A 72089-nucleotide genomic window follows, 5' to 3' on the forward strand; every position below is an offset into this window, starting at 1 on the left:
CCAGTCAAGACCATCGTCCAACATCACCCCAACAGTTCTGCTGTTTTTGTGACTCCCAACTCAGTTTCACCAATGCATACAGGCCTGTAAGCAAATGATCTTGTTAATTTGGAATTTCTTTTTTGAATTGTTTGAATTGTCATGCATTTAGTTTTTTCGGGGTTTAATTTCAAGCCATTTTTGGCAAAAAATTGGGCTAAATTGTTTGCTTTTATGAAAAGATCAACTTCCAAGACATTCTGATCTGCATGCTTGGTGATGAGTGTGGTGTCATCTGCAAACATGTAAAGATTGCTTTCTGGAATACTTTTTGTTATGTCATTTACGTAGACCAGAAACAGTAATGGACCGAGAATTGATCCTTGAGGTACCCCGCTCTGGATCAACTCTGGTTTCGATGTAAAATTTCTAATTTCAGATTTTGTTTGGTGTTGGATTTCAACTACTTGGCTTCGGTTTGTCAAGTATGATGAAAACCAGCTTAGAGCAGAATTTTGAACGCCCACTGTCTGAAGTTTGTCCAACAGAATGCCTACATCAACACAGTCGAACGCCTTAGAGAGGTCGGCATAACAGCTTGACACCGTTTCCCCTGCGTCGACTGCATCGATGCAGTCATTGAGAAAATCAATCAGGGCCAATTTTGTTGATTTGTTTTTCCTGAAACCATACTGCCTGCCAATCAGGAGACAATTTTCCTCCAGATAGGCAGTCAGCTGGTCACAAACAACTTTTTTCAATGAATTTGGAAAAGACTGGTAGGAGAGATATCGGACGATAGTTGCACACCTCCAACTCATCCCCCTTTTCGAAAAGCGGCTTGATCTTGGCTATCTTGCAGTCATTTGGGAATGTATTGCTCAGGATCGAGGCATTTATGATGTTGATTAAAGGCTTTTTCAATTGATCCTTGCAATATTTCACTGCCTTCATGCATAGCCCATCTATACCACAAGATGTTTTAGGGGAAAATTTTGCAAACAATTTTTCAAGAATTTTTTCATTTACTAGTGAGAAGTGGGTTAGGCTATGGTTTGTTGATCTTTCCGTGTTACTATCTATTCTTGTATTGTTTCCAAGATCCGTTTTTATATCTGAAGCTACATTTATGAAATAATTATTTAGCGTTTCACATGTTTCTTTGGGATTTTTTATTTTGAAACCATTTATGTTCAGAATGAGATTTTTAGTTTTCATTTCTGATTTGCCTCTAAAATGATTAATAATTTTCCAAGATTCTTTGGGTTTATTTTCGGCTTCATCTATTCTTTGGTTATACCATCTTGCTTTTGAATCTGAAATTAATTTTTTATATCTTTGAAGGGAGTCTTTATATGTTTTTTTTTTGGTAATTTCATTTTTGTTTTGTTTCCATATTTCATAGTGTTCAATCATGTTTACTTTTTGGTCAAAGATTTCATTGTTTGTCCATTTCAATGCAGTTTTCTCTTTCATTTTAATCTTTTTCTCAGGACAGGCTATGTTGAAATAATGTGAAAAGGTATTGACAAAATTTTTGTATTTATTATTGATATCATCCTCACTAAATACGCTATCCCACTTCTCATTTTTTAGTCTCTGTTTTAATTCTTCCAGGTTATTTTGCTTCATTGATATAATTTTTATTGTTTTATTACCTTCAACTATGTCTTGGCCAAATGAAGTTTGTAGATAAATTGCATGGTGATCTGAAATTAATGGTTCGATTATTCTGGATTTTTCTTCTTTAATGTTTGTGATAAAATTATCAATGCAAGTTGATGAATTTTCTGCTACCCTCGTGGGCAAATTTAATGTAGTTCTTAATCCAAAGCTTTTTTTTAGGTTCTGAAAGTTTTCGGTAGCCCTGTCTAAGTTTAGAATGTTTATATTAAAGTCACCTGCTAATACTATTAAGGATCTCTTTTTGTCTGGTTTAAGCTTGGTTAGGTATTGATTCAGTTTATCCAAGAACATTTCCATATTTCCATCAGGGCTACGATATATACCTGCGATTATCAACGTGCAGTCCTCATGTTTAATTTTGATTTCGCAACATTCAAAAATTTTTGTTTCAGATAATTCTTTTCCATGTTTTTTATTTTTTAAGATTTTTGCATGAAAGGATTTTTTTTTTGAAAATCGCCACTCCTCTCAGCCTCATATTGACTCTCTCATAACTGTCTATTAAGGTGTAGTTTTGTAGTTTGGTCATCTGGAGCTTTTCCTTTTCCAAGCCATGCTCTGAAATAATAAAAAAGTCCGGCTTTTCCTCGTCTAAAAATATTTCAATCTGGTCTACCTTATCTGCAAGGCTTCTAACATTAAGTTGAACTATTTTTATTTTTATTGGAGGCTTACTTTGATAAAGGCTAGATTTTCTTGTAGGTCTCCGTTCCTGTTTTTTGTAACACTTCTTTTTGTGTCCTGGGTAACCTAAGTTATCAGCGCGCCTACTTGTATCGGTTGGTTTTTTTGTTTTTTTACCAAGCTCAGGTTTATCCATCGCGTGAAAGAAGGTGGTAATAATTCCACATAGCACGTCTTTGCCAACTGCATTTAGGTGCAGGCCGTGTTTTGTATAACAGTTTCGGTCAAGGATGGAATTTATGCTCAAAAAGTCCCACTGGTTTTCCAAGCATTTTGTTTTAATGAGTTCATTTTGTTTCTTGATCAGTGGATTTTGCTCAGGATCATCATTTCTGTAGGGAGCCTCGACCCATAGAACATATCTCTTTTTGTTTTTCAGGCACCTATCAATTTTTGTCCCCAAGTCCGAAATACTGTTTTCAGTTACGCCGTTTGTACCCCCAACTATGACCAGGAGATCCGAGTCAGCCGCCCACTTATTAGATTCACTTGCACTGTCAATCAGATGGGACATAAGCTTTCCCGGCATAACCTTAGTCATTACTTCAACCTCTGAGCCCAAACTTGCTTTGAGTCTACCCCTACAGCGCCTACCATGACTGTCTCCAACCACCCCAACCCCACGAACAAACTTTCCATCCCCTTTTGACCCAGAGTCTCCCCTCCTCCTGGCTTCTAGAGGGGGGAAATCCTCCATCGACAGATCACCGACGTCTACCAAAACTTCAAATGAATTTGAAGTCTGGAGAGCCACATCTACCCGATCCACCGCCGTCCGGCCACCGCCACCCCTTCTCCCACCCGCCACCACAGTCCACTCCCCCCCACCGCCTCCCCAGTCGACACCACCATCCGACTTAATTCCTCCATCTCCCTATCCCTCTCAGCCAGCCTTGCGCTCAGTGCATTTATTTCCTCCACCAGTTTGCACCTTTCATTTTTTAGATTAGTTATTTCACTAACATAACCTCTAATGGTTGAGTCAACATTCCCATTCTTAAGACTATGATATTTTATACAGATTGGGCACGCCCATTGGTCATTTTTCTTAATGTTATTGAACAGGGATTTTTTTAGTCCACTACAAGATTTTGAAGCATGGAACCATCTGTTACAAATATCACAACAAATGGAGTCAGACTCATAGTCATCTATTCCTAGCGAGCATGAAGGACATGTCTCGATTGTCATCTTGTTAATAGAGTTTCGGTTTCTGATCTAAAAAGTGTACCTAACCTAACACACATACACCAAATAAAATTTGAGTCAATAACTCAACACTAAGCACAATGCAGGTATGAAAAAATAACTTCAACGATACCACTTAGTATCTTAATTACTTGCACAATTTACAAAATTTACTTGCAAAATTTATTAGGTTGTTTTCTTATTTTACAGGTAAAACATATTTAACATACAACATATAATATCTGATAAACATTTAAAATCCACATAAAAATAGTTCCATGTTAAAATTACAATCCTTATTTTATTTTGTATATGCCATTTCAAAAATTCAAGAATGAAAGGCCTACTTCGAGATTGTAACTGTAATAACAGCCTACTGAGATAGGCCTATGTCAGACCTTTTCATGAGATCAACAAAGTTTTTTTACCAGCACGTGTTTTTTTATCAGCACATGTTTCATTCAATTAGCGAAACCATCAAATTTGTAACTTTGTTTCATTTTCTACTGTTTGGTAGGAAGGATTTCACGGTTGGGAAAGATTTTCTGTGTCGGTCGGTTTTGCAGGCTAGGGATGGATGGATGGTTGTTTTGAGCATCAAAGGTTAGGTATTGGTTACCCGTTGATTACCAGGAAAAGAATTAGATGGATGGCACTTAGCTGTTGATTTCGCTTGTAGATCCTCTTGTAGATGAAGAATATTGTTTTGCTTTGAAAAACGCCGGCACTTTGGGTAAGCGATCGCCCTAACCTCAAAACGGCTGGTCACATGTTATCACAAATATTTAGAAAGTGTCGTTAGTTTTCCGAGTTTTTTGGATTAAAATACTTATTCATGTGTGGTGAACTGAATTAAATGTAAGAACTCAATGTTTTTCACGGAAAATTACCGATTTACACGGATAAAAACTTGAGGTGAAACGCCGATGAAACCTCACCTACCCTCTCAACATTATTTAGGTGTGGGCTATTCCCCCAAAAAACAATTCCATAGCTGAGAACAGATTGAAAGAGTGAGAAGTACACTGTCTTAACATAGTCATCAGGTAAAATGTCACTTAGCCTACGAAAAAGAAATGTTAATCTGCTTAGCCTAGTACACAGATGCTCTATTTGTTTTTTCCAGCTCAAACTTTGGTCAATCCAGACTCCAAGGAACTTAACCTCTTTGCTAGTGTTAAAATTATTTATTGGAGGTACTGATCTCAGTCCAAAAATAATAGTTTGGGTTTTCTCCTCATTTAATAAGAGCGAGTTTGCAGAGAACCAATCAGAAACAGTTTTAAGTGAGTGATTAGCCATGTTTTCAAGTTGATTTAGGTCTCTATTGCATGTAAGTAATGTAGTGTCATCTGCATATAGGTATACATTACTTCTTAGACAATATGGTAAGTCATTAGTGGCTATAATGAACAGAAGGGGTCCAAGGACCGAGCCTTGTGGAACACCACAGTTGCTAGTAGCGATAGAGGACCATACACCCCATGTATATACCGCTTGCCTTCGATTATAGAGATAACTGTTGAATAATTCAAGAGTTTTATTTTTTACCCCATAGAAACTAAGTTTATGAAGCAAAGTGCCATGGTCCACGCAGTCAAATGCCTTGCTAAGGTCAATAAAAGAGGCCCAGGCAAAGTTTTTATTTTCAAAGGCATTTCTAATATCCTGTTCCATAGCCCCAATTGCATCCATGCAAGACTGTCCACTTCTGAAACCAAATTGTTGTTTATTAAAGAGTGACCAAGACTCAAAATAGTGGTTTACCTGATTGTGTACAATGTCAAGTACCTTGGACAGGATAGGTACCAAACAGATAGACCGATAGTTGCCTGGGTTGTGTTTATCCCCCTTTTTGAATTTTGGAGAGATTTTGGAAATTTTTAGGCATTCAGGAAAAATACCTCCTTGAAGGCAAACGTTAATACAGTAAGTAAGAGGTGTTACAATATAATGTACTATTTCTTTGATCAACCAATTTGAGAAACCATAGTAATCTTGAGATTTGGAGTTTTTCATCTTTTTGATGACCATAAGGACATCATCACAAGTTACAAGTTTAAAGTTAAGATTAGGCTGATCTATTTGTGTTAAATTAAGAAATTGCTCAAAAGTAGTCTCAGGTTTTACAATGTTATTTCTGATGGAACTGACAGATTCAATAAAAACGTTATTAAGAACACTGGAGTGTAAAGGAATACAGCTATGGTTGGACTTAGATTGTAGGTTAGGTCTAATTAGGTTCCAAGCTGTCATGCATTTATTGTTAGATTTTTCAATTAGGTTAGCATTGTGATTAAGCTTAGCTTCTTTTATTGTTTTCTTGTATTTATGTACTAAATCCTTATAGGCTAGTTTGTTGAGGTTGTTCTGATTTATTTTAAAATTATCATATGCAAGTTTAACTTGACTCTTGAGCCTGACAAGATCTGATGTATACCATGATTGATTTGACTTATTAACATATTTGGGTTTAGTTTTATACTTACAGAGAGGGAAACATTGTTCAAAAGCGGTCTGTATACTTTCAAAAAACAGTGTAAAAGGATTATTAACTGCATTTACATGTGTAATCCAGTTGTACAGAAAAAGTTGATTATGCCAATTGATTTTACTGATTTTTACCTTGAAGAGGTCTAGTTTCTGTTTTGAAAATAATCTGCGTAGAACAGAAATATCATCAGTCTTATCAGGTCCAATAGACTGTTCAGACAAAATCCGAAACACTAATCCATCATGGTCTGATAAATATGGCAAAAAATGTCATTTTTGTTTATGTTTGAAAACACATTATCCAGGCAGGCTTCTCCTCTAGTAGGTTGGTAGTTGTGGTGGTAGAAATTAAACTGCCGAAGAACATTGAGAAAATCTACTACTGATTTTTTGTCCTTAGTGACATCAAACTGGGCGTTCACATCTCCTCCAATGACTATTTTATAATTAATCCATTTCTTGAGATAGAGGAGAATTTTTTCTATGCTTTCAAGAAAGACCCATTCGTTGCTTTCTGGTGTACGGTAAATTGAAATAATTATGAAAGCGTGTGCAATCGGCCGTTTGAAAATGACTTTCTTTAAAAATGATTTTCACATGTTGCCCAGTGGATACGGGACCTGGACCATTGTCCAAGGTATACCTATATATGTACATATAGCCATATGTCAATACAGGGACTGTCCTTGCACTAATCTAATGTAAATAAAAACGGGAACTAAGTTGGAAATAATATATATATATACATACATATAGTGATATGTACATAAATATCACACACACACACACATATATATATACATACCCGGCAGACCTGTTCTGCAGTGGTTAGTTGAATGAAACATCGCTCCCATTTTATTACTTAATAACAAATGTCTATGACTTTATTGTGAGTTGAGTGGTCTAATAAATAATTTTTTTTAAGAACTCATGCTGTGGTATAATAATGCTTGCTATACTTTGTGAGTATATTAATGTCAGAAACTGTCACTAACTCTGAAAGTGTATTTGCCGAGAGCGGCTGTAACAACAGGAATACAGTAGTATTAGCGCACAGCTGATCAGTACACGCCGCACGCTGGTCTGCTCGGCTGCTGTACCAACGTAACAGCACTGGTAGTCCCGCACAGGAATAACGCCCACTGCGCCGAGCCGGCCGGAGACACAACACGCATGCTGCCCTGATTGCCTTACTGCGGCTGCCACCCTGCAGGCGTCTATATTGGCTCGCATACCGTCAAGTCTGCTTCCGTTGCACCGACTGCATAATTTAGAATAGTTCCGAACAATAATAATTAACAAAATTGATGTTATTATTTCCTAATATTATTTATTGAACAATTTCTTATGCATTTATCGACTGGCAATTGTTGTTGTTGTTATTTATTTATTGTAAATTGTTATTTATTTATTGTTCTGTTAGTTATTGCCCGATTTTAATTTAATTACCTATTTGTATATTTTATCTTAACCTGTTATTATTTATTTATTATCTGTTATATATTGTTATAAACTATTGACCATTTGGTATATAATATTATGGAATGTTGACCAATTTTAATATAACAATTGGTTGCTGTTTATTTATTGACTGCTGTTTCATTTATTAACTGTTATTCATGGTCTGTTAATTATTGCCTGCGTTTAATATAATGACCAATTTGTATATATGAATGGGCATGTTATGTATTTGTTATTTGTCATATATTGCAATCTATTCAAGTATTGACCTACTTAATAATTATTGACTACTGACAATCATTGGCTGTTATTTATTTATTGTTAGTTATTAGTTATTTATAACTGTTTTGTTTACATTTAATATCTGTCTGTGAATCAGAAATAAGTTATAACATGCTTATAATAACTCGATCCTCTGACCTGCTAAACATGACTGACGGCCTATATTTTATTGATAATGAAGTGATTCATATTGCTTCTCATCTTCATATCAACCTAAAAGCCATAACCACTCATTTTGGTGAGAATGCCATAAAAAACATTGTCCCACATATTGCTAAAATAATGAACCAGCTTAATGTAAAGTGTAAACAAATTAGTGACCTGGAGAAAGAACACAGTTCTCGTAACAGGGACCTTGAAGCTGCTGAGAATAGAGTGCAGACTCTCAACTGCAGTTTCAGAGAAAAGTCTGTGGAGTGCAATTTGTTGGAGGATGAGTCGACTGAGATCAGCATGGACCTGATCTTGCACAACAGTGTAAAGAATTGACGGAACAAAATCTAGCTCTAAGTGATAGAATTAAGGAAAATGTACAGTTAGATGTAGGAAATATAGATAATTTATTAGTAGACAATAAAGCAAAGGTGAAGCTTTGTGTGAAGAAAGAAAGTGTTTGTTGACTACCATAGAGGTGCTCGAGGCGGAGCTGGTTTGTTTGAGGGCTCAGATTGTGGGGTTGGAGGCGCGGGTCAACTGTTCAGTTGGTACGATGACGCCTTCCCCTGCCACGCTCTCTGAGACCCCTCTGATGGATCTCGGTATTGCCCCTGACAATCTCTGTGGTGGTGATGCCTCAGGTTGTTGTGATGCCCAAAGCACTGTCAACTTAGAGGCTCCTTTAACCAGTGAAAAAATTGTAGACAACGTAGCTTTTAGTTCAGGTAAAATTTTGATTATCAGTGATTCTCTAGTACGCCAGGCCAGCCTAAAGTGTGTGTATAAGGGTGTTAACAAGATGTTAATCAAGATCTGTCATTTATTCATTTTCATGTAGGCACAAACAACCTGAGGAGAGGTTACAGGGGATCCGGGGTACAACGGAGGACACGGAAAAAAACAGGCTCTCCACAGTATGGCTGACTTGCTGTTTACAACTAAAAAACATTTTCCAGATTCCAAAATATTTGTAAACAGCGTTCTCATTCGATCAGATATTGGATACAAAGCTCTTTTTGATTTTAACAGTCAGCTTGAAATAATGTGTCACAACTTTGGTGTCACATTTGTGGAGGCGAACTGTTGGGTTGCGAGGCGAGATCTTGGCCGGGATGGCAGACACCTAAACAGGAGAGGTGTGGCGCGGCTGGCGGCACTCTTTGAGGCAGTGATGGACTTTGGTCTGACTGAGACTGAGCATTCTGCTGCAGTATACCCCTTAAGCTCAATCTCCAACTCACAGACACCTCCGATTCCGGGAAACGGGCAGTAAGAGGGAGCAATTTTAGATTGGCTCATGTCAATATGCGCTCCCTCAACACTGGATTTGATGAACTCCATGCCCTTGTGTGGAGAAAAGTGTGGAGTTATAGACACATCAAGTATTATTGATCATCGAGAATTGAGAATAACAGACCACAGACTAATATATTGTGACTTAAGATTCGAACAAGAGAAGACTCAGGACAAGTTGATAAGGTACAGAGATTACTCCAAATTTAATTTGAATGAAACATTGGCAATGACTGTTGAAGTGGATTAGAGTAGAGTAGAGCATGTGATCTCAGCAGTGTTGATGACATAGAATATTTCATAACTTCCAAAATTAAAAGCATTTTTGACAAACATGCTCCAATTGTTACTAAAAGAGTAACAAAAAATAAGGCCCCCTGGAGAACCCGCGAAGTTATAGAACTCACAAAAGTGAAAACCAGGTCGAAGAGGCAGTTTCTTAGGAATCAGAATTATGCTTACTGGTCAGAATATAAAAGAGTCAGAAACACACTGAGTAGTGCTATAAGATCGGCAAAGAAGAGATATTTCGAAGATAAACTGGTCAATTGTAGAGACTCTAGTATTTTCTGGAAATGCTTACGGTAGAATGGTAAAGTGGAGTCAAAAGATCAAAAACTGCCTCCAAACATGAATACTAATGATATAAACAAGTACTTCACAGAGATGGGCACGTCTTGCAAACCTGATGAAGCATGGGAGCAGTTTTATGATATGAACAAAAGGGTAGGACTAACTAAGGAGTTTAAGTTTAGGATAGTTTCACATGGTGTCAACAATGAATGAAATTACCTCTAAAGCAGTAGGAACAGACGACATCGATATTGATATGATAAGAGCAGTAAGCCCAAATGCTTAGTTAATAATTGCTAAATTTGATACTTTAAGTTAATTAGATTTGTCTAGTGCTTATCATCCGATACAAATTCCAGACCACGAAAAGTGCTGAGGCTTTATAATATGCTACCATACAATGTTAAATCGCTCAATGTAAAACATTTAAAAAATGAAATTAGATCTATTTTATGTGATATTTGTGTATACAATGTCAAAGAATTTGTTAATTTCTTAAAAACAAAAAATATTTAGGTAGATGTTTGTGTATAAGAACATATTTTAAATTAGTATTATATAGTATGCTGTACGCAAATGATGCTCATGACACTATTCTCTGTATTATTTGTACAGTTTATGAATAAAGAATCTTTTGACTATTGATTCCATTACCCACCTTGTAAATATGTCCTTGGCAAGAGATGAGTTTCCATAGACATGGAAGATGAGTATAGTCAAACCATTGCCGAAAACACATATATCAACAAGTGTTTCTCATCTTAGACCCATATCAATCTTACCAGCCATGTCGAAAATAGTGGAAAAAATTGGTTGTGAGACAAATTGCGGATTTTGTTGATGAGCAAAATATTCTCCCGAAACTCCAGTCTGGGTTCAGAAAACATCACGGGACATGTACTGCACTGATTAACTTGTTTAGTGGTTTAGTGACTTGTTTGAGACTCGGGACGGAGACCGGTGTAGTTCACTAGTCATGCTTGACTACTCCCAGGCTTTTGACTCAATTAGCCATTCTTTATTGCTTGCAAAGATGAAGTTTCTTGGTTTCGGGGATAATGCACTAAACTGGTTTAGGTCATATCTTGTTGAGAGGCAACAGATGACAAGGATGGGTTCGATGACTTTTCTCCTCTGGTGAAAGCTAGGGGCGTCCCACAAGGAAGTTGTCTAGGCCCAGTACTCTTCACATTGTACACATCAGATCTGGACAACTGTGTGTGCCACTGCAAAGTCCATCTGTATGCCGATGATTGCCAGTTGCATATGCCATTTGGGTTAAATGGGTTGGAGGAGGCTATTGCTAATGTAAATTCAGATTTAGAGAGCATGCGAGTGTGGGCGGGGGAGACATGGTCTTAACCTGAACGCTAAAAAATGCACGGTTCTCTAAATAGCATCAGCAGCTCAGGTGCAGTGTATCAAAGAGAGCAACATGCAAATCAGGATTGGCAACAAAAACTTGAGTGTAAGTGACACTGTAAAGACGCTTGGCGTTGTGCTGGACAGTGGGCTGGGTTTTTCTGACCATGTTTCTCAGAGAGCACTGGGGAGACTGCGAGGCATGTATACGCTGAGATCCATCCTTCCAGAGTCCGTTAAGCTGCGTCTTGTCCTGTCTGTCGTGTTGCCAATTTTTTATTACTGTTTTCCTGCATACGGCAATAGCATCTCAAAGGAAGACGCAGAACGAATTCAAAGAACGCAAAACATTGCAATTCGATTTGTATACAGGCTCTGTCAAAGAGATCAGGTGTCACCCTTTCGAGATGCTGCAGGACTCATGACCATGGACTCATGACTCATGGACTAGAATAGAATATATTTTATTGCGTTGACAATATATATTACATTGTATTGCAATAGTCAATAATACCAATTTTTTACGGTATTTATCTTAAAAACTAAATCAATTCACTCGACTTTCCATACAGTTGCACGCAGGCACACATTCATACACATACAGAAAAACAAAATTCATAATTCGTGGGATCAACCCCCAGGATTGCAACACCACCGTGAATATCAATCCCAAGTGTGCTCCATGAACTCGCCAACTGAGTAAAAAGCACAAGACACCAGGTAGTGTTTTAATTGGGTTTTAAATTTTTTTGGATTTGTTTCTAAATTTAGTGTTTCAGGGAGATTGTTAATGAATTTGATCCCAGCTTGAGAAGGGAGGCGTTCAAATGCTGCTGTTCTATGCTGTCGGGCTCGAAAACGCCCCCGAGCTCTTGTCTCGTATTTGTGTATATCACTGCCCTGCGTCAATATACACTGAAATCGACAGTAAAATGAAGTCTCTAAAATATACAAGCTGGGTAGAGTTAGCAAGTTGAGCTCCCTGAAGGCACTTCGACATGACTCTCTGTTGTTCAATTTTGCGATGATTCGAACAGCTTTTTTCTGCAGTCTGAATACTCTTTCCAAGTTTGATATGGCACAACTGCCCCACAGAGAAATTCCGTACGACAGGTATGGAAATATTAATCCATAGTAAGCCATCATTAAGACATCAGACATACAAAACTTTGATCAATTTCGAAGGACAAAAATTCCAGTTGCCAATTTAGCACATACACTTTCAATGTGAACTTTCCAGGTTAACCCTTTATCTAGGTGTATTCCTAGAAATTTAGCACGTAAACAGAAGTTGATGTAATTTGTCTTTTCATGATTAGTTTTGAGATTATTTACCAGAAAATTTTGAATGCAGGAATTAAGATCAATGAAGGTTTGAATCTCCAAAGAAGTTAGAGAATCAGCCCGGAAACAGAGAGTCGTGTCATCTGCGTATTGAATGATTTTCCCATATAAGGCTGACGCATGGATATTATTCACATAAATCAAGAAAAGGACAGGACCCAAGATTGATCCCTGTGGGACTCCTTGGTATATTCTAATAGTACTTGATACTGCATTCTGGACCTGAACACATTGACTTCTACTGCTCAAATATGAGTGGAGCCACTGGTGTGCTGTCCCTCGTACACCACAGCCTTCCAGCTTGTGTAGTAATATACCATGATTAACAGTATCAAACGCTTTTGAGAGATCAAGAAAGACACTGACTCGTGTGTAGGATGCAGACTTGCTGCCTTATAAACAATGTACTGTTCTAGCGGGAGCCACGGTACTTGGCAGAAAGGCTGTGCAGTCATGCTGAGATCGTTTGCCGCAACACTCGGCAGAGTGACCAACTTCACTTTAACAAAGTGAGGTTGGAGATTGGTCGAAGGGGGTTTTCCCATTTTGGTCCAAAGTTATACAACGGTCTCCCTTGTGACCTTAAATTGCTTAAAGGTCGCCATTTTAAACTTCAGCTAAAGCAGCACCTCTTTTCACTGGAGTGAACGTTTTATAACTTTAACTTTGTACTTTTAACTATTTTAAATAAGTTTAGTGTCTAAAATATATTGTATCATGTTGACGTGAGATATTATGAAAAACAGATAATCGCTTGAAATAAAAGGCATGGTTATTTATTTATTCATTTATTTTATATGCTACTAAATACTAACCTAACGTAGATAAAAAAAGAATGAAACAAAATATATATACAAATAGCAACATGCCACTGCAGAGAGCGTCCATGCACCTATTTAAAACTAAACGAAACGAAATATATACAATTGGCAACATGCCACTACAGAGAGCGTCCATGCACCAACTTAAAACTAAACGAAACGGAAAAAAAAATTTGCAAACAGCACCATTTCACTGCAGACAGTGTTCACTGATGCAACGACACAGGGGAAGTTGACTTCATCCACAGGGGTTGCACCAACTGGATGGACGGGACGGGATGGTGGACGCAGTTTGGGATAAAAAGGCACACGATCGGGTTTTACGTAGTCATGGCCGGGACAATCACTATTTACACTGCTTACAAACTAATATATACATAAAAAAGAGAGATCATATTTTGTTGAGTTTGGATGAGATAAACGGAATGGAGGCCTAATTGTCAGTAAATCAAATATATTCCGCTTTTTATCCATTCAAAAAATTTTGCCATGCATTGTGTTTACTATGTAAATAAAATCAAGTAAAAAGTTAAATTTAATCTCGTTGATGTCATCTGAACTCAACTAAACTTGCTACGTGTGTACTGTCCCAAACAATATATGTAGATTGACCGAAATGTTCAATTTGGAATTTTGATTTGAAAACAGTGTGGTTGACGTCCAATAGTAAAGTGAAATGGGAAGCGAAAAGAAAAAACCCAAATCCCATATTACTTAATTTGGATTGTTTGTGACAGGACAACACGTGTCATTATTTACTATGTTTTGATGGTAATTTTGAATTTTGACGTATGTCGATAGAGTGTTCTTCAGGCATTTAGGAAATTGTACGTGGAGTTTGTGTGAAAGAATCAAGATTCTGTTAAATAACACATTGACAATATACATGTATATATAAAATAAAAATATATAAAATGTATATTGCTTTGTATAACTATAAACAACAGAAAATAATAAAAAAATAAAACTGTGTATATCATTGTATAATAATAGATTGCAGTATAAAATATAACTTTGTATACACACAGAAATGTATGCCATGCAATACATTTCGGCAAATAATTGTATAACACTGTATACAATACAAAAATGATAATAATAAATGTACGTGTATAACTTGTGTACACGTCAAGTGATAAAAAATAAAAATGCAACATATAACATTGCATTGTATAGACATTCAGTAACAGAAAATACATTGTTACTAATAATTGTATAACACTGTATACAATTTAAAAATATTAATAATAAATATATATATATGTATAACTTGTATACATGTCAAATAATACAAAAAAAATGCAATATATAACATTGCATAAAAAATATAAAAATGATAAAAATATATGTGTATAAGTTGTATACACATTCAATAATGAAAAATAAAAGTGCTTTGTATAACATTGTATACAAATATAATAAAGAATCTTGACTCTTTCTGTGTATAATGTAAAATATATATATACACTGGGGGGAAACATTAAAAAATGTAATGGTGCTACATGATTTAGAAAAATTACAATTTCCTATATGACTGGCAAACTAATTTTGAATAATTTTGCTGATCAATCAGTCACTGTCCGAGTCATCAGCGATAGGACGAAAAAATGTCCTGCTAATGCCGGAAGTGCCTGGTTGATCGTGACGAGAAACATTCTCACTGTCGTTGTGTACAACAGTGATGAACGTGTTCTCGTCTTCAATGATTTGGATGAACTCCTGAGCCAATTGTTCATTGTCATCATCACCCGCCATCTCAACGTTTTCAGGCACATTGTCGTGGGATTCATGGACAGGACAGACTGGACCGGTAGTTGGTGGTGAGTTTTGTGCGTGACGTGGGATTAGATTTTGATGTTCTTCTTCCCCACTATGTTGCATGTCTTCACTATGGTTGTCGTTTCGATCTACAATGGACGCATACACGACGTTGCGTGTAAAAGTACGCCCATCGTTGAAACCAAACGTCCCCTGTTTTGGACCGTCACGCACATAGACTAATACATCGGCCCATTTCCTAACCCTCGAGAACGCCACGTACAATTGACCGTGCGCGAAGCATGGTGTGTCGAGACAAATACCAATTTTATTGAAAGTTTGCCCTTGGCTTTTGTTGATTGTCATTGCGTACCCGAGTTTGACTGGGAATTGCAACCGAGTGAGGGGCCGCGGTAGCATTTCCGTCTCGCAGATGAATCTTACACGCGGTAGGAGTGATTGCTCACCCCTGTGCTTTCCACTCAAAATCTCGACGTCTATTGTGTGGTCGTGGAGTTGTACAACTTTCAGTCTCGTTCCATTGCACATGCCTGCTTGTAAATCAACATTCCTTAAAAGCATTACCACGGCTCCCTTTTTCAATGTCAGTCTGTGCGGTGGTAGACCGGGAGCTTCAATTGAATTCAAAAGTTCAATTGGTGGATCGAAATTGTCATTCGGATCAAGTGTGTATCTGTCACTACTGAAATATTCTCTCTCTTCTAGTGTAATTTTTCTCAATATATGAGCGTTTATCTCGTTAGCGGACACATTTGTAGGACATAGTATTGCTGTCATGGACGTATCTTGGTCTAGCTCTTCACCAAACACAGCGTCAATTAGCTCGTCTTTTGTTTTCACCACACACTCTGACGGTACTTCAATTAAATCGTCGACGCCATTTATCATGGGGCGGGGCTCAAGAATTCGCAGTGTACCGTTTCCCAGAGCACTGAGCCATTGTCCAAATTGCACTTGATCCTGTTCCAGTCGCATGTTGATTCTTAATTCGAATTTTCTCATACAATTCCAGAGGTAGCTGCACTTAATACTGGACTGTACCACTTGGGTGCGGTGACCACGTCGAATGACGGGTAGAACCTGTCGAAAGTCACCGCCCAACAGTACAATATTTCCACCCATTGGTCTGTTTGGCTCCCGCATCAGGTCTCTCAAGAATTTGTCAATTGCGTATAAAGCCAGTTTGGGTGACATTGGTGCCTCGTCCCAAACAATCAGCGAAGAGTTCATTATTCGTCGAGACTTTGAGTGATGCACTGGCCACCCTGCCACCATACTATCTGTCAAATTCAAGGGCAATTTAAACGCCTTGTGTACGGTGGTGCCGTTTTCCAGCAGGGTGGAAGCCATTCCTGTCCAAGCAACTGCAATTGCATCCTTGTTCATGGCAATAATGTTGGTCAACAACGCATTGTATAGGTAAGTTTTTCCACTACCTCCTGGTCCATCAACGTAGAACATTGTCGTTTCTACATGGTCGCCTCTCTCGACCTTCTGAATTGTGTCCATTACTTCGTCATATACAATTCTTTGTTGTACGTTCAGTGTGTTGACATCAATGACGTGTACATCTTGTTCCATCAATTCTCCCGGTTCTTCTGGCTCATCGGCAACATTCTCGTCTGGCAGTGGCAAACCAAATTCAGTCAAGGTCTTGTCGTTTCTATGCAGGTGGTCAGCAATAGATCTCAGGCATGCATTTATCGCCTGTACTCTGTTCATACGCCTCCTCAAATAATCATCAATCATGGCGTCTCTGAACGTTTCCCACAGTTCGGGTATTTCAGTGATTTGCTCCTCTGTGGCAATACAACATATCAGTGCAAACATTTTTCTTAGTCTGCCTGCAGTACACCATTCCGACATTTCTCTCAGTGACCTTCTGTACTCATTTGCGTCTTCTGTCAGCCCCATTTCTTTGCAAGCCTCAAAGTATGTTGCAAACACTGTTCCGTGGACATCTCTTATACTTTGAAAAGACAATGCACCTCTCACGTGGTGCAACAACATTCTGAGATGATACAATTCCACGTCAGTAGGAGTCACTTCCATCAATTGACCAATCATCTTTGAGATTTGCCTTCTTTTTTCCCACACTGCCTCTCTGTTGTTCCACGTGTAGTGTTCAGGAATCTCAACACATGTGAATTGCCGGGCTTCCACGTCTGTGTTGTTCAATATGAACCACGCCATCAATTTGGTTGGCTTATCAACTGCAGCTGCAACGTCCTCATCAGGGAGGTCGTCATCAAACAGAATGGCTTGTTCATTCTCCAAATGAACCGGCAAAGTCATTACCGAATGTGATCTGTCTGCGAGAGGAAATGTCATAAGTCGGTACGCGGCTTCCGTTGAACTGACGTAACGACAGTCCAAATAATTTTGAATTTCGTCCCAGTCAAGTGTTTGTTCGCCAGTGTCACTGGCTTGAATTGTGATACAGTCTGCGCCCTTGTGTACATACTTGTAGAGGTACTTCATGCTCGAGAGTGTGGCGCAGACTTCGAAATTGATGTGGCACATGTATTTTTTGGCAAAGTACCGGTTGTATGGCACAATTCTTCGGTTGTCGATTACCGTTTCCTCGACGACTGCTGTTCGGCCGTCACGTCGCCTGCGATAAACAGGTCTCCTGACGTGATCAATTATGGTCTCATCATTGAACGACATCGGATAGCCTTTGGAGCACTTACCGTCTCGCATACAGGGGGCGACGGGATTGTTGGCTCCACAGGGTCTGTGAACATAGTGTTCAGCTATGATGTCGTACAGTGATGGGTCCATGTCACGGTCGGGGAACTCGGCACAGACAATGTCATCTACATTGTCGATCGTGATTTTGTCTTCTGGTCTCATTGTGATCAAAACGTGGGCATGTGGAAGCCCCCTTTTTTGAAATTCGATTACGTAGGTGTACGTTTGTGTAACACCCAGCACCTGTCTTTTGTTCAAGTCGTCGAGGAATTGTGTGAATTTTGATTTGAACACGCGACAGACCAAGTCAGGTCGGTGTTCAAAGCGTTGGTGATGTTCCAGATTCTCTTGAATTTCGGGCCAATTAGGATTTGTTGTGAAAGTAATGAAGAGATCTGGTTTCCCGTAACGTGCCACAATCGCCATGGCCTCGCGGTACCTGGCCTGCATATAACGCGGCGATCCTACAGTCATGGCTGGGAGCACTACCAATTTTCCAACGCGAGCTCCCAACGCACGCGCTCTTTCTTCCAGGTACCTGCGAAGACCACGATAATTTTCCACTCTCAGTGATCGCTGGTTCTGCCGAATGAACCAAAGTTGATTTGCCTCGACTTTGCACCATGCGTCAACAATGTACTGTTGAAACAACTTTCCTCCGTTGTGCAGGATGGAGAAGCCATTCCTGACGGCCAGTCGCCACGAGTAAAATTGTCTCAAAGTCACTGTTCTGTTTGTCTGTCTGTGTGGTACACCCGTTCTGTATCCGTATTCCCCGTTGGGAAATAGGAGAGGGTACACCATTGGATCGGCAAGGCTGTTCAGATTCTTGATCTGATTTCTGCGGTCACTCCCCTGCGGGTAGACAACCAAATCTACATCTCTGGGCGGCTCTTCACCTGTGTAAACTGCAGCGATATCACTTCTGCAGGCAGGCAAATTGAACCGTCTCAGATCGTTACCAATGCGTTCCTTGAAGATGACGTGCACATCATGAACTCTGACCTCGTCCGGTACGTCTGTCAAAACCTCAGAGATGAACTGATAGGCTCTGCAGAGTTGATTGACACGTCTCAACATGGTCTCAATTGTTCGGATCGTGGCTTCCCTTACGCGATCTCCAATAAGGGCGTTTCTTTCTTGGCAAGCCTCCTCAGTGTCTATGAAATAGAGCTGATTCAGCTTGTGTAAAGGGGCCATCCGAACCGGAACCGGTTCCGTGTAATGATACACTTGGCCCGAGATGCAGAAACACCAATGACCCTGGCCGACGTTCCGGTCAACGGGCGATTGAGCTTTGAATGACGCCATTGCAAAATTGGAATTCACGGTTCTGATGTTTCTGCGAAACTCTACGTCCGCCGCGTCTTCTCCGGTCAGAAAAACACGTAGTTCTTCCGGGCACGGGCCAAGTGCAGGAATTTCAACCTTACCCAAATTGCAACATTGCATGTACAGTCCTTGCCGATTACAGGATTCTTCAGCAAAATATTTGGCGTCACACATACGACAACGTACCTGAAAACGTCCCAATGAACTGGTCGGAACATTTTCCACCGATTCGGCTCCATACATCAGGGCAGTCCTATACGTAACCCGGTGGGGTACGTCAGCATGTCGCCTCCTCGGAGGAAGGACGCGACGTGGCGGGTTTACTCGTGGATTCACAATGTCATTGATGTTTACATTATTTCCACGGGGCAGAACAATATTAATTTCGGCCTCATTATTTGGCCGCTCGTTAACGGCAATTCGTACGTCACGAACGGCCAAATAGTTGCCAATTTCTTCTCTCGACAATCTACGTAGCAGGACCCTACAATCGGGCAACTGTACGCGTCGATTTTGAGGCATCATTTTAATTTAAATTAATTACAATTATAATTGGAAAAAGTAATTGGAATTTAAAACCATGGAAAATGACAATCAATCACTAAATCCACGAGTAAATGACAACACTCTACCAACAGAATTTAGTTTTTTGGGCGTCTAATGCGCCTCACTTGTTCGTGAAAAGTGAACAAAATTTTTTTTTCAGATTTGTCACCAATACAATTTAAAATGACGGCAGCAAGTTCATGCTTGCCGTGCATGTTCATGTGCAAGCCATGACATGTAAAAAAGTCTCTTTTAAAATGGGAAATGTCAATGAAATTGGCACACTTGATGTTTTTTAAAGTTGCATTCAGGCTTGCACGTGCACGATGCACGGCAGGCGAAACACAATCTCTCCTCCTAGGCAAGTTGATGATACTAACATTGTTCAGTTTTGATAATTTGATCAACTTGCCTAGTCCATCAAAAAAGTCATTATTGATACAACCTTTGTCATCGATGTCATTAGTCCCAGCCATCACTATCACTTCATCGTAATGTTGTTGGTACAGAAGTGCATTCTCAGCAATATAGTTCATAGTGCCGTTGGGGGACACAATTGCCGTCACTGCATAGTCGCTGGACCTCTCCAGGAGATGGTGCAGCTCCCTCCCATGGCTGTCCGTCACCAAGAGGACTCGCTTTGAGACAACCTTGTAGGAAGGTTTCCACTTCCCCATCTAAAAAAGAGAATTCTTTTGAGTATACGTACATTCATCATTTCATAATAAAAAATATTAGTTGTCTGAAATCATTTCGTAAATATAGGTAACACACTTGAATTCATTTATTACAAAGAAATACTTTTATTTCAACTTACGTTGGGAAGTGGAACACGTAACCAAAGGGAGGGAACACTCACTGGAAAGGCCAGTGGTGACAATGACGTTGCTGTAAATGAAATTGTCAAAATTTAACAAAAAGTGCAGCATTATCACATGAAACAATGTATTTGATACAATTAGTACAATGTTTGAAATTCAATACCGTGTACGAAAGTATATAAATACTGAAATGGTTATAATATTCTACATTTAACATGAAAATTAAATATGTTTAATTTCAGTGATAATGTAACACACACTATAAAATGCTGATCCATAACAACGTTAGTCCGAAAACAAAAAGAAATTTTGGTTTTTCAGTTGGTTCAAAAAAAAATTTTTTTTTCCATTATTGTCAAAACAATATTATTGCTAGTAAAGTATTTTTAAATTCATTAACACATCCACTGCGGGTGACGAGCATGCTCGTCATGCGAACCTGGCGCGCCTGGCGGTGGACGAGCGAACTCGTCATACAGCAGCTGCTTTCATATTGCCCCAGTGTGAGCTGAGCAGTTGCCTGGGAAGGCTGTAACACTCATAGCGAGGTGTGCCAGTTTCGGTGAGTCAGTTGGTGTGATTCGTCCCCGGTTCGCCATTTTCGTTTGTTGTGTATGCTTTGCGATATTGTGTGAGTGGATTATAGTGTCTGTTGACTGTGTAAGTGTATGTACTCATAATGGAGGAAGACGATAATGTTATTGACGATAATTTTTCATCTGATGAAGACAATGAGTCGAGTTCGAACAGTTCTAGCGACGGTGAAGGCGGCATCCCCCACCCCCAGTGGGCTGACACGGCCAGCGACATGGCTGGTTTACGTGACCTGCCGTTTACTGGTCAACCTGGCTTGCTCGTTCCCATTCCAGGTGACAATAAACCAATTGACTGGTTCAATCTCCTTCTTGACACCGTGTTTTTAGAGAATATTATTAGACAAACCAACTTGTATGCCCTGGAACTATTTTGTGGCCCCACCACTACTCCCGCGTCTCGCATAACCAAATGGAAGGACTTAGTGTTGGCCGAACTAAGAACATTGTTAGGCCTTCTACTGTTGACTGGCAACGTCAGATTGAATCGATTGAACGATTATTGGAAAACTCATCGGTTGTTGAACTTTCCTATGTTCAAGGAGTACATGTCTCGAGATCGATTTCTTGGCATTTTGAGATGTCTGCATTATTCAAGAGTTGATACCCCTGATCACCCTGAACCTGCTAACAACCGGTCTTTTAAAATTCAAAATATTGTTGAATATTTCAACAATAAGATGCGACAGATCTATTATCCCGACCGTGAACTGACAATCGACGAAGAGATGGTACTGTGGCGTGGCAGACTGGTCTTCCGCCAGTACTTAAAGGGCAAGCGCCACAAATATGGGATCAAAATTTATTCCCTGAATGAACCCGAGGGACTCATGCTGCGCTTCCATGTTTACACGGGGAGTCATGACTCTTGTAGTGGCAAAGGTCATACCGTCAAAGTCGTCATGAAGCTGATGAGGGACTTCCTGGGGAAAGGCCATTCCCTGTTCATGGATAATTTTTATAATAGTTTTGTCTTATCATCCAAACTTTTACGTCATTCAACCTACACTACCGGCACCCTACGCATCGACAGACTCCATACACCTCCAGCGGTGAAGGCAAAGGCATTGGGCAAAGGTGAAACGATAGCAAACTATGCCCAAAGTGTCATGATTGGAAAATGGAGGGATAAGCGGACGGTGACCTACATCTCCACACAATATGACAACGAGATGGTCCAAACCACCAACCGGAGAAACCAAAAACGAACGCTGCCAAAACCAATCATGTACTACAACTCTTACATGAAGGGGACTGACCGCTTGGACCAAATGGTATCGTATTACCCCTGTGAGCGCAAGACCCTGCGATGGCACAAGAAAATTTTTGTGCACTTTCTCCAGGTTGTTGTTGTAAATTCTTTTTATCTGTACAACATGTACAACTCAGATAGGCTGTCCCTGTATGACTTCCGAGTTCGTGTACTTGAAGACCTGCTCCCTCCAAAGGAAGCCCCACTGCTCATCACACCGACTCGCAACAGCATGCATCGTCTCTCCAAATCAATGAAGCGCAAAGGAAACGGCAAGTCAGTTACCCGGAGGTGCCGCGTTTGCTACCAAGAAGGCAAGCGTAAGGAAACAGTATACTATTGTGCAGTGTGCCCTGACGAACCAGCTCTGTGTGAACTCGGTTGCTTTGATAAGTATCACGAGGGCAAATAAGTAGTTTTTAGACTTTGGCGGTGGGTGGGGATGTATATAGTTTTTTTCTAATTTTTACTCTGAGAGGGGGGAGTGTTAACTGTTTTTGATGTTGTATATTTTTCAAACTAGTATGTAATATATACGTGTAATTGATGTACTATCTACGTGTCATTCATGTACTATATACGTGTAATTCGCGAGTGTTTGTGCCGAAACCTAGTGCGCAGCGAGCACATACAACACGGTGACCGGCACCCGGTGCGGATGACGAGCAAACTCGGCACGGACATGACGTCAACCGTTCCGGCCAACGAAGCTTCCGGGATACCTTGGACAACCCTTTCGGCTATCCTGACTCCATTTTGGGTAAGTAAAAAAAAAAAAAAAATCCCGCATTTTCTGCCACCAGTAATTTTGTCATCCGCAGTGAATGTGTTAAATAGAACAAATAAATTCAATTAGTATGTTAAATTATATAAATAGACCGTTACATTTACTTTTAACCATATTATAAAGGAATTCCCCATGTACATTATTATTATTCATTTAACGTTGTATAAATACATTATTAATTGAAACTTGTAGTATCAAAACGCTGTTTACAATGTAGACGAAATTTCGTTCCAAATTTAAATAAGTTATAATTTCTAATGAAAAATTACTTACTTGACGGTACAAAATTGTTGGTGTCCCCAACGGCACCAAACTGAAATAGAAAACAATATATGAAATGCTTTTACATCATTTGTAACGTAAGACATTTCAAGTCAACAATCCTGATAGCAACTGTTTCTCCAGAAAAATGAAATCTTTGCAACAAACAAATTACTTTCTTTTCCTTTTTTTTACATCAAACAATACTAAATTCATTTTAATAATTTATTACATGTATATTGTTTGAATACTTTTCAACTGTGCAGTACAAAAATGTAAAAGACGTTTGAAATTTGCTAGAATGAAGACATAATAATCATAATATAATGCTGTACATGTCAAATATTAAAATAAAATTATTTACAATAACCATTATATATATACATATATAAATTGCCACCTACTGACATTCAAAATTCAGAAAAGAAGAAAAGTTTTAAGTGTCCACCCTGTAAAGACAAACGATGTAATACTTGCAAAATTATACAATCGTCAAATTTTTTTACCAGCAGTAAAACAAAGAAAACTTACCTACTCTATTAGAGGAGAAATTAATTGCAAAAGTAAAAATGTAATTTATCAATTAACATGTAAAAATTGTGCAATGGATTATGTTGGATTGACAACAAATCCATTGCACATAAGAATGAATAATTTATCGTTGTTCGTCTAAAAAACAGGATGAAAAATTGGTTTCACAACACGCATTAGGCCACCAACAAAATTTTGAACAATGTTATTCATTGAAAGGTATTTGCAAAGTACCAGAAGATGGAAACAAAATTTACTTAGAAAATTTAGAACAGGCACATCAGTTAATATTAAAATCAAAAGTACCCTTTGGTCTGAATAAAAGATGAAATGATCAATTGTTTTTGTTATTATTTTTTCTAAATTCTTTTTCTAAATTCTTTCTCTGTTCATGATATTTCTCTTTGGTGTTAATCACATGTTCAAAAATTTCTGTTTATTTATTTATTTATGCAAATGTTTATTTATTTACTTGTGTAAATTTTGTTTGCTGTGTTATTTTTGTTTTATACCTTTTATTATACCTTTTTGAAAACGGCAAAGCCGAAATATTAAAGGAAATTTATACTAAGAAGTCCAATAAATTGTTATAAATTCAGAAAAGAAGAAAAGTTTTAAGTGTCCACCCTGTAAAGACAAACGATGTAATACTTGCAAAATTATACAATCGTCAAATTTTTTTACCAGCAGTAAAACAAAGAAAACTTACCTACTCTATTAGAGGAGAAATTAATTGCAAAAGTAAAAATGTAATTTATCAATTAAAATGTAAAAATTGTGCAATGGATTATGTTGGATTGACAACAAATCCATTGCACATAAGAATGAATAATCATCGTTGTTCGTCTAAAAAACAGGATGAAAAATTGGTTTCACAACACGCATTAGGCCACCAACAAAATTTTGAACAATGTTATTCATTGAAAGGTATTTGCAAAGTACCAGAAGATGGAAACAAAATTTACTTAGAAAATTTAGAACAGGCACATCAGTTAATATTAAAATCAAAAGTACCCTTTGGTCTGAATAAAAGATGAAATGATCAATTGTTTTTGTTATTATTTTTTCTAAATTCTTTTTCTAAATTCTTTCTCTGTTCATGATATTTCTCTTTGGTGTTAATCACATGTTCAAAAATTTTCTGTTTATTTATTTATTTATGCAAATGTTTATTTATTTACTTGTGTAAATTTTGTTTGCTGTGTTATTTTTGTTTTATACCTTTTATTATACCTTTTTGAAAACGGCAAAGCCGAAATATTAAAGGAAATTTATACTAAGAAGTCCAATAATTGTTATAAATGAGCAATTCTGCATTGTACACCCGAAGTGAATATATATATATATATATATATATATATATATATATATATATATATTTACAGGCTACTTTAAGGGGGGTCGGAACGAATTTTCGTCAAAATTATCGATTTTTTAGATTTTTAGCTATCTAAATTCCTCTACTTTTTAGCTTTAATTTGATACCAAAATTACTGTTATTATTATTATATTTATTTTTTTATGAGACATTTTATTACAGTATGCACCGTAGTTTTTTCGTGGCTCCACCACGCCGACTGGCTTCAATATAGTAACTCACTCTAAAACTGTTATTTTTTTTTGTTATTATAGCTTTGGCAACACTTCATCACGTGATACACTTTGTTGTGTCAGTCAGATGTTCTGTTTATTGTTTGTCTGACATGGTGGTTATTTTTGTTTGTAAGTGTGACATTGTTTATGCTTCAATGGTGAAATTTAGTTACCAAAGTTATTGAAAGTGGTTGTAGTTTATATTTTTATTCGAAATGCCTCGCGTACCTAGTAAGACATTTAAAAAACGTAAAAGTTTATTCAGTGGGGGTACCAGCTTGGAAGACAAACAATGGAAGTGGTGGTGATACTTCTGCTAGGCCTAGTGTTAGCTCCAATGTCACTGAACTTACGCCTACTCCTGGACCAAGTGATGATTGTAATCTAAATAAACAGGAGCACATCAGGGGAAAAAGTTAGTTAGTAGTTTAGATGAGTATGAGCAATACATAAGTATGAGTAACAATTTGTAGTAATGATATTGTAAACTTGCTGAGTTTTGAGAAGTTGCTTTTTAGACATAGCGGTTTGCTCTCAATGCAATGGTTCACTTTCACTTCAAACAAGTAAAACAGAGTAGGCCTATCTGTGGACAATTGAAATAAAGTGTAATGAGTGTGGATTTTCTGTATCATCTAGTAACAGTGAAAAATTAGGAAACCGTAGATCAGAAGTAAATGTTCGAGCAGTTTATGCTTTTCGCTGTATTGGGAAGGGGGGGAGCAGGCAGCGAAGACATTTTGTTCAGTTATGAACTTACCAAAGCCTCCTTCTTTCAAGGTATACAACAAAAACCCTTGCAGCAACAGCAAAAGAAATTTGTGAAGAAGAAATGAAACAAGCAGCCACAGAAAGCTGTGGTTGAAAATGATGGCGATATGAATATAACTGGTATTTTTGACGGAACCTGGCAGCGTCGCGGCCATGTCTCACACAACGGTGTTATTACTGCTATTGCCGCGCTAAATACCGGGAAAGTAGTAGATGTTAGGGTATTTAGCAGATTTTGTAGGTGCAAAAACAGACTAAATCAACAACATGAAGGTAATTGTGCCTGCTAACTATGCCGGACAAGTGGTGGAATGGAGGTGGCCGGTGTTGTTGACATGTTCAGGAAATCAGAGGCTACTAGGGGTATCAAATACAGATATTACTTAGGTGACGGCGCGACAGTGATGCATTCCCAACCATTCAAAAGGAAGCCCCTTATGGCCCAGAGTATGTAACAGAAAAGTTAGAGTGTATAGCTCATGTTAGAAAAACGTATGGGCACCAGGCTCCGAACTCTAAAGACTAAAATAGGGAAAAAAGATCTTTCCGATGGTAAAAAGATAGGAGGCCGTGGTCGCTTGACTAATTCTCTTATAGATGAAATACAGACATATTATGGTCTGGCAATTATGAGGAATACAGATAGTTTGCAGAAAATGAAAGCAGCAGTCTGGCGACTTACTTTCATCTTGTTTCATCTAACGCTGAACCTGCTCATGCACTATGCCCCAATGGACCTGATACATGGTGCAAATTCAAGAAAGCTATAGCTGAGGAAAAAACCATACAATCATAAGGACCACACCCATCTGCCTCCAATTGTTATGGATGAAAATAAAGCCTATTTTCAGGGATCTCTCTCAAGAGCATCTGCTGCGTAAGTGTCTGCACGGGGGCACGCAGAATCCTAGCGAAATCCCTGAACAGTGTCATCTGGTCTCGGGTTCCTAAAGCAGTTTTTGTAATGAAGAATACCTTGGAACTAGGAGTGTGTGAAGCAATAGCTACTTACAACCGTGGTAATATTATAAAGTGTAAAATTTTACACAAACTTGGAATCAATCCTGGTCAAACTGCATCCGTGTCATGAAGGAGCTTGACAAGGTGCGGATAAAAAAAATCGGATAAAGCTATGCAAGAAATTGAAAAACGGTGCCGTAAACAGCTCAGCATTGCCAATAAGAGGTTAGAAGATGTTTATGAAGATATGGAAGACCCTGACAACCCTTCCTATGGAGCAGGCATGCACTAAGGTAGGTTTTTTTTCCGTTTTTCATAATAAAGTTGGTTTTTTGGCGTTTTCCGAAAAGTAGATTTTTTTACATTTAGGTACACATATATCAAAAACTACTAAAGATATCCAGTTAATTCTTTTTTTGTTGTGTTCCCCACACTTATATCTTTGTTTTAAGACATGGGTTTTATGATATTCCTATTTTTAAATTTGTCATTAAAAAAATATACAAATAACATCCGCAAATATTTAATGACTAATTAAAAAAAAGATTTTTTTGGGAAAACATTTTGAGAAATAAAAACCAACATCGCTCTAATTAAAGATTAAGGTGTGGGGAACACAACAAAAAAAGAATTAACTGGATATCTTTATTAGTTATTGAGATATGTGTACCTAAAGATATGGTATTTTACATAGGGAAGATAGGACATGCCGACCCCCCTTAATATTAACAACAGCCATGAAGCGTAATGTCAAGGCTGCTGAAATGTCTTGCTGCACAGACACACAATAGATGATCTCTTGGAGGGAAAGAAACACCTTCTACTTTGTGTTTTAGGTTAGCAGGCAGAGCGATGTTATTTTATAATATATTTGGTGTTGTTAAAGTTATAAAAATTAAGTACATAAGGTACGAAATGTGAATTAAAGTTGAACTGAATTATAATTACTAATGTTAATGTGACTGTGCTTGTTTTTACATAAGGGAAAACTTTTTATACAGTTGGTGGTACCATATAAAAGGGCTGCACATGTAATTCAAGAATGTACAATGGAAACTTATTAACATGGTTATGTATATAATGGTAAAGGTAACGTTAAACATTACATTCACAACACACCTTTTGTACAGTTGAATAAATGTTAATATAAACAGTGCCCTGAGTAGGCTATAGTAGTCTTTGAATGAAAAATGTAATGCTGCAAACATTGAAATAGGTAGTTCATTATTTTATTAATGTACATACAAAAACAAAGTGAAATTAGCCAAACGTGAGTATATTATGTAATTGTATTTCTATACTGTATATATGTGAATCTCTTTATACATTCCCGGCACTATTTTGTACGCTGCCGCTCTGTTCCCTGTTCATCATGGTGGACGCCTGAGAAGCTAGTTGGCTCTTGCGTACACACCCTATTTCAATAATAATTTTAGCCCAAACGCCTCAAAAGAGCAATTGCTATTAATGTATGCCCATTTCATCAATAACATTGATCAGTTGTCCTTGACAGTAATTTTCTACTCATGTACGCCTTATTTCACCACCATTAACATTCGTCTTACGGTCTCAGAAGGTAGTTGCTATTGCATGTATGCATTAAGTAATCAATAAGATGTTGTATGTTGTTACAGTTGCAGCACAATATACGAGACCCCCGGAAAAAAGAACATAACTACTGCAAAGCAAAAAGGAGGAATAATCATCTGTGCATTTAGAAAGAAAATAAGAAAATAAATGGAAATAATGTTTAAAACAATAAATTGAAAAATAATCAATGTAAAACAACGGTGAAGAGATATCCGTTTATGTGTGTTTGTATGTGCTATTTAATGAGCTATTATATATAGTCATGTGCAAAATTCTATCAATATATTTGAAAACGGTGATAGTGGTCTTGTATGCAACTACTATTAATTCACCAAATATATAATTTAAAATTGTATATCAAATGGATAACCAAAAATAAGGTAACAATTTTTATATATCATTGTGATTAAGACATTAAATTAAGGCACTGTACTTTTCAAATATTATTATGAACATGACTTCACAAACTAACACTGTACATTACACTATTTCTTCTCTCTGGCGTGGTAATTTATAGCTTTCAATTTCAGTTGTACATAATCGGTATATTTATGTTAAAATAAAGAAATAAATAAAAGAAACAAAAAACCAAATGTAATAAAGTAAATAAATAAGTATTAAAGTAATAAATTATGCACTTCAAGTTAAAATAAAATGTTATTTACCAAACACTCAAAGTATTTATTACATTATATTAACTAATCATGAATAAGAACTATAAATATTGTTTACTATAAAACCATTAGCTTTAAAAATTCAATACATCTCTACATCTCATTGCGACAATTAAAAAAACTTTGAGAAAAATTAAAAATACATTTATTCCATAAACACAACAGAATAATTAAAGATAAAATCGGATATTTCGGAAAATTATCCAATAACTTGTGTCAAATTAATTTACTTTCATGCATTATATGAATTTAAAAAAATACAAAACATCTACTTTTTTATTCCTGTTTCATTACCAACAGAATTCAGAATGTGCACGCTACTTTGTGAATACCCTTGTTCTGACAAATACAGAAGCTAACTGGTAGTTACATAAAACATGTATCTCAAAAAAATGCATGTATTTCAAAAACACAACAGAATAATTTATAGCTAAAATAGTATATTTAGAAAAATCATCCAATAACTTGCAACATGTAATATAAATTTATTTTTATGCATTACATGAATTAAAAAATGCAAAAATCTTTCTTTTACCTTCTTTTTCATTACCAAATAAAATAATTTCCATTTTCCAATTTTGTACGTATGGATAGGCTATTGTCACTATAGTTGCGCATTTATTTTCCGAAAGACCCTCCTATCTTAGTTGAAATTTAATTTTCCTAATAAAATAAATCCCAAGAATAATTTCTGTTTAGATTAAATAGTTAATTTTTGTTTGTGTTTTATTTCCAGAACAACAGTTTTGTCCTACAATATGCAATATTTTCCTTACCTCAGTACAATGTAGGAAAATCTCAATATTTTTATAAATTACTGTGAAAACAATTAATATCTCTACACTTATGGGATCCAATTAAATTCCCTAAATTATCAACAGCAGTTAGTTATTCACACTTACCAACATAACATTTCTATTAGTACTTGATTTTTTATTCTGGAGGTTTTCCAAAGAATATAGTATTCAGCAACCTTGTATTTCAATAAATGTACATTTTCCCCAAAAACACTGAAGAACAATACTGTGTAGTCTTTAAAAAAATCATTGTCATTAAAAAAGTTTAAACTTTATATGTACGTTACAAATCATAACCTAAAATCAATAAAATGTCATAAATGATAGTAATACCATAATCATTTTTATAAAAGTAAATCGGCAAAACATCTTGATTTTAGTGCCCCTATTGATCATATATTGTATTGACCATATATATCAATATTCCCTTGGGAAGTATATTCTAAACTATCAACACTATACGCACGCATTTATTTTTCAAAAAAATCCAATCTTAGTTAAAAAGCATTTTTTAGAAAAAATCACAAGAATAATTTCTGATTAGAATTATGATTTATACCCAGAAAACTTTGTCCTACAAAATTTTTGTCCTACAATATGCAACAATTTACTCGCCTCAATAGTGCAACGTAGAATAATGAAAAATTTCAATATTGAAAGAAATTACAATAAAACCAATTAATTTCTGTCCATTTATGGTGTACAATTAATTACCTAAAGCTTTTAGAATAATTATTTTACACTTAACCGCATAACATTTCTACTTTTTTGTAATTTACAACATTGAGGTTATCCGAAGAATTTGTTATTATGCAACCGTGTATGTTAGTAAATATACATTTTAGACATAAACACTAGAGAACAATTAGTTTTGAAAATAGTGTATACTGTGTAAAAAAAAAAACAATGTAATCCTAAACCTTTTTAAAACTCAACTGAAATTTATAAAAAGATTCAACCAGGAATAATAATTTTTTCACCCACTATCTCAGATTTGTATGAAACTTGGTAGCTTTATTCTATATGTAAAGATAAGTAAAACTACTAAATTTGGAATTTTTATCTCACTTAGTTTTCCAGTTATGGCACTTTAAAGTTTTTCTTTTTTTTAATTACCGCACTCTGGATAGCACCAAACAAAACATGACATAAAAAAGAAAAGAATTTCTCATTTCCTCATTTGACACTCAATCTTTATGAAATTTTTCAAGGTAGATTCCTTGCGTACTAAGGAATTTGAAAAAAAATTACCTCAACAGTCTAAGTTTAACTTAAAATATTATAAAATATTAATTTTTTTTAGTTTAAAAATGCAAACATGGTTTAACGTTAAATTCAATATCTCAAAAAGGAATGAGTAGTCAAGAAACCTTTTTTTTCTTTATTACCCGTATAATATGGGCTTTAATTTAGTAACATAATTATTCTGTATATTTTGTTCCTTCTATTTCTTAAGTGTATTGCAAGTTTCAATATACTAATTACAAGCGATGTAAGGTTCTTTCAATAACAATGAATAGCTATAGGTTTTAAAGGAAAAATATAAACGGCACTTTAATATTTGGAAAGGTATATTTAACAGTAACCAATGTGAATTAAAAATAATTGAGTTCAGATATGAGTTATTTGTTTAGTATTGAAATATAAACTTAATATTTACGTAAAAATTAAGTATACCGAAAACTCATCTCGTGTGGGTCAGTAAAAAGAAGGGGATGGTTCTGCTGGGTGAAGAATCTTTACTGTTATATCTCCATTTTCTTTGGCAACATTTGTTATTATTCCATAGTACCAGAGATTGTCATATGTACAAGCAATGAAGCAAGAAGGATATAGATCTTCTTCTTTAAAATTTAAAGTTAATCCTCTTCTCAAGTTGAATGTTAGACTTAGGTTTTCTCACAACTGACTCGCCTTGCTGCTATAGTTCCAAAACAGTAGAGGGGTCTGTAGTTGTGAAAACTTCTAGTACCTGGAAGGGTATATAGATCTTCAAAGTGTTTTTCGAATTTGCAACGAGTCTGATCTACTTAGTCTTTTGAGACGAAGTGAAAATTGATTTTGGCAATTTTGAATTCACAACTTGAAATAGGTAGTTGCAGTCAGTATTTGATTGTCAAGAAGCCTTTGATGACTTTCTTTTCGCGCCAACCGTTTAAAAGTTCCTCCAATACCGTCGCATTCTGTTTTGCCATGGCTTGAAGCGAAGGAAGACCATTGCACTTTAATTTTGAAGTCTTTTTTATGAAGTGAAAGGTTCATGAAGTTTATTTGTTCTTGTACTGCCCTGCACAACCATCACTGTCACAATTAACATCTGCAGGACAATTTTCCTTGACAAACATCATGATTCGACATCGGAAATTATACAGTGGGATGAGACTATTTTTTCCTGGTCAATACACAAATTGTTGATTGCTGGATGAACAGTACAGGACGGTCCAGTGGTAACCCTGGACATCTTGAATCATAAATGAGAAATTTTCACTAAAATCCATTGATATGATTGTTATATTTGACTCACAAGCATCTTTAAGGCTTTTAAAGTAGCTTGACTGGCTTTTGGCAATTTAAGAAAGAGGGATTAACTTTTCTACTTTGGACATCAGTTCATCAACAAATTCATCAATAGTTGATGTTTGTGTTACCATATGTGTCCGATCTGTAGCAACCCATTGCTTGTAATCTATTCTATCATCTTTTTCATAGTTTTCAAACTTGGTTTGTAAGAATGTGGTCGGATTTTGTTTAGATGGACATTTTTCAAATCGCCTAAACATAGTTTTGATTTGAATTTTTACACAAAACCTGTTTTTGTAGATCTTTGTAACTCTCTTCTAGTTGTGCTGCATGTATTAAAAGTATTACATTTTGATGGATAGTACATACACAGATAGAGCACTGTACATCTACTCTGTAGTTGTCCAGACAGTTGAAATGGAGTTACCAAGAGCTAAGCATACTCACTCCCACAACACCCGGAGAGCAACTGACTACCTCCTTCCTGGACACCATACCACACGGTACAGCAGGAAACCATCCTGAATGGAAAGAAAAATCTTCAACACCCTACCTCTCAACCTGAAAAATCTTGGAGGGAATGAGTAGAAAAATCAAGAAAAGCCTTCAAGACTGGCTCGTGGAGAGACCCTTTTACACCATGACAGAATTTTTTGACTCTGTAAACAGTACATTATAAAGCAAGAGACCTGAAGATTTTAATTCATTGTAAATTTTGATGCCATTACACTTCTTTATACTGTTGTAAATAAAGAACTTTTGACTATTGACTATAGAGTGATTTCCACTGGCACCAGCCAGAACACACCATTTGGGGTGAAGCGTACAAAACTTACAGAACTCTATTTTTATTTCAGGATATTCCCATTTAAAGTTTGCAAACATTTCATTCAGATTACTTAAAATTAATCTTTTCTTATCATATTGTTTTTTCCCCAAACTTACTACAACTTTCATACCATGTAAAACTCTCGAATGCTCATCAATCTGATAGAAATTGACAACTAACTCAACAACCTCGGGACTTAGTTTCTTTCCTTTCCTTGCTTCAGGTTCTGCCAAAAACCCTTTTTCTTTATACTATTTTTTGCTTGTCTCGCAGAAGAATCAGGCACTTCAAAAGTATCTTTGATGTTTGTTCTTGACCAATTCAGTGATGCAGGAATTGTCAATAGTTGTATTTTCTTCTTTGTCGAAAGTTTGGTCAGTTCACTTTTTATGTTCTCAACAAGTAAGTCCATTTCTGCTGCTTTTTGCTCATTATTTTGTTGGAAATTAAGTACTTTTGATTGCACTACAACATCTAAAACTGTCTCATTTTCATTTGTATGTAGTTTTTCTAGTTAATTTTGAGCATAACCAATTTTGGAGTTTTCATTCAATGCATCTAATTTGAAAGGTGAACACCCTACAACCGTCAAAGAAGCATTTAAAGAATCAATAGCCTTTTCTTTTTGTAATTGAGTTTCAGTTTCAGTTGACATCATAAAATCATCATCATCATCTTGTGATTCTTCTTCACAGTTAATTGGTTGAGAATATAGTTTTATAGCAATTAGTACATAACTGTTCCTTAGATTTCTTTTTTAGACCTTTTGTGACACAGGTCTCACTCTGCTATATATGTATTACTCTTAAACTATTTTGAATGAGTTTCTTGTGATTTTTATATGGGTCACAACACGCCTTTTGTAGGAATTCATACTCTGTAAATAGTAAACTTTTATGATGAAAACATGTTTATTATTTCTTTACTATCTAATTCACTTCTTATCTTAATCAAGTCAAACTCTTCTTTAGACAGATCACACACATTTTCCAACCCCTTTTTGTGACATAAGTGGTTTTGTGGCATTCTGTCATTTTTAATAACCCTATACTACCCTTACTGTCCATATTAAATCAAACATTATTTAAAAGCAAGTTAAGTTGTTCTTCTTCATAATTGGATTACGAAAAAAACAAAAATGTAAGCAATTGAGTAGAAACATTTTACCAAACAAACTAACTGAAAATGTAATTTAAAAACTAATTATCTTTGTCTATTTAAATTCGAGTTACGTTAAATTCACATAAATAAACATAAATAAATTCACCCATACACTAAAGGAAGCTAAACACCACTTATAACAATGTTTAATCAAGGAGCACTAGCAATAGACTGACTCAAATCAACAGTCAGAGTACAGAGTAAAGCCGCGTTTACACCGGAGTTGGCAACCGATGATTGCAGACTTTTATTGGCAATTTTTAGTCAAACACCTTAAAACAACTACAACTCGCATTGCCAACTGTAGTTGCAAATCGATTTTACGTGATGGCAACCAAAATTTGGTTTTCCGATTGAAGTCGGTAAAGATCAAAGACGGTTGCCAACCTCGTTCGGCAATACGAGTTGCAGTGCCAAATTGAGCGGCGACTTGAGTCTGCAACTAACCCCGCTACCCCTCCCACCTATCCCACCTATGGTCGATAGGTATTTAACATTTACTCACCTATATGTTATCCTTCAGGAAACATATCAAAGCCTCACAAACATCTGGCACAAAGAGAGATATCGCACTTTTTGAAACTTTAAACAAATAACTGATGCTTGTAAAATTCGCCAGTTGCCAAAAATCGCAAAGTTATAGATAACCTTTCACACACTGGAATTTTTTTCCTGTAGTTAAGTATTCTTTTTGCTAATTATGTGTCCAATACCAACAATTAAACATTCAAAATCGTTGCTCGACATTCTTATAAAGTTTTTTATACTGCCATTGCATCTCAATTCTCCTGTCAAAAGATCTGTATTGTCTCTATTTAAGTCATTCAATAGATCGCTGCCACTATACCATGCTCTTGCCTGCAATGAAGGTTGAACCCAAAATCTTCTCCGTCTTCTCAATTTACCTAGAACAACACACGCTGCCGCAGCAAGCACAACCTATTCCGCACTCGACATTCTATATACTGTCTAATTTTTTTGTTATATGTTGCAGTAAATATTAAGCAAACATGGTATAAAAAGTTCATGGTTGCAAATTGAAAACTTCCATCGGCAACTAGCGTCGCAATCGGAGTTGGCAGTTTTTAGTTGCCAATTCCGGTGTAAACGCGGCTTTACTGCAGCCTGTCAAGACATGGAAATGTCCAGTAGCAACTTGCTGCCTGTTGAGACAAACTATCTGCTTGTCTATTTTTAAACTTGAATATAACATGAATGATAAATTTCAACTTACATACTATATTCAATCAAAATTTCTAAGTGAACATATTAACATATATATTACAAAATGTAGAATTGCTTCTTATTAAATATTATATATTGTGTTTTTCTGATTAAAATAAAAAAAATATGAACAATTATTACACAATAGTTTCTTATTAAAAACCTACTTCCCAAATAAATATTGAAATTTAGTAATAGCAAACCTTTCATTTAAAAACTATTGGTATTAATTGGGATTGAGAAAACCTCACATCACTTGTAAAAAATATATTGAAACTTGCAATACAGAAGGAACAAAATACACAGAATAATTGTTTTACCAAATTAAGCCCATACCATGCAGATAATTTAGGAAAAAAAATATTTCTTAATTCTTATTTCCTTAATTTAGCGTTAAATATTTTTGCTTTTTTAAAACTAAACAAAAAAATCTAAAACTTAATTTTTTATAATATTTTCTACCATTAAAATTTCATAAATATTGAATGTCAAATGAGTAAATGATAAATTATTTTATTTTCTATGTCATGTTTTGTTTGGCGCTATCCAGAGTGCAGAAAATGAAAAACGTAAAAACTTTTAAGTGCCATAACTGGAAAACTAAGTGGGATAAAAATTCCAAATTTGGTAGTTTTAATTATCTTTAGATATAGAACAAAGTAGAAGTTTCATTCAAATACAAGTATGTGACTATCGAATAGTAGAATTTCAATGAAGATGAATACTTTATAAACCAATAATCTAAACTATAGCAGATGTCTGGACAGAATGTTGGTCAGCACGCAATGGGTTTAATAAAATATTGTCACACGTCCATTTATCCTATAACTTGTTTGTTAACTATACAAGACCTTTTCAAAACATATTGTGACTTTTTCATTTCCACACGTTGTATAAATTCGTTTTTTTTTGTGGTGTTATGTTGATAAACATGTCTCTGAAATGCCAACAAGTTCAGCCATTTTGAATGTTCAGTTAATTGTTGACAGCTGATTTGCTAGCAAGTGTCCGTGGCTCATCTTCGATTTGTGCCTATTAAAAAAAATGGAATAATCTGTATCAAATTTTGTGTATCTGTATCAAATTAAGTGCACGGATGCATTCAGAATATTGAATGTGCCTTATGGAGAAGCTACCTTGGACCGTAGCAACATTTATTGGTGGTAAAAAATCTTCTCAGAAGGCCAAAAAGATGTGTCTGGTGAACAGGGTGCCGGACACCCAAGCACGTCTAGAACAGAAAAACATTGATGAAGTGAAGAAAATAGTATTGGCTAATCGTCGAATCACCATTAGAGAAGTTGCAGAGTACCTGAATATATTAATTGGCTTGTGCCATTCAATTTTTACCAATGATTTGGGCATGAAATGAGCTCCGTGAAATTCGTACCAAAATTGATCAAGAAACAGCAGCGCATTACCATTGCTAATGAGCTGTTGGACTCTGACCACAATGATCAAGAGGGTCATAACCAGTGATAAATCGTAGGTTTATGGTTATGACATTGAAAACAAAGCTCAATCATTCCAGTCAAAGCTGCCGCAAGAGCCAAGACCTAAAAAGAGTACCATGTTTGGTGCAATGTGAAAGTTTAGCTCATAGCTTTTTTTTATTTCAGGGGTGTGGTGCATCATGAGTTCTTGCCACAGGATAGAACTGTCAATAAGGAATAATATCTGCAAGTTATGCGCAATTTGCATGAAGCAATCTACCAGAAACGCCCAGATTTATGGAAGAACAAAAATTGGCTTTTGCACCACGATAACGCCGCTGCTCACACATCGTTACTTGACTCACACATTGTTGATGCCGCAGCCACCGTATTCGCCACATCTGGCCCCATGTGAGTTTTCTTGTTCCCGAAACTGAAGAGCCACAGGCAAGGACACCGCTAAGTTACAATTTGATGATATAAAGACGGCATCGAAGGAGAAACTGAACAAGATCACATAAAATGACTTTTTTAAGTGCTTCAAGAAAATTGGGAGGAACGTTACCACAACACATTAAGATTGAGGAGTAAATAATTTTCGAAAAAAAAACTTACGATATTTTTTTAACAGCCCTTGTATATTTATCCTTAAAAACCCAGTAGACAATAAAAGGAAAACTGACCTCTCCTGTAAATAAGTGGATTCTGACAGCTATGAGTTTGTTGGTGTTATTACGACCATGCATCATCAGGGAGTTGGTTAGGTGCTCCACGATTGGGCATTGTGCCTTGTACAATCGTTTGGATGCATACCTCCCAGCAGAATGGGGAAGATATTTAGCATTCTTCTCTTCAACTGCAATGTAATCCTGTAAAACAAAGCACGATATTTACTAATTTTTCACTACACAATTTTCTTAATATTGAAACAAACATGTACATTTTTTTTTTAGTTCAGAAAACACTTGGAATATAAAAAATATTATTTATGTGCACAATTGGAATTTTGTTAGCCAATATTAAAAAGGTAAAATAAATAATCTACATACTAGTACAAGCCTTTTATAATACAAAACTTTAATTTCCTCCCAATAACCAATACTAGGTTACACAATAGACACAATATAATATAGGTTATGAACATTAAGTTTTGAAACAGAAAATGGTTATTAGCAACCACTTTTATTATTATTTTTAAGCATTTAAATATTATTCAAACAAGGTTTATAAATTAAATTGTTTTACCGACAAAAGCAACTACCGCCCTACTTCATTCTTAAGCGTGTTTTCCAAAATTTTAGTACGTATAGTGAAGAACCAGCTAGTCTCATATTTACAAAACAATATATTGAGTGTGTGCCAATATGGATTTAGATCAGACAAGAATATTAATAATGTATTGTTTGACGTAAATAAGGAATTGAACAACACTATCTAAAAAAAGTAGGTGTTTACTAATATTTTTAGATTTAAAAAAAGCGTTCGACTCAGTTGATCGCACAATCTTGCTACAAAAAATGGAAATGATAGGAATCCGTGGTACTGTTCTAGCGTGGTTCACTAGCTACTTGAATGACAGGAAGCAGGTTGTGTCTATATGCGGAGAAAATAGTGATCCACAAAATGTAGACTACGGGGTAATACAAGGCAGTACATTAGGCCCAATTTTGTTTCTAATATATATCAACAGTACTGCATAAATTCAGTTACAAAGCAAACTTTTTCTTTTCGCAGATGACAGTTTAATACTTATTTCAGGAAATGTTGGCTAGAAGCACAGGCCAAGGCATTGAGCGATTTGATTAATATAAAACTGTGGTTGGATCAAAATATTCTGTCATTAAGCATCTTAAAAACAAAATTTATGCCACTCTCTTTAAGCATTAACTCAGAATGCCCTTTCAATGAATACATTTATGCATTCAGAAGATTAAGTGATATTTTAAGTGACAACAAAATTAAAACTGTGCATTTTGCTTACTTACAGTCTTTATTATCATTTGAAAACATTGCATCGGTCCTAGAACCTCTTCTTGTTATTCAGAAAAGTATTTTAAAAGCAGGGTTTAAGAAAAGTAAGAGATATCCGACTTACAATCTTTTTCATGAAACATCAATTCTTTCCTTGCGCCAGTTGTATGTAAAAAGTATATTAACACGTTCGCTGCTAAAAATTCCTATATAGAGTTCCCTATATGCTGAAATTTTAAAAATTTATTTTTACTTACTTTTGGATGAAATATGATAGAAGTATATGAAAATTACTCATAAATCACAAAAGTTATCACTATCTATCATTTTGGGAATGCGGTAACTGTGGTAACTCTAGTTACCGCTCGCACTAGGGAACGCCCTTTTATGGCAGTGGAAATATTCCAAATGAATACATTGTAGCTAAGTAAATTGTATTTTATTCGTTTTAGACACATATAAACAATATTTATACGTAAATGTGAAAACCAAAATGAATGTAAAAGTTTATGAAAATGTGAAAAAGTTTATATAAATCTCCGCTAACTCACACAAATTCAGTTATTATTTACAAAAATGTGGTGAGTAATTATAGCAAAATATATTTAAATTTTTATTTGAAATGATACAAAAAATACTGTAGTACATAAGTTTATAAAAATGTATTCTAATCCAGTTGTGAGCGCTCCATTGGCGTGGGTTGGTCTCGTAATCAGAATCCTCAACTTCCGAGTCCGTCTGGTACTTCACATCGTCCATGTTGCCATCCTCGTTGTTTGAACTCAATACTGGGCTCTGTTGTATGCTTTGAACTTAGTTACTGTACACCACTTAGACCCGGGGGAAGATGTATTGTGTTGCACCACTTACTACTATAAAAACTTTAAAAATCATTAAAAATAATGAAAAATTCTAATGTGAAAACAAGGTGCATAAAAATGCGGGAAAAGTACCTCCCGAGGAGTGAGAAATACATTGTTGTGATAGCTCGAGTGCTGGCCGCACACTGACCTCATTTCAGAACAAAGGCTCTGTGATAACCACAGTTACCGCTCACTCCTAGCGCAGCGTGGCAGCGGTAACCAGAGTGTTACCGCCCGCAGCGATCGTGTTAACAAACATACATAACTTTTCTTCAATTTTCTCTTTAACGTCACATTCTTATAATACTAGGCACTCTATTAGAGTGCGGATCTCTGTAATACCATTAATTAAGTCATATTCAAATACTAACTCATTTTATATATCTCAGACCTTATTTAGAAATATATGTAACAAATTTAGTAATTTTTCTTTATTCAAAACCTTGTCTATTGAAACATTCACACATAAAGTTAAAAATTTTCTACTGCATATTGGACTTGAGGAGGCCTTGTTACTCAAACTAAATTTCAAATCTTTATTTGTCTTTAGGCTATATTACAAGCAATAGACATTGTCATACTAATACTAAATATACTATGCAGTATACAAATTGTCATAACTACAATAATGATAAAAATCTTCAATAGAATAAGGTGCAGTCCTCACCAAAAAACTTGTAATTATTTTTTTGAATACATTAATACTTAATTTTTTACATATTCAGGTAAACTATTATACAATTTAATTTGCATATATTTATGACTGTTTATCACTTTTTGGAGTCTGGTACTTGGTAAATTAAGATTATCACAGTTCCTAGTATAGTGGCTATGATACACATTGCGCTCAACAAAATCAGATAAATGTTTTTAAACATACAATAAATTACACAATATATACAAGCTAGGTATAGTTAAAATCTTAAAACTAATAAAATATGGCTTACAACTTTCTATCTGACTTATACCAGCCATAACTCGAATTGCCCTTTTTTGGCATAAAAATACATCGTTAGCTCCAGGACTATTTCCCCATAGCAATATGCCATAGTTCAAGTGACAATTAAAAAATGCAAAATAGGCCATACGCAGACAATCAGATTCAACATTATACTTAAGCTTAAACAATAAGCATAACACTCTAGATAGTTTAGTAATTAGCTGCTCAGTATGATAATGCCAACTAAGTTTAGAGTCTAGATGAATACCGAGCAACTTGACATGCTGATTAACTAACTCTCCCAGCCCAGAATGAGTGCTGTCCATGATCATCACACGCGACATGGTAATGACTTCTCCCTACCGATACACAGGACAGCACTTTTCTCCAAGAAACCTTGCTACGCTGGGGCAAAGCTGTTCAACTTACTTCCTCAAGACTTCAAAAAATTGTGACTCCAAAACCTTAAAAAGAAGACTGCTAAATTGGCTCAAAGACAGATCCATCTACACCCTTGACGAGTTCCAGACTTCAATAAACAGTTTTCATTAAAACATGACATGTAATGTAAATTATTTCATATTGTAATACTTTGACACCTATTCTTTTCTTGATGAAATTGAATAAAGTTTTCTGATTTCTCCATCTACTTTCCTTAATGTAAAGATGATTTGTTCTGACTTATCATCATTAAGTATTAACTCATTTGCTGAGAACCAGTCACCAGCCCTTTCCACTAATAGAACAGATTCATGTTTCACATAATCCAGAGAGTAACCCTTAACCAGTGCTAATGTATCATCTGCAAAGAGGACAGACTCATGGGGGAGGTTGGATGGAAGATCATTAATCATAATGACAAATAGGAGTGGCCCCAAAACAGACCCTTGGGGAACACCTCTAACCACTTCCCGCATACGAGACACCTGATCCCCCATTACAACCACCTGTTTTCTGTTCACAAGGTAAGAACGTATAAGGTTTAATTCTTTGCCCATTACACCATACTTAGAGAGCTTTTTAAGCAGTATTTTGTGCGATATAATATCAAAAGCTTTTCTTAAATATAACAGAGTCAAAGCAAAGAAAGAATTTTTTTCAAACGCCTTAAGAACTCCAGTAACAACCTTTTCAACTGCATCAATAGTAGACTTACCAGCTAAAAAACCAAATTGTGCATTCGTAAAGTAATCATGTTTTACAAAAAAAGAATATAGTCGTCTTTTGATAAAGTGCTCAATAATTTTAGAAAAAATTGGTACCAGAGCAATTGGTCTAAAATTAGCAAGTTCATCTACATTCTTCTTCTTTTGAACTGGGATAACTTTATTAACTTTTAAACTTTCAGGAAATATTCCTTGATCTAAAATTATATTTATTAAATACATAACAGGAGATACAATTGCTGGCATTCCCCCCCCCCCCCACCCCCCCCCCCCCCCACCCCCCCCCCCCCCCACCCCCCCCCCCCCCCACCCCCCCCCCCCCCCACCCCCCCCCCCCCCCACCCCCATAATTTGTTTTACAACACTTCTTTAAAATCTTTACCATCACTCAGTTCATTCAAAACAAAAACACATAAATGACCACAAATTGGAGGATCCCTATAATCTTGAATCTGAGAATCATTGTAGTAGACGCTTGATTTTTTAATATTGGATCAATTCTCTCGGTGGTTTTGTCCTCAATTCTTCCATACGAATCAAAATAAAACGCAATCTTATCATTTTATAATAGCAAATCCAATGCGTTCCACTTCCCATAATCAAGTCTAAATTCACAATTCCACATTCAAATTTCTTAACTTTTTCAGGTAATGTATCTCTCATGAAGATTCCTCTAAAATGTTTAATATTTTTGCAGATTTCTTCCAATTCCCCGAATGTTAATGGTTTGATTTCAATTTTTTTCAATGTTTGATTTCACGTAATTCAAAGTTTTTTTCATCTAATCCAGATCCTGTAACATCTTCCAACTCTTTATCTAACCAATTTAAAATGTTTCGAACAATAGGAATCACGTCTTTTTTAACGATTGGAGCAGCTTTACGAACATAAGGAACAACATTTTTAACAACTGGAATATTTTCTCCAAAATCTAATAAATCTTTCAAAAGTCCACCATTTTTTAAGATCTTTCAACTGATTATAAGAAAAATTCTATTCTGACGCCTTTATCGTTTTTCTTGTGTTTTTCGAGTTTATCGTATTGTCTATTTGTTAAAAATGTTTTATCTTCGCCATTTTTTAGTTGATCTATTTTAAATTGAATACTAACAGGTATTTTCTTCTTAAAAGCGGATTTTATTTTTTCTTTCTGACTTTTGCTGAAATTTACGTTCACCTCCATTTATATAGTTAAAATTTCAAGTTCTCTTCGATTCCCATTCCTAGTTTTCTCTTCAAAAACATTGCTCCAGCTGTTGGAAGCGCAACAAATCTTTCACCTAAACTAGCATCTTTTGATAAAAATCTATCCATTGCTTTATCTTGCAAAATGTTATCTGCAATATGCCTAGAATTTGTGTCTCTATGTTTTGCATAAAAAATATCGTGCTCCATTGCAGCTTGATCTAATTTATTCACACCAGGATCTCCTCTTTTTAGTCTTTTTTCGAGTTTTGTGCCTGGCCCCAGATACTGATAAGTTGGTACATGTAATTCAAAAGGTTAAATTGTTGATACAATCATTCAAAAGTCCGCTAGCTTCAATCATAGATGAACTTATTGCGGGCAAAAATTCGTTTTTAAATATTTAATTCCATCAGGTTTTTCAATCATTTCATCAAGTTTGTTCGAAATAAAAATCTTTAATCGCTTTCTTTTCATTCAAAAAATTGTTGTTTTCCAGCCTTTTATTGAGCATAAATATAATTAATAATTCCATCAAGTTTTGTCAAATCGTCGATATATCTGTACTCAATCTTATTATCACTGTATTTTCTTACACCTGATCCTTCGATTCGTTTTTTTTTCCCAAATTGGTTTAATTAATTTCATATATTTTTTACTTCTACTTGACTTAGGCTTCTTAGTAGATGGATCATCATTTTTTGTAAATTGAGTCAGATTCCCATAACATTTCTGTATACTTTTTTCAAATCTTCTTCAGAATAAAAATCATCTTTTGGAACGTCATTGTCTGTTAATAATCTCTATAAACCTTGAGTTCCTTCATATGTTTTTTCATTAATAATGATATCATTATGCTCAAAATTAACGGGTAAATTTCCAATCATAAAACTTTTCTTTTTTTTATCCCAATACAAACCAAATTTATCATCTTTTACTCTAGGAAGGAATTTTTTTACCAATTTCACCAATTATTATATACGTTGTTCCAGGACTTTATTGGTTCAACTATGGTAGAGTCTTCAATGATTCGAGGTCTAAATGCTGTTGAAGATGGTAATTTTGGCAATTCAAACTCTTCAGATTCTGGAATTGAAATATCGGCAAATTGTCGTACAACTGGAACCAAATTCATCAAATTTTGATTATCGTTTAAAAAATTTTCAATTTTACCTTCAACATTTTTAATTGCAGAAGTTACAGGTTGATTAATTTTTTGAATAAATTCTTGTTCCTTTTCATCAATTCGAATCTGTTCTTTAAATTCTTTGATTAATTTCTTTTCGATTTGATCAAGTTTTTTTCGCTTCTTCAGAAGTTACGTTCGCCATTTAATTAGAAAAATTTTGAAACGTGGAACGTAAAAAATGGAACGTGAACGTGGAACGTAAAAACGTGAACGTGAACGTGGAGCGTAAAAAAACGTGAACGTGAACGTGGAACGTAAAAACGTGAACGTGGAACGTAAAAAACGTGAACGTGGAACGTAAACGTGGAACGTAAACGTGGAACGTGAAAACGTACGAGATTATTACACGTTTATATTAGAAAATGTATTCAAATATTTACCATTTTTAGGCTTCAAAGTTAGATTAATAGTTAAAAATCCATAGTCTTCTTTCCAAATTTTATCACATAATTCATTAAAGTGGTTAAAACTCATATCAGATCCCACATAATTGTTGTAAATCTTTCTCGAATAGTGATCGTCTTGCTTAAAAACACACAACATATTCAAATTATTTCTAATAACTTGTTTATCAACCTTTGAAAAGCATTGGGAAAGATAGATACAAGATATGTTTTTGTGACGAGACATTACGAAATATTCCTTAATAACGTCCTGATTTTCCAAAATACAAACATCAAAAACGATTAACGAATTGGGTTTACATTTGCTTAACGGAACTATGTCCTCAGAAGCATTATAAAAATGTGATATTTCTTTGCTTAAGTTCTTCTCAATATTTTTGAATCTTTGTTGTAATTTTTTGTATGCGTCTTGTTCTAAAGATTTACTAACAACATACAAATTGGAATAAGGAATCAACCTATTGTAGATAAAATTCAATAATAAAGTTGTTTTTCCAGATCCACTTGAACCAACAATTAACAATCTAATAGGTTGATATTTCTTGTTTTCTTCAAACGTTTGAAGTTTTATCTGATCTTTTTGCTTTTAAAATTTTCTCCATTTAAATAGCGAAAATGAAGCTGTTCAAGTTGACTTCAGAAAGCTCTAAAATTAGTTTTAAACTTGGAACATCCTATTCATTTAGAGGAAGAATCAAATTTTTTTATCGGTTTAAGCGGTGTTTATTCTGACAATTTTGTAATAAATATTAGTGAAAGTTCTCCTTATTGTATAGGATTTAGTGAGAAGAACATAACAAAAATATTATGGTTTAAACAAAGGATATTATACCTTCGATCAAATAAAAAAATCCTTAAAAAATTATCTGAAAACATTCAAACAATCAGATAAATCTTTAAAATTTGACGAAAACAAGTTTGAAATGCAAAAAAATTATCTCTCTAATAAAATTCAAATAAAATCACCAGTAAGAATAATGTTTTCAGCAATTATTGTAGATTTGTTAGGGTTTGTTCAAGAAACTATTGAGCCAAATCAGGTATATTTAGGAAATAAAACGCCAAAATTTAGACCGTTCGATGTAATTGAAGTGCACTGCAATCTCGTTGAACCTAGTTTTGAAAATCATATACCGAACATTTACACAAAGAAACTGAAATTTTGTACACATTTTTCCCAAATGTTGCTTATTGATAAAAAATCAGTGAAAAAACCGAATGAAATCGATTATATTCCAATTAGAACAAATATTAAAAAGAATTAAAAAAATCGTTCTAACTATACAAGACTGAGGGAAATTTATTAAATAATGAGAGTAAAACAACAATATATTTAAGATTGTCGAAAGAATGATGAAGCAACGGACATCAATCAAGGGGAGCTATTGAATAGCTTACCTTCAAACTTAAAAAAAAAACACTATTTTCATTAATGAATCTGGACTTTACACTCAAAATAAAAATTACTAGTTAAATGGAGTCAGTTGTAGACCTACTCAATAATCAACTTATATTCAATAATAAAGACATTGTAACGATTGTAGACGAAAACAATGTAATCTGGTTTAAGGCTAAAGATGTTGCAGAAATTTTAGAATATGAAAACACGAGGCAAGCTATCATAAATAATGACGATAAAACAACTTTTGAATGTATAAATTACAGGAGTCTATCCCATAGACCCCGAGAAAATATTCAAAAACATACTATTTTCGTTAATGAATCTGGTTTATATTCTTTAATTTTGAGATCTAATAAGCCAGAATCGAAAATTGTTTAAAAAGTGGGTTACAAAAGAGGTTTTACCCTCCATTAGAAAAATTTGGTGAGTACAAACTTAAAAACGAAAATAAGCAATTAAAAGATGAACTAAAACACTTGCAAACTAAAGATGAAATAAAAACGGAAATAATCGCAAAACAAAGTGTAAAAATTGACTTAATGAAACCAGACCTTGTTTGTAAAAATTTTGATAAGAAAAAACACCATGTTTTTGTATTAATTAAGAAGAATCACATGTGGGAATATCCTTATTACGTTATCAGAGCTCAAAAGAGAGAAATACCTAAAAGATTGAAAGAACTTGAAATTGATTACCCAGAAATGGAAATTTTATTAAGACTTGGAGATCCAAATAGTATAAATCTCTACAACCAAATGAAAGAATCTTTGAATATTTTATACAACGGAAATCATTTTACTACAAATATGGCAGAATCTCGACTGATTTATAGAATATCTAAATTACACGATGAAAATGTTTCTAAATTTTACTAAACATTCGAATTATGATATTTTGTTTGTAAATGTCTTTTAAGACTATAGAATTGTTGAATTTCTCTTCCACATACGCAATGAACTGGTCTAGCAAAGATTTCTCTAGCACATTCTTTACAATATGCTTGTTTTTTTTGTCTTTACTATAATGGTGATTATAAAATTCTGAAATATTCTTATCTTTTTTACACCGTGTGCATTCTTTCTCTTCTAAAGTTAATTTTTTCCATTTTATTAAATAATTCTTTTCTATATCTCTTATTACAAACCTTACAATAATAGTATAATCCATCTTTTCTAGTCTTATCTTGACAAAACTTTTATAAATCTTTAAATTCTTGACAGATGCAACATTTCTTTTTGGCCTCCATTTATATAGAAAAAATTATAGCTTTGACTTTCTCAATTTATAAGGATTCTTTATAAATTTTACTCTTATTTTGTCTTACATTTTGAACATTTTGCTGCAATTCTATACAATCCGTTTTGTGTTTGAACAATCTTAGAATCTATATTTTTCGTTTTTTTTTTCTTACATTTGTGGCAGTGAATTAAATCATCTTCCATTTATATATCAAAGTTTCCAACTTTGTTTAACTCTTCTAAAATATTAGATTTCGCTTCATAGCTATACGGTACTGTATCGATCTTATTTTCTAGGATAATTCTCTTATCATCTTTAGCGCTCAGTGCTAACTTGTTTATGGTAACTATGTACAACTCATGTTTATAACTTCTAATGCAAGTCATCTCTCTAAATTCTTCTTTACCTTCGAACAAACATCTCTTCAAGTTTTCGATATTTATTGTTTTATTTACAACGCTTCTCTTAATTCCTTTGCATCTTACTGGATTTTTGTCTAAATATTTGTACGAGTACATTTTCGATCTCAAACCACAAAATTCTTCTAAAACTTCGCTATTTAACTCATCTTTGAATTTCCCTATTACCTTCTTATTTTTAGTAGTGAAACATTCGTGATCTTTTGGATAATCGCTCGTATCAAAGTCATCTATATTTTCTTTAATAATTTTAAAAGGATCTCGTTTCAATTCTAGGAAATAACTGTCTGTATCCATGTAACACAGATTCAAATCTGGGTCAAACTTCTTTAATTGATCGTAATAAAACTCATACATTAACAATTTGGATAGGTCAAGAACTGAAAATCCTATGTAGATCGGTTTGTTAAATTTCACCTTTTGTTTATACATGTGACTCGCTATGCAGTTGTCAATAAAGATATTGAAACATTTGATGTTCGTTTTCTTGGCCTGTTTCGTTGAAAATTCTTCATTTCCTAGTTTGATACCACATCTATTTCGCACATTTTCCATAGATTTTCCAAAAACAGAGTTGTTTCATGAGCTTATAAAAGTCCTTTTCTAAGTCACTTGTAGCTTTGGTTCTCATGTTTGTGTTAAAATCTATGTACTTTTTCATAAAAGGCTTCTGATCGAATGCAATAACCCTATTCACATGTTTCAACACCATCCCTTGTTCGAGGTAAAATTTCAAATTTCTTGAATGAACAACGTATTCAGTTTTGTTTAATAGAGTGGTGCACAACTTATTTTTATAATGTTCAGGAGCAAGAGGCAAATCCTTGTGATGTTTCATATAAATTTGTTGGATATTCTAGATCAACTTCGAGAATATAGCCATAATCTTCGTCGCCAGTGAGTTCTAAAATTGTTTCTTGCCATTCTGCTGTTGTGTAAGTTTTCGAATCCATCCACTTAATATCGCCATATGGTAAATTTTGCATAAGACCATAACCATAAAGATTATTGGCATCGACATACAACAGATAATTTTCAGGTTTTTTCTTATCGAAATCTTTCAAATATTTGTTATTTGCTTTCACATATCGCTTAATACATTGAGAAATGCCTCCACGAATGCCTTTTTCAATCATCAAATACATATCGTAATCGTGTATCAGTTGAAGCTCGATTTTCGTTAATTTTAACATAGCATCCCAAGCAAGACTTGGAGCAGTTAGATAATGTGCTGGATCAAGTTTGTAACAATTTAGACAAATGTTTCTGAAGTTTTCGAATATATCAGCGAGCAATAGTACATCTTGGATATTGTACAAATCAGAGTAATTTCCAAGATTTTTCTCTTTTAATTTGTTCCAAACGCTCAAGTAGTGTTGATAATCTTTCAAAGATATGCTTCATCTGTCAAAAGTGAATAGAAATCTTCAATTTTCAGCTCTTCTGTGTAATCAAGTTTTTCAATACTATCGATAAATTCTTAGGGAAATATTCCTTTTCCAGAAAGACTTTTAAAGATTTCTTCTTCGTCATTTGGCTGTCTTTTTAGAATTTCATTCAGACCATCTTGTATAAAATGATTGGTATGTTTAAAGTCTTCGTTCTTTAGATTTTTCGCTAATTTTTCAATAGATGACGCCATGAATCTAAATGTGTCAACGAAAGAAAACTTGATAAATTTTCTAGGTTTATCACTGTCAAACTCATAGCCATATCCAGAATAATTTATATATCGTTCGTCGGTGTTTGCAATCAAATCGACGTTTCCATATTGTTTAGCCAATTCTTTTATGTACAAATGAGTATCGTAGTTACTCATATTGTAGCAGAAAACTGGAATATTTTTGTGGAAATTTCAAATTCAGATTACAACATGAATGAGCTGCGCCTCGAAATTTACCTGTTAAATGACAATGATCTCTTACTTTTAATCTTTTTTCACCATCAAAACCTTCTGTTTCACAGATATGAGAAACGTTTGAATTTTGATACAAAATTTCTTCTTCTTCAGTTAGTTTCATAGGTTTCATATTCTTCGAATTATATTTTTTCGCTATGTATTTCGATAATTTATTGAGCTCTTCAAACAATTGTTTTGTAACATTTGGCAAATCTTCTTCATTTTTGGCTCGATAACATATCGGTTTATACATGCGATTGGTCACATTCGACACTAAATATAGAGTAAAACCATAATGAATGTGCTTCTGAATCTTGGTTGTAGTCGATCTTTGTGGATTGTTCTTGCATGTCGGAATCTTTTCTAATATGCTCTCAAAGTCCTTATAAATAACGTACGGATGATTAAACTTCTTTTGATAATTAGTAAATTTAGTTGTTTGACCTGGAAACGGCATAATTGGTGGTTGTAACTCACTAATCTACTTAAATCGGTTATCAAAATAAAATGAGACTTGTCTTCTTGTTTTACATACAGTAGATCAATATTTAATTCTGCATCATATTTTTCAGAAATTTGTAACGGAACAACCTTAATATTTTCATCAAAACTGTAGACATTGATAGGCAATTTTTTATATTTGTACTTGGAATTGTAACTTCGTTTCTCAAATAATTGTATATCAACTATTAAGCTAAAACTTTACAATAATTAGAGATAATTCGGTAGATTCTTCAGAATTTTTCAAAAAACTCTAGTACCAGTTTGTATGTACCTTAAAAATTTGATAATTTGAATGATATTTCTCAAAAAATCACTATAAAACTGGAATTTAGAAAATCTCTAATTAAAATTTGTTCCTATTTAAATGGAGCTACTAAAGGAATTAAATGAAGTTGGCGAACTAAGATTTAAAGAATATAAGAAATTAATTGATTTAGAAGAAAATAAGAAATACAAAATTGTGACATTGGAGAAAATGAAAGATAAATTCGGGCTTACAATCGGCATAATTGGCTTACAAACTTCATGTTGCTTGCAAATTTCTAAATGATCCGTTAAATCTCCAGATTTGTGGAAATGGCTTAAACATCTTCGACACAAGAACATCTTGTGAGCATTTTTTGATAATTGAGAACTCGCTAATCTACTTAAATCTGTTATCAAAACATAACGGGATTTATCATCTTGTTTAAAATACAATAAGTCAATGTTTAACTCAGCATCATATTTTTCAGAAATTTGTAACGGAACAACCTTAATATTTTCATCAAAACTGTAGACATTGATAGACATTTTAGGATACTTATACTTGGAATTGTAACTTCGTTTCTCAAATAACTGTATATTTTTCAAAGACATGGGATACTCAAAGCCCGAAAATATCTCGTCATTTAAAAATTTTTCATCTTGTTTTGATCTTTCACAGTCTCTTTTGGGTTTTTGAATAGCGCATCGGATAGAATAAATAAAGCAATAGTCATCTTTATTTTTGATATTTATACACGCTTTTTAATCTTTGATTTTCTTTGGTAAATCGATATATGATCCGGCATTCATCATTTCGTGTTTGTTAAGGCTCAAAACTAGTTGTATGCAGCTTTTAAATGTCCATCCAGAACCTCTATTTGGATGATTTGTCTGTTCTCGATGTGTTAATTTATTAAATTGCTTAGTAATAAAGTCGTTTACTTCAAAGATTTCATCTGCTTTTATAGTAAAGTACATTGGGCAAGTTTGTGGTTCACCGTTCACTAAAGTTCTTTCGTGTTCACATTCCAAAGAGAGATACCCTTTCATATTTTTAACATTTTCTTGAAATTTCTCGATTAAACTTTTAATTTCTGGCCGCATAATTGAAAGATATTTGTAAATTGACATGGAATTGTCGTTCAAGTTTGTTAAAATGTATTGCTTGAAAAGACCGTGTATTGAGGATAAAACTTCTACATCAATGATATTTTTAGGTTTTTCGTTAAGAGTTTCACCTATTTGCTCGATGATTTCTGACTTAGTTTTATCGATTGTTTCAATGGAAAGTTTTTCAGCGATTGAATGAATTTTTTCGTTATTAAATAGATTTAAGTCTTACTTTTCAACTTTGAAATTTCTCTTTAATTCCCTTAATTTCTCAATATTAAACATCTTTTCGTGATCGATAATTTGGTTTTCTTTAGCCCATTGTCTTAAATAATTTAGCTCCTTTTCATAAATTTCTTTATTTTTTCATGTATTTTGGAGTCATAATGTCGATCATAGTTATGTTTTAGGATTTCTTTCTTACAAAATGGACATGTTATTTTTTCACCCTTCATTTATATGGGAAAAATTTTATTTATAGATATTTTAAATTTCAATTTTATAGTGATTTTTTTGAGAAATATCATTCAAATTATCAACTTTTAAGCTAAAACTTTACAATAATTAGAGATAATTCGGTAGATTCTTCAGAATTTTTCAAAAAACTCTAGTACCAGTTTGTATGTACCTTAAAAATTTGATAATTTGAATGATATTTCTCAAAAAATCACTATAAAACTGGAATTTAGAAAATCTCTAATTAAAATTTGTTCCTATTTAAATGGAGCTACTAAAGGAATTAAATGAAGTTGGCGAACTAAGATTTAAAGAATATAAGAAATTAATTGATTTAGAAGAAAATAAGAAATACAAAATTGTGACATTGGAGAAAATGAAAGATAAATTCGGGCTTACAATCGGCATAATTGGCTTACAAACTTCATGTTGCTTGCAAATTTCTAAATGATCCGTTAAATCTCCAGATTTGTGGAAATGGCTTAAACATCTTCGACACAAGAACATCTTGTGAGCATTTTTTGATAATTGAGAACTCGCTAATCTACTTAAATCTGTTATCAAAACATAACGGGATTTATCATCTTGTTTAAAATACAATAAGTCAATGTTTAACTCAGCATCATATTTTTCAGAAATTTGTAACGGAACAACCTTAATATTTTCATCAAAACTGTAGACATTGATAGACATTTTAGGATACTTATACTTGGAATTGTAACTTCGTTTCTCAAATAACTGTATATTTTTCAAAGACATGGGATACTCAAAGCCCGAAAATATCTCGTCATTTAAAAATTTTTCATCTTGTTTTGATCTTTCACAGTCTCTTTTGGGTTTTTGAATAGCGCATCGGATAGAATAAATAAAGCAATAGTCATCTTTATTTTTGATATTTATACACGCTTTTTAATCTTTGATTTTCTTTGGTAAATCGATATATGATCCGGCATTCATCATTTCGTGTTTGTTAAGGCTCAAAACTAGTTGTATGCAGCTTTTAAATGTCCATCCAGAACCTCTATTTGGATGATTTGTCTGTTCTCGATGTGTTAATTTATTAAATTGCTTAGTAATAAAGTCGTTTACTTCAAAGATTTCATCTGCTTTTATAGTAAAGTACATTGGGCAAGTTTGTGGTTCACCGTTCACTAAAGTTCTTTCGTATTCACATTCCAAAGAGAGATACCCTTTCATATTTTTAACATTTTCTTGAAATTTCTCGATTAAACTTTTAATTTCTGGCCGCATAATTGAAAGATATTTGTAAATTGACATGGAATTGTCGTTCAAGTTTGTTAAAATGTATTGCTTGAAAAGACCGTGTATTGAGGATAAAACTTCTACATCAATGATATTTTTAGGTTTTTCGTTAAGAGTTTCACCTATTTGCTCGATGATTTCTGACTTAGTTTTATCGTTTGTTTCAATGGAAAGTTTTTCAGCGATTGAATGAATTTTTTCGTTATTAAATAGATTTAAGTCTTACTTTTCAACTTTGAAATTTCTCTTTAATTCCCTTAATTTCTCAATATTAAACATCTTTTCGTGATCGATAATTTGGTTTTCTTTAGCCCATTGTCTTAAATAATTTAGCTCCTTTTCATAAATTTCTTTATTTTTGGCATGTATTTTGGAGTCATAATGTCGATCATAGTTATGTTTTAGGATTTCTTTCTTACAAAATGGACATGTTATTTTTTCACCCTTCATTTATATGGGAAAAATTTTATTTATAGATATTTTAAATTTCAATTTTATAGTGATTTTTTGAGAAATATCATTCAAATTATCAACTTTTAAGCTAAAACTTTACAATAATTAGAGATAATTCGGTAGATTCTTCAGAATTTTTCAAAAAACTCTAGTACCAGTTTGTATGTACCTTAAAAATTTGATAATTTGAATGATATTTCTCAAAAAATCACTATAAAACTGGAATTTAGAAAATCTCTAATTAAAATTTGTTCCTATTTAAATGGAGCTACTAAAGGAATTAAATGAAGTTGGCGAACTAAGATTTAAAGAATATAAGAAATTAATTGATTTAGAAGAAAATAAGAAATACAAAATTGTGACATTGGAGAAAATGAAAGATAAATTCGGGCTTACAATCGGCATAATTGGCTTACAAACTTCATGTTGCTTGCAAATTTCTAAATGATCCGTTTAAATCTCCAGATTTGTGGAAATGGCTTAAACATCTTCGACACAAGAACATCTTGTGAGCATTTTTTGATAATTGAGAACTCGCTAATCTACTTAAATCTGTTATCAAAACATAACGGGATTTATCATCTTGTTTAAAATACAATAAGTCAATGTTTAACTCAGCATCATATTTTTCAGAAATTTGTAACGGAACAACCTTAATATTTTCATCAAAACTGTAGACATTGATAGACATTTTAGGATACTTATACTTGGAATTGTAAACTTCGTTTCTCAAATAACTGTATATTTTTCAAAGACATGGGATACTCAAAGCCCGAAAATATCTCGTCATTTAAAAATTTTTCATCTTGTTTTTGATCTTTCACAGTCTCTTTTGGGTTTTTGAATAGCGCATCGGATAGAATAAATAAAGCAATAGTCATCTTTATTTTTGATATTTATACACGCTTTTTAATCTTTGATTTTCTTTGGTAAATCGATATATGATCCGGCATTCATCATTTCGTGTTTGTTAAGGCTCAAAACTAGTTGTATGCAGCTTTTAAATGTCCATCCAGAACCTCTATTTGGATGATTTGTCTGTTCTCGATGTGTTAATTTATTAAATTGCTTAGTAATAAAGTCGTTTACTTCAAAGATTTCATCTGCTTTTATAGTAAAGTACATTGGGCAAGTTTGTGGTTCACCGTTCACTAAAGTTCTTTCGTATTCACATTCCAAAGAGAGATACCCTTTCATATTTTTAACATTTTCTTGAAATTTCTCGATTAAACTTTTAATTTCTGGCCGCATAATTGAAAGATATTTGTAAATTGACATGGAATTGTCGTTCAAGTTTGTTAAAATGTATTGCTTGAAAAGACCGTGTATTGAGGATAAAACTTCTACATCAATGATATTTTTAGGTTTTTCGTTAAGAGTTTCACCTATTTGCTCGATGATTTCTGACTTAGTTTTATCGTTTGTTTCAATGGAAAGTTTTTCAGCGATTGAATGAATTTTTTCGTTATTAAATAGATTTAAGTCTTACTTTTCAACTTTGAAATTTCTCTTTAATTCCCTTAATTTCTCAATATTAAACATCTTTTCGTGATCGATAATTTGGTTTTCTTTAGCCCATTGTCTTAAATAATTTAGCTCCTTTTCATAAATTTCTTTATTTTTGGCATGTATTTTGGAGTCATAATGTCGATCATAGTTATGTTTTAGGATTTCTTTCTTACAAAATGGACATGTTATTTTTTCACCCTTCATTTATATGGGAAAAATTTTATTTATAGATATTTTAAATTTCAATTTTATAGTGATTTTTTGAGAAATATCATTCAAATTATCAACTTTTAAGCTAAAACTTTACAATAATTAGAGATAATTCGGTAGATTCTTCAGAATTTTTCAAAAAACTCTAGTACCAGTTTGTATGTACCTTAAAAATTTGATAATTTGAATGATATTTCTCAAAAAATCACTATAAAACTGGAATTTAGAAAATCTCTAATTAAAATTTGTTCCTATTTAAATGGAGCTACTAAAGGAATTAAATGAAGTTGGCGAACTAAGATTTAAAGAATATAAGAAATTAATTGATTTAGAAGAAAATAAGAAATACAAAATTGTGACATTGGAGAAAATGAAAGATAAATTCGGGCTTACAATCGGCATAATTGGCTTACAAACTTCATGTTGCTTGCAAATTTCTAAATGATCCGTTAAATCTCCAGATTTGTGGAAATGGCTTAAACATCTTCGACACAAGAACATCTTGTGAGCATTTTTTGATAATTGAGAACTCGCTAATCTACTTAAATCTGTTATCAAAACATAACGGGATTTATCATCTTGTTTAAAATACAATAAGTCAATGTTTAACTCAGCATCATATTTTTCAGAAATTTGTAACGGAACAACCTTAATATTTTCATCAAAACTGTAGACATTGATAGACATTTTAGGATACTTATACTTGGAATTGTAACTTCGTTTCTCAAATAACTGTATATTTTTCAAAGACATGGGATACTCAAAGCCCGAAAATATCTCGTCATTTAAAAATTTTTCATCTTGTTTTGATCTTTCACAGTCTCTTTTGGGTTTTTGAATAGCGCATCGGATAGAATAAATAAAGCAATAGTCATCTTTATTTTTGATATTTATACACGCTTTTTAATCTTTGATTTTCTTTGGTAAATCGATATATGATCCGGCATTCATCATTTCGTGTTTGTTAAGGCTCAAAACTAGTTGTATGCAGCTTTTAAATGTCCATCCAGAACCTCTATTTGGATGATTTGTCTGTTCTCGATGTGTTAATTTATTAAATTGCTTAGTAATAAAGTCGTTTACTTCAAAGATTTCATCTGCTTTTATAGTAAAGTACATTGGGCAAGTTTGTGGTTCACCGTTCACTAAAGTTCTTTCGTGTTCACATTCCAAAGAGAGATACCCTTTCATATTTTTAACATTTTCTTGAAATTTCTCGATTAAACTTTTAATTTCTGGCCGCATAATTGAAAGATATTTGTAAATTGACATGGAATTGTCGTTCAAGTTTGTTAAAATGTATTGCTTGAAAAGACCGTGTATTGAGGATAAAACTTCTACATCAATGATATTTTTAGGTTTTTCGTTAAGAGTTTCACCTATTTGCTCGATGATTTCTGACTTAGTTTTATCGTTTGTTTCAATGGAAAGTTTTTCAGCGATTGAATGAATTTTTTCGTTATTAAATAGATTTAAGTCTTACTTTTCAACTTTGAAATTTCTCTTTAATTCCCTTAATTTCTCAATATTAAACATCTTTTCGTGATCGATAATTTGGTTTTCTTTAGCCCATTGTCTTAAATAATTTAGCTCCTTTTCATAAATTTCTTTATTTTTTTCATGTATTTTGGAGTCATAATGTCGATCATAGTTATGTTTTAGGATTTCTTTCTTACAAAATGGACATGTTATTTTTTCACCCTTCATTTATATGGGAAAAATTTTATTTATAGATATTTTAAATTTCAATTTTATAGTGATTTTTTGAGAAATATCATTCAAATTATCAACTTTTAAGCTAAAACTTCACAATAATTAGAGATAATTCGGTAGATTCTTCAGAATTTTTCAAAAAACTCTAGTACCAGTTTGTATGTACCTTAAAAATTTGATAATTTGAATGATATTTCTCAAAAAATCACTATAAAACTGGAATTTAGAAAATCTCTAATTAAAATTTGTTCCTATTTAAATGGAGCTACTAAAGGAATTAAATGAAGTTGGCGAACTAAGATTTAAAGAATATAAGAAATTAATTGATTTAGAAGAAAATAAGAAAATACAAAATTGTGACATTGGAGAAAATGAAAGATAAATTCGGGCTTACAATCGGCATAATTGGCTTACAAACTTCATGTTGCTTGCAAATTTCTAAATGATCCGTTAAATCTCCAGATTTGTGGAAATGGCTTAAACATCTTCGACACAAGAACATCTTGTGAGCATTTTTTGATAATTGAGAACTCGCTAATCTACTTAAATCTGTTATCAAAACATAACGGGATTTATCATCTTGTTTAAAATACAATAAGTCAATGTTTAACTCAGCATCATATTTTTCAGAAATTTGTAACGGAACAACCTTAATATTTTCATCAAAACTGTAGACATTGATAGACATTTTAGGATACTTATACTTGGAATTGTAACTTCGTTTCTCAAATAACTGTATATTTTTCAAAGACATGGGATACTCAAAGCCCGAAAATATCTCGTCATTTAAAAATTTTTCATCTTGTTTTGATCTTTCACAGTCTCTTTTGGGTTTTTGAATAGCGCATCGGATAGAATAAATAAAGCAATAGTCATCTTTATTTTTGATATTTATACACGCTTTTTAATCTTTGATTTTCTTTGGTAAATCGATATATGATCCGGCATTCATCATTTCGTGTTTGTTAAGGCTCAAAACTAGTTGTATGCAGCTTTTAAATGTCCATCCAGAACCTCTATTTGGATGATTTGTCTGTTCTCGATGTGTTAATTTATTAAATTGCTTAGTAATAAAGTCGTTTACTTCAAAGATTTCATCTGCTTTTATAGTAAAGTACATTGGGCAAGTTTGTGGTTCACCGTTCACTAAAGTTCTTTCGTATTCACATTCCAAAGAGAGATACCCTTTCATATTTTTAACATTTTCTTGAAATTTCTCGATTAAACTTTTAATTTCTGGCCGCATAATTGAAAGATATTTGTAAATTGACATGGAATTGTCGTTCAAGTTTGTTAAAATGTATTGCTTGAAAAGACCGTGTATTGAGGATAAAACTTCTACATCAATGATATTTTTAGGTTTTTCGTTAAGAGTTTCACCTATTTGCTCGATGATTTCTGACTTAGTTTTATCGTTTGTTTCAATGGAAAGTTTTTCAGCGATTGAATGAATTTTTTCGTTATTAAATAGATTTAAGTCTTACTTTTCAACTTTGAAATTTCTCTTTAATTCCCTTAATTTCTCAATATTAAACATCTTTTCGTGATCGATAATTTGGTTTTCTTTAGCCCATTGTCTTAAATAATTTAGCTCCTTTTCATAAATTTCTTTATTTTTGGCATGTATTTTGGAGTCATAATGTCGATCATAGTTATGTTTTAGGATTTCTTTCTTACAAAATGGACATGTTATTTTTTCACCCTTCATTTATATGGGAAAAATTTTATTTATAGATATTTTAAATTTCAATTTTATAGTGATTTTTTGAGAAATATCATTCAAATTATCAACTTTTAAGCTAAAACTTTACAATAATTAGAGATAATTCGGTAGATTCTTCAGAATTTATTCAAAAAACTCTAGTACCAGTTTGTATGTACCTTAAAAATTTGATAATTTGAATGATATTTCTCAAAAAATCACTATAAAACTGGAATTTAGAAAATCTCTAATTAAAATTTGTTCCTATTTAAATGGAGCTACTAAAGGAATTAAATGAAGTTGGCGAACTAAGATTTAAAGAATATAAGAAATTAATTGATTTAGAAGAAAATAAGAAATACAAAATTGTGACATTGGAGAAAATGAAAGATAAATTCGGGCTTACAATCGGCATAATTGGCTTACAAACTTCATGTTGCTTGCAAATTTCTAAATGATCCGTTAAATCTCCAGATTTGTGGAAATGGCTTAAACATCTTCGACACAAGAACATCTTGTGAGCATTTTTTGATAATTGAGAACTCGCTAATCTACTTAAATCTGTTATCAAAACATAACGGGATTTATCATCTTGTTTAAAATACAATAAGTCAATGTTTAACTCAGCATCATATTTTTCAGAAATTTGTAACGGAACAACCTTAATATTTTCATCAAAACTGTAGACATTGATAGACATTTTAGGATACTTATACTTGGAATTGTAACTTCGTTTCTCAAATAACTGTATATTTTTCAAAGACATGGGATACTCAAAGCCCGAAAATATCTCGTCATTTAAAAATTTTTCATCTTGTTTTGATCTTTCACAGTCTCTTTTGGGTTTTTGAATAGCGCATCGGATAGAATAAATAAAGCAATAGTCATCTTTATTTTTGATATTTATACACGCTTTTTAATCTTTGATTTTCTTTGGTAAATCGATATATGATCCGGCATTCATCATTTCGTGTTTGTTAAGGCTCAAAACTAGTTGTATGCAGCTTTTAAATGTCCATCCAGAACCTCTATTTGGATGATTTGTCTGTTCTCGATGTGTTAATTTATTAAATTGCTTAGTAATAAAGTCGTTTACTTCAAAGATTTCATCTGCTTTTATAGTAAAGTACATTGGGCAAGTTTGTGGTTCACCGTTCACTAAAGTTCTTTCGTGTTCACATTCCAAAGAGAGATACCCTTTCATATTTTTAACATTTTCTTGAAATTTCTCGATTAAACTTTTAATTTCTGGCCGCATAATTGAAAGATATTTGTAAATTGACATGGAATTGTCGTTCAAGTTTGTTAAAATGTATTGCTTGAAAAGACCGTGTATTGAGGATAAAACTTCTACATCAATGATATTTTTAGGTTTTTCGTTAAGAGTTTCACCTATTTGCTCGATGATTTCTGACTTAGTTTTATCGTTTGTTTCAATGGAAAGTTTTTCAGCGATTGAATGAATTTTTTCGTTATTAAATAGATTTAAGTCTTACTTTTCAACTTTGAAATTTCTCTTTAATTCCCTTAATTTCTCAATATTAAACATCTTTTCGTGATCGATAATTTGGTTTTCTTTAGCCCATTGTCTTAAATAATTTAGCTCCTTTTCATAAATTTCTTTATTTTTGGCATGTATTTTGGAGTCATAATGTCGATCATAGTTATGTTTTAGGATTTCTTTCTTACAAAATGGACATGTTATTTTTTCACCCTTCATTTATATGGGAAAAATTTTATTTATAGATATTTTAAATTTCAATTTTATAGTGATTTTTTGAGAAATATCATTCAAATTATCAACTTTTAAGCTAAAACTTCACAATAATTAGAGATAATTCGGTAGATTCTTCAGAATTTTTCAAAAAACTCTAGTACCAGTTTGTATGTACCTTAAAAATTTGATAATTTGAATGATATTTCTCAAAAAATCACTATAAAACTGGAATTTAGAAAATCTCTAATTAAAATTTGTTCCTATTTAAATGGAGCTACTAAAGGAATTAAATGAAGTTGGCGAACTAAGATTTAAAGAATATAAGAAATTAATTGATTTTAGAAGAAAATAAGAAATACAAAATTGTGACATTGGAGAAAATGAAAGATAAATTCGGGCTTACAATCATAGCAGAATTGGAAGATTTCAAAGTATACATTTGCCAAATAGATTTTTGACTGTTTTGGATGAAAAAAAAATTAAAGAATTGAATAAAAATGATAAATTACACTTGATTGTTACTGGGAAAAAGACAATAAAAGATAAAGAATGTGTTACGATTAACTTTGTAGAATAAAAGATTTATAGTTTATTCGTAGCAGATTTGACAACATTTGATGTTTTCATTGATTCAAAGCAGATTTGACTACATTAGATTTTACAGCTTAAGAAATTGGAAGCAAACAGATATAGATTCGGTTGGCTTCAAAAGTGGTCTAGTATCGGATTCGTGGTTTACTGTTTGATTTCTTAGATTTGTTTATGGTACATTGAACAAGATTTTACATTGCTTATCGGTTGGCTCCAAAAGTGCGCCAGAAACGGCATATTCATATCTTCTTATATATAGAGGTTCTGGGTGGACATTTAAAAGTTGTAAACAATTAGTTTTGAGCCTCAATAAACACGAATTTATGAACGCAGGATCATATATCGATTTACCAAAGAAAATCAAAGATTAAAAAGCGTGTATAAATATCAAAAAATAAGATGACTATTGCTTTATTTATTCTATCCGATGCGTTATTCAAAAACCCAAAAGAGACTGTGAAAGATCAAAACAAGATGAAAAATTTGTAAATGACGAGATATTTTCGGGATTTGAGTATCCAATGTCTTTAAAAGATATACAATTATTTGAGAAACGAAGTTACAATTCCAAGTACAAATATAAAAAATTGCCTATCAATGTCTACAGTTTTGATGAAAATATTAAGGTTGTTCCGTTACAAATTTCTGAAAAATATGATGCAGAATTAAATATTGATCTACTGTATGTAAAACAAGAAGACAAGTCTCATTTTATTTTGATAACCGATTTAAGTAGATTAGTGAGTTTGTAAGCCAATTATGCCGTTTCCAGGTCAAACAACTAAATTTACTAATTATCAAAAGAAGTTTAATCATCCGTACGTTATTTATAAGGACTTTGAGAGCATATTAGAAAAGATTCCGACATGCAAGAACAATCCACAAAGATCGACTACAACCAAGATTCAGAAGCACATTCATTATGGTTTTTACTCTATATTTAGTGTCGAATGTGACCAATCGCATGTATAAACCGATATGTTATCGAGCCAAAAATGAAGAAGATTTGCCAAATGTTACAAAACAATTGTTTGAAGAGCTCAATAAATTATCGAAATACATAGCGAAAAAAATATAATTCGAAGAATATGAAACCTATGAAACTAACTGAAGAAGAAGAAATTTTGTATCAAAATTCAAACGTTTCTCATATCTGTGAAACAGAAGGTTTTGATGGTGAAAAAAGATTAAAAGTAAGAGATCATTGTCATTTAACAGGTAAATTTCGAGGCGCAGCTCATTCATGTTGTAATCTGAATTTGAAATTTCCACAAAATATTCCAGTTTTCTGCTACAATATGAGTAACTACGATACTCATTTGTACATAAAAGAATTGGCTAAACAATATGGAAACGTCGATTTGATTGCAAACACCGACGAACGATATATAAATTATTCTGGATATGGCTATGAGTTTGACAGTGATAAACCTAGAAAATTTATCAAGTTTTCTTTCGTTGACACATTTAGATTCATGGCGTCATCTATTGAAAAATTAGCGAAAAATCTAAAGAACGAAGACTTTAAACATACCAATCATTTTATACAAGATGGTCTGAATGAAATTCTAAAAAGACAGCCAAATGACGAAGAAGAAATCTTTAAAAGTCTTTCTGGAAAAGGAATATTTCCCTAAGAATTTATCGATAGTATTGAAAAACTTGATTACACAGAAGAGCTGAAAATTGAAGATTTCTATTCACTTTTGACAGATGAAGCATATCTTTGAAAGATTATCAACACTACTTGAGCGTTTGGAACAAATTAAAAGAGAAAAATCTTGGAAATTACTCTGATTTGTACAATATCCAAGATGTACTATTGCTCGCTGATATATTCGAAAACTTCAGAAACATTTGTCTAAATTGTTACAAACTTGATCCAGCACATTATCTAACTGCTCCAAGTCTTGCTTGGGATGCTATGTTAAAATTAACGAAAATCGAGCTTCAACTGATACACGATTACGATATGTATTTAATGATTGAAAAAGGCATTCGTGGAGGCATTTCTCAATGTATTAAACGATATGTGAAAGCAAATAACAAATATTTGAAAGATTTCGATAAGAAAAAACCTGAAAATTATTTGTTGTATGTCGATGCCAATAACCTTTATGGTTATGGTCTTATGCAAAATTTACCATATGGTGATATTAAGTGGATGAATTCTAAAACTTACACAAACAGAAGAGTGGCAAGAAACAATTTTAGAACTCACTGGCGACGAAGATTATGGCTATATTCTCGAAGTTGATCTAGGATATCCAACAAATTTACATGAACATCACAAGGATTTGCCTCTTGCTCCCGAACATTATAAAAATAACTTGTGCACAACTCTATTAAACAAAACTGAATACGTTGTTCATTCAAGAAATTTGAAATTTTACCTCGAACAAGGGATGGTGTTGAAACATGTGAATAGGGTTATTGCATTCGATCAGAAGCCTTTTATGAAAAAGTACATAGATTTTAACACAAACATGAGAACCAAAGCTACAAGTGACTTAGAAAAGGACTTTTATAAGCTCATGAACAACTTTGTTTTTGGAAAATCTATGGAAAATGTGCGAAATAGATGTGGTATCAAACTAGGAAATGAAGAATTTTCAACGAAACAGGCCAAGAAAACGAACATCAAATGTTTCAATATCTTTATTGACAACTGCATAGCGAGTCACATGTATAAACAAAAGGTGAAATTTAACAAACCGATCTACATAGGATTTTCAGTTCTTGACCTATCCAAATTGTTAATGTATGAGTTTTATTACGATCAATTAAAGAAGTTTGACCCAGATTTGAATCTGTGTTACATGGATACAGACAGTTATTTCCTAGAATTGAAACGAGATCCTTTTAAAATTATTAAAGAAAATATAGATGACTTTGATACGAGCGATTATCCAAAAGATCACGAATGTTTCACTACTAAAAATAAGAAGGTAATAGGGAAATTCAAAGATGAGTTAAATAGCGAAGTTTTAGAAGAATTTTGTGGTTTGAGATCGAAAATGTACTCGTACAAATATTTAGACAAAAATCCAGTAAGATGCAAAGGAATTAAGAGAAGCGTTGTAAATAAAACAATAAATATCGAAAACTTGAAGAGATGTTTGTTCGAAGGTAAAGAAGAATTTAGAGAGATGACTTGCATTAGAAGTTATAAACATGAGTTGTACATAGTTACCATAAACAAGTTAGCACTGAGCGCTAAAGATGATAAGAGAATTATCCTAGAAAATAAGATCGATACAGTACCGTATAGCTATGAAGCGAAATCTAATATTTTAGAAGAGTTAAACAAAGTTGGAAACTTTGATATATAAATGGAAGATGATTTAATTCACTGCCACAAATGTAAGAAAAAAAAACGAAAAATATAGATTCTAAGATTGTTTAAACTCAAAACGGATTGTATAGAATTGCAGCAAAATGTTCAAAATGTAAGTCAAATAAGAGTAAATTTATAAAGAAGCCTTATGAAAAACAAGTAAAGAAAGAATTGAAGAACAAAGAGGAAATAGAGATTGAAGCTAGAGAAATTCATGCACCAGTACGAAAAAAGTTTAAAAAGAGAAAAATTATAACTTTAGGAATTGACGATTTATGGGCAGCAGATTTAGTTATAATGTCTAACTATTCGGATCAAAATGATGGCTTCAAATATATGTTAAATGTTATTGATACCTTCTCAAAATATGCTTGGTAAAGGGCTATCAAAAGAAAAAACGGCAAGGATGTTTCAAAAGCTTTCGAATATATAGTAAAAGATGTCATAAGGATCAATCACAAACCTCCAAACCTACTTCATACAGATAAGGGTTTAGAGTTTAAAAATAAAGAATTTAATGATGTTTTGAGAAAATACAACATTAAGATTTATCATACTGAAAACGAAGAGAAATCAAGTATTGTAGAGAGATATAACAGAACTCAAAATGAGAGAATGAAAGTAATTTTTGAGATTAATAAAAACTTTAAATGGATCGATATTCTTCAAAAAATAGTCAAAAATTATAACAGTACGATCAAAATGAAGCCCAAAGACGTAGATAAGGATGCAGAAAAGGAGTTATTAGAGACCGTTTTCAAGTATGTTCCACCAGAAATTCACACGAAAACTAAATTTAAAGTCAATGATCATGTAAGAATTGTTAGTAAAAAAACAACATTTTCGAACAAATAAAGAACAATTGGTCAATAGAAATCTTTGTGATTTATCAAATTAATAACACAGATCCTGTAACTTATAGTATAAAAGATTTAAATAATGAAGAAATAACCGGAAAGTTTTATGAATATGAATTGAGGAAGTCAAACCTATAATTTTTTCTATATAAATGGAGTCTCAAAAGAAATGTACAAAGTGTCAAGAATTTAATGATTTTGAAGCTTTTTATAAAAATAAGAATAAAAAAGAAGGATTAGGGTCTATGTGTAAGGATTGTCGTAGTAAATATGAGAGAGAATTATACGAAAAAAATAGAAAAATTAACTTGAGAAGAGAAAGAATGTTGTATTTGTAAAGAAATTAAGAATATTTCAGAATTTCACAACTGGCATTATAGTAAAGATAAAAAACAAGCTTTTTGTAAGGATTGTGCTAGAAGAATTTTCCGAGAAAGTCAAAATAAACCGACTCATTGCGAATGTGGAAGAGTTCTACAATGGTTACCTAGTTATGCTAAACATTTACAAACAAAATATCATAAGTCAAGAGTTATAATAAAATTTAGTAATATTTTCATCGTGTAATAATTTTTTCTATATAAATGTAGTCTCAAAAGAAATGTACAAAGTGTCAAGAATTTTATAAGGAAGAGAATAGAAAAGACGGATTGTACTGTTATTGTAAGGATCATGATGAAATATATGAAAGAGAATTATATGATAAAATGGACAAATTAACTTTAGAAGAGAAAAAGTGTTACTTTTTTAAAGAAATTAAAAATATTTCTGAATTTAATAACTGGCAGTATAGTAAAGATAGAAAAGATGCTTTTTGCAAAGATTGTGCTAAAAGAATTTTCAGCGAAAGTTATAAAAACGAAACGCCTTGTGAATATGAAAAAAAAATTCTACAATGGTTACCTAGTTACCTCGTATGCTAAACATTTACAAATGAAATATAATAAATCATGAGTTTTTGGTAAAATTTAGAAACATTTTCATCGTGCAATTTTGATATTCTTATAAATCAGTCGAGATTCTGTCATATTTGTGATAAAATGATTTCCGTTGTATAAAATATTCAAAGATTCTTTCATTTGATTATAAAGATTTATACTATTTGGATCTCCATATCTTAATAAAATTTCCATTTCTGGGTAATCAATTTAAAGTTCTTTCAATCTTTTTGGTATTTCTCTTTTTTGAGCTCTGATAACGTAATAAGGATATTCCCACATGTGATTCTTTTAAATTAATACAAAAACATGGTGTTTTTTCTTATCAAAATCTTTACAAACAAGGTCTGGTTTCATTAAGTCAATTTTTACACTTTGTTTTGCAATTATTTCCGTTTTGATTTCATCTTTAATTTGCAAGTGTTTAACTTCGACCTCTAAATATTTAATCTTGTTTTAAGTTTGTACTCACCAAATTTACGAATACTTGGCAAAACTACTTTTGTAACCCAATTTTTGAATATTTTTGCCTCTTTTTTATGTGATCTCAAAATTAAAGAATAAAGTCCAGATTCATTGATAAAAACAGTGCCAGGATGAAGATTGTTAAGGGGCCATTCGAATAGCCCCTTGTTTTTTAAGTAAAAATATTGAATTTTGTCATCATCATCAACATTTAATTTAATTGCGTTTTTTGTTTTTTCATAACCTAATATTTCACAAAAATATTTAGCCTTAAACCAGATTACATTGTTTTCGTCTACAATCGTTACAATGTCTTCATTATTGAATGTAAGTAGGCCTACATCTGACTCCATTTAGATAGAAAAAAAATTAACTAGTTACTTGCAATCTTAAATATATTGTTGTTTTACTCTCATTATTCAATAAATTTCCCTCAGAGTCTTGTATAGTTAGAACGATTTTTTGAATTCTTTTAATATTTTTTCTAATTGGAATATAATCGATTTCATCGGTTTTCACTGATTTTTGATTCATAAGCAACATTTGGGAAAAATGTGTACAAAATTTCAGATTCTTTGTGTAAATGTTCGGTACGATTTTCAAAACTAGGTTCAACGTGATTGCAGTGCACTTACATCGAACGGTCTAAATTTTGGCGTTTTATTCCCTAAATATACCTGATTTGGCTCAACAGTTTCTTGACCAAACCCTAATAAATCTACTATAATTGCAGAAAACATTATTCTTACTGGTGATTTTTTTGAATTTTATTAGAGAGATATTTTTTTGCATTTCAAACTTGTTTTCGTCAAAGTTTAAAGATTTATCTGATTGTTTGAATGTTTTCAGATAATTTTTAAAGGAATTTTTTATTTGATCGAAGGTATAATATCCTTTGTTTAAACCATAGTATTTTGTTATGTTCTTCTCACTATCCTATACAATAAGGAGAACTTTCACTAATATTTATTACAAAATTGTCAGAATAAAAACCGCTTAAACCGATAAAATAATTTGATTCTTCCTCTAAGTGTATAGGATGTTCCAAGTTTAAAACTAATTTAGAGCTTTCTGAAGTCAACTTGAACAGCTTCATTTTCGTTATTTAAATGGAGAAATTTTTAAAGCACAAAGATCAGATAAAACTTCAAACGTTTGAAGAAAATAAGAAAGATCAACCTATTAGATTATTAATTGTTGGTTCAAGTGGCTGTGGAAAAAACAACTTTATTATTGAATTTCATCTACAATAGATTAATCCCCTATTCAAATTTATATGTTTTTAGTAAATCTTTAGAACAAGACGCATACAAAAAATTACAACAAAGATTCAAAAATATTGAAAAGAACTTAAGCAAAGAAATATCACATTTTTATAATGCTTTTGAGGACATAGTTCCATTAAGCGAATGTAAATCAAATTCGTTAATCGTTTTTGATGATTGTATTTTGGAAAATCAGGACGTTATTAAGGAATATTTCGTAATGTCTCGTCACAAAAACATATCTTGTATCTATCTTTCCCAATGCTTTTCAAAGGTTGATAAACAAGTTATAAGAAATAGTTTGAATATGTTGTGTGTTTTTAAGCAAGATGATCACTATTCGAGAAAAGTTTACAACAATTATGTGGGATCTGATATGAGTTTTAACCACTTTAATGAATTATGTGTTAAAATTTGGAAAGAAGACTATGGATTTTTAACTATTAATCTAACTTTGAAGCCTAAAAATGGTAAATATTTAAATACATTTTCTAATATAAATGCTGCTTAGTGGTCTGACAAATCTACTTGATAAAAAATATTTGTTACAATTATTTTTACATTATCTTTACTTTTTATTTACATTATGAAAACAACTGAAAAACGGTAAATCTGTTCACGTTTTTACGTTCCACGTTTACGTTTTCACGTTCCACGTTTACGTTTTCACGTTCCACGTTCACGTTTTACGTTCCACGTTTCATGTTCACGTTCCACGTTCACGTTTTACGTTCCACGTTTCAAAATTTTTCTAATTAAATGGTGAACGTAACTTCTGAAGAAGCGAAAAAACTTGATCAAATCGAAAAGAAATTAATCAAAGAATTTAAAGAACAGATTCGAATTGATGAAAAAGAACAAGAATTTATTCAAAAAATTAATCAACCTGTAACTTCTGCAAATTAAAAATGTTGAAAGTAAAATTGAAAATGTTTTTAAGCGATAATCAAAATTTGATGAATTTGGTTCCAGTTGTACGACAATTTGCTGAATTGCCAAAATTACCATCTTCAACACCATTTAGACCTCGAATCATTGAAGACTCTACCATAGTTGAACCAATAAGTCCTGGAACAACGGATATAATAATTGGTGAAATTGGTAAAAAAATCCTTCCTAGAGCAAAGGATGATAAATTTGGTTTGTATTGGGATAGAAAAAAGAAAAGTTTTATGATTGGAAATTTACCCGTTAATTTTGAGCATAATGATATCATTATTAATGAAAAAAACATATGAAGGAACTCAAGGTTTATAGAGATTATTAACAGACAATGACGTTCCAAAAGATGATTTTTATTCTGAAGAAGATTTGAAAAAGTATACAGAAATGTTATGGGAATCTGACTCAATTTACAAAAATAATGATCCATCTACTAAGAAGCCTAAGTCAAGTAGAGGTAAAAAATATATGAAATTAATTAAACCAATTTGGGAAAAAACGAATCGAAGGATCAGGTGTAAGAAAATACAGTGATAATAAGATTGAGTACAGATATATCGACGATTTAACAAAACTCGATGGACTTATTAATTATATTTATGCTCAAGAAAAGGCTGGAAATAACAATTTTTTGAACGAAAAGAAAGCGATTAAAGATTTTATTTCAAACAAACTTGATGAAATGATTGAAAACCCTGATGGAATTAAATATTTAAAGGGGTTCGGTATGCCCTATCTTCCCATGTTAATTTTATGTACCTTTTTCTCAGAAACCTTTAAAGCTAAGGAAGACATTATAAAAATCTATTTTAAATTTTTATTAAAAAAATTATAATTATAAATTATTTTACAAAAAATTAATAAATTTTTTATTTACAACAAATTAAATAAAAACTTCTTTTTTTAACTTCTGTTCCGCTCTAAATGTTAACAAAGGTCTAAATAGTAGTGTCCTAAAGTTTGATGATGATAGCTTTAAAGGTTTCTGAGAAAAAGGTACATACAATTGGCCAAATTAACATGGGAAGGATAGGGCACACCGAACCCCCTTAAAACGAATTTTGCCGGCAATAAGTTCATCTATAATAGAGGGTAGTGGACTTTTGAATGATTTTATGAACAATTTACCTTTTGAATTACACGTACCAACTTATCAGTATCTAGGGCCTGGCACAAAACTCGAAAAAAGACGAAGAAGAGGAGATCCTGGTGTGAATAAATTAGATCAAGCTGCTATGGAACACGATGTTTTTTATGCAAAACATAGAGACAAAAATTCCAGACATATAGCAGATAAAGTTTTGCAAGATAAAGCAATGTATAGATTTTTATCAAAAGATGCTAGTTTATGGGAAAGATTTGTTGCACTTCCAACAGCTGGAGCAATGTTTTTAAGAGAAAAACTAGGAATGGGAATCGAAGAGAACTTGAAATTTTAACTATATAAATGGAGGTGAACGTAAACTTCAGCAAAAATCAGAAAGAAAAAATAAAATCCGCTTTTAAGAAAAAAAACCCGTTAGTATTCAATTTAAAATAGATCAACTAAAAAATGGCGAAGATAAAATATTTTTAACGAATAGACAATACAATAAACTCGAAAAACACAAGAAAAACGATAAAGGAATTAGAATAGAATTTTCTTATAATCAGTTGAAAGAGCTTAAAAATGGTGGACTTTTGAAAGATTTATTAGATTTTGGAGAAAATATTCTAGTTGTTAAGAATGTTGTTCCTTATATTCGTAAAGCTGCTCCAATCGTTAAAAAAGACGTGATTCCTATTGTTCGAAACATTTTAAATTGGTTAGATAAAGAGTTGGAAGATGTTACAGGATCTGGATTAGATGAAAAAACTTTGAAGTACGTGGAATCAGACATTAAAAAAAATTGAAATCAAACCATTAACATTCGGGGAATTGGAAGAAATCTGCAAAAATATTAAACATTTTAGAGGAATCTTCATGAGAGATACATTACCTGAAAAAGTTAAGAAATTTGAATGTGGAATTGTGAATTTAGACTCGATTATGGGAAGTGGAACGCATTGGATTTGCTATTATAAAAGTGATAAGATTGCGTATTATTTTGATTCGTATGGAAGAATTGAGGACAAACCACCGAGGGAATTTGATCCAATATTTGAAAAAATCAAACCTTTATTATAATGATTCTCAAATTCAAGACTATAAAGATCCCCCAATTTGTAGTCATTTATGTGTTTTTGTTTTGAATGAGTTGACTGATGGTAAAGATTTTAAAGAAGTTGTTAACAAATTATTACTTAATAAATATGGATTCACAAAATATTTTTGATGTATTTGGTACACAAATTAAAACAGAAAGTATTCAAAATGTAGATAATAGTTTGAATTTTGATAGTTTGAGAAATGAGTTTGATAACAAGTTAGAAAACTTATTACAAAATCTTCCAGATTCAGATATGTTTGCTGTCGAGATTGAAGGTTTTAAAGCAGAATATGATAACAAACTTGCAAATTTCATGAGTTCAAATGAAGTTGCTGATAAAATAAAAACATTGAAAAAAGAATGTAATGTTGGTGTAGAAAAATTATTTACTAATTTAATGTCTCGTATCGAAAAAGCTGATAAAATTACTGAAGCGATCAAAGTTGAAAAGAATTATGTTAGTTTGGCTAATAA

At 33.1% G+C, this 72089-nt stretch overlaps 2 protein-coding genes across 2 annotated transcripts; both read right to left on the reverse strand.

The window, feature by feature from the left end:
- Positions 1 to 14891: 14891 nt before the first annotated feature.
- On the reverse strand, positions 14892 to 19106 carry LOC124353251. The gene has a single exon (XM_046803182.1). It carries the CDS (start codon positions 19104 to 19106, stop codon positions 14892 to 14894), a length of 4215 nt encoding a protein of 1404 aa, XP_046659138.1.
- A 662-nt stretch (positions 19107 to 19768) lies between these two features.
- LOC124356545 lies at positions 19769 to 38391 on the reverse strand. The gene is made up of 4 exons (XM_046807612.1): positions 38154 to 38391; positions 23400 to 23439; positions 20491 to 20561; positions 19769 to 20350 (listed from the first exon to the last, which is right to left on the reverse strand). Exons 1-4 carry the CDS (start codon positions 38217 to 38219, stop codon positions 19769 to 19771), a joined length of 759 nt encoding a protein of 252 aa, XP_046663568.1. The 5' UTR covers positions 38220 to 38391.
- Between the last annotated feature and the right edge of the window lie 33698 nt (positions 38392 to 72089).

Source organism: Homalodisca vitripennis, chromosome 1, assembly GCF_021130785.1.
Source record: "Homalodisca vitripennis isolate AUS2020 chromosome 1, UT_GWSS_2.1, whole genome shotgun sequence".
Lineage (NCBI taxonomy): Eukaryota > Metazoa > Arthropoda > Insecta > Hemiptera > Cicadellidae > Homalodisca > Homalodisca vitripennis.

Excerpts from the sequence above, each read along its gene's own strand:
- LOC124353251 (XM_046803182.1), bottom strand. The coding sequence starts at position 19,106 with ATGGCGTCATTCAAAGCTCAATCGCCCGTTGACCGGAACGTCGGCCAG.
- LOC124356545 (XM_046807612.1), bottom strand. The coding sequence starts at position 38,219 with ATGATGCATGGTCGTAATAACACCAACAAACTCATAGCTGTCAGAATC. Across the intron at positions 20,562-23,399 it reads CAACAATTTTGTACCGTCAA|CAACGTCATTGTCACCACTG; the intron begins GTAAGTAATTTT and ends TTTCATTTACAG. Across the intron at positions 20,351-20,490 it reads TACGTGTTCCACTTCCCAAC|ATGGGGAAGTGGAAACCTTC; the intron begins GTAAGTTGAAAT and ends TCTCTTTTTTAG.